The sequence below is a fragment of the Mustela nigripes genome, chromosome 14, assembly GCF_022355385.1.
Source record: "Mustela nigripes isolate SB6536 chromosome 14, MUSNIG.SB6536, whole genome shotgun sequence".
Taxonomy (NCBI): Eukaryota; Metazoa; Chordata; class Mammalia; order Carnivora; family Mustelidae; genus Mustela; species Mustela nigripes.
This window is the reverse complement of record NC_081570.1, coordinates 77,439,137-77,511,225: the sequence shown is the minus strand read 5'-3', so window position 1 is coordinate 77,511,225 and position 72,089 is coordinate 77,439,137. Positions and strand designations below refer to the sequence as shown.

The 72,089-nt window shown below is 39.0% G+C and overlaps 1 protein-coding gene and 1 pseudogene across 1 annotated transcript in view; one reads left to right on the top strand and one right to left on the bottom strand.

Moving 5' to 3' along the window:
• The window catches only part of HFM1 (helicase for meiosis 1), a 113,608-nt gene extending 97,847 nt beyond the window's left edge, over nucleotides 1-15,761 (top strand). The window contains exons 34-40 of the mRNA XM_059375367.1: nucleotides 74-153; nucleotides 1,364-1,467; nucleotides 7,463-7,708; nucleotides 9,530-9,620; nucleotides 13,985-14,096; nucleotides 14,191-14,345; nucleotides 15,230-15,761. Of these exons, the coding sequence (XP_059231350.1) occupies nucleotides 74-153; nucleotides 1,364-1,467; nucleotides 7,463-7,708; nucleotides 9,530-9,620; nucleotides 13,985-14,096; nucleotides 14,191-14,345; nucleotides 15,230-15,299 (858 nt within the window). The 3' untranslated portion in view covers nucleotides 15,300-15,761. The remainder of the gene's footprint in view (nucleotides 1-73; nucleotides 154-1,363; nucleotides 1,468-7,462; nucleotides 7,709-9,529; nucleotides 9,621-13,984; nucleotides 14,097-14,190; nucleotides 14,346-15,229) is intronic.
• A 4,952-nt stretch (nucleotides 15,762-20,713) lies between these two features.
• On the bottom strand, nucleotides 20,714-63,259 carry LOC132002089 (peptidyl-prolyl cis-trans isomerase G-like; annotated as a pseudogene).
• Between the last annotated feature and the right edge of the window lie 8,830 nt (nucleotides 63,260-72,089).

Here is a 72,089-nt window from a genome sequence, read left to right as displayed (position 1 = left end):
TTGCTGTTTGGCTTATCTGTTAAAAAGTGCTGCTGTGAAATTGACAGTTGAACTTTCTTTTTTTCATTAATAGATGCAAATGAATAAGTCTCAAAGTGTGGATCTTAAAGAATTTTGTTTTACTCCAAAACCTTCTCTCCCCAGTATATCAAGGTACAAATATAATGTTAATATCCAAAGTAGAATAATCATCATAAACTCTTTGCTTCTCCAAATAACCATTTATTCAGGGAAAGGTGAACACTGACTACATTCAAATCATAGTAATCATTTAATTCCATAATGAAGTAATGACATCATAAGAGTTTGGTTATCTAAATTTATTTAGAACTCTGCTGTTAGAGAATACTTTAACATTCACTGAATCATCTCATTCCTGGGAAACTACCCTTCCTATATGTTATGCCCTCAGGCCTTCTCTGCTTTCTAAATTTAACAGGTCACAAAAGTATACCTTATTTTTTTTTAAGATTTTTTTTTTTTTTTTTTTAGTTTGACAAACAAAGATCACAAGTTGGCAGAGAGGCAGACAGAGAAGGAAGCAGGCTCCCTGCCGAGCAGAGAGCCCGATGCGGGGCTCGATCCCAGGACCCCCAGGACCCCAGGATCATGACCTGAGCTGAAGGCAGAGGCTTTAACTGACTGAGCCACTTAGGCGCTCCACAAAAGTATACTTTAAAAAGAAAAATCATGTTGCTGTACAAAATATAATCTTATATATTTAGGGGCCCACTCTATATTAATAACACTTAATATTTATTAAAATAATTTAAATTTTAAAATTCCACATTTTATATTATCTCTTTTAGCCTTAACCACGTCCTGCCTCATAAAATGAGGTATTTCTATCCTATTTTATAGATAAAATAACCGCAGTTCATATTCCTAGTTATTAAGCAGAAGGCTCTAGGTGATTCCTCAGCTTTCTTTTCCTGTATCATGATGGCTGGAAGGCAATAATATATGTCATTTTCCTTCCAGATAAGGGTATTCTGTATGCAGGGATGACATTTACTATACGTAATAAACAGTACAGAACAGCCACTGACCAATCAGAACAGATGCCAACACTACTTCTAGAGATCCTAGCTTTTATTATCTAATTGAAAGTTGCACTAGCAATAGATTTTTAAGGCTATACACTGATGGCAGAAATCTACATATCTGGGTCATGAAAGATGACTAAGTATCTTGCTTACAATAAACACCTATTTTTTACTCTTTAATACCCAGGCTAATGCAGCTTATCATAGAAGTGTTGAGAAGATCAACCATTTCTTTTTTATTTATATGCATAAGTGGTTTTCAAGTTCAGATTAATTTTAATATTTAACATTTAATGGTTTTATTTATCTTTATAAAGGTCAGAGTGTTTAAACATACCTGAATTGTCTATAATGGAGCAGAGGGATCAACATGAAATCTGTGCAGAATTTCAACAAGAACCATCAGAATATCAAGATAAAGGTAAGTTACCATTGTTATTACCTTGAAAGAGAAGTTGGTTTATCATTACTTCAGAATGACAATGTTATTGAAAAACCAGCATCTGAGATTACTCATTATTAACTTACAACATTTTTCTCTTGGGTTATTGGTCCAATTTCAAATTCTTAAGTCTGTTGTTTCAGATGGACTTGCTATGTTTGTTATAGATTTTTTTTTAAAAGTCTCTTCTCTACGTTGTGTTGACTATTTTTGTTTAAAGATAATATGAGGAAAAACTGAGAAAATAAGAGACCTCAAGATACACAAAGTATTAAAATGCTGAACTATTTCTTTTATATGTCTTTAAAATTATTTAAAATAATATTATGTTTATAAAATTAGTCCAGTTTTATAAAATAGCTGTGTGAACTTGGAAAAATTATTTAACTTCTTTAGGTCTTAGTCTTATCTTTAAAATTAGGGGATTAATTTAGGTGAACTTTAATACCTCTCCAGTTTCTAAACCTAAGATTCTTACAGTTTCTCTGATAATATGAGAATATAACTTAATTTGTGGGCTATAGCTCATATGTAATCTAGATTTGCTTTTTTTTCTGTGTCAGTCATGAAATTAATAAGATAAAGCATATAGTTCTTCAACACTGGGACCAATTCATCATTACTCTGGATCCTATTATTAATAGCATCATTTGTCTGGGTCATGCCATCAATAACCAGTCTGTTAAAATGTGTGAGAAATAATCCTGGCCATAGGATTGTTTGTTTCTGTTGCTATATGTAGAAATGGTAAACTTGAGGTTTTCCACAAATAATTTTATGTGTGTGACCTTAGCATCTATTGGTATTCTTTCCTTCATTCTGTCACTTTATGCATCCTCTAGCCATAATTTAAGATCTTAAGTAGGCAAGGGTTGGAGTGCCCACCACCTCTTAGGCGCAAATAAAAATAAGAAAAGTCCCCCAATCTCAGAGTATCAGAGCATTAATCCAACTTGCTCAAAGTCTAATATCATTACAATGTGGGGAGAAGTGTTACATTGTCGACTTCTTAATTTTTATCTCTCTTCAACCTGTAGCCATCTAACTTACTCTTTGTTCTGCTGCTCTATTCCCTGCCCTTCTACATACCACAGTTTACCTCTGATTACTTTCAAGCTTTTTTTTTTTTAAGATTTTATTTATTTGAGAGAGAGAAACAGAGATAGCAAGAGAGAGCACGAGTGGGGAGGAGGGAAGCAGGCTCCCTACTGAGCAGGGAGCCCAATAGGGAGCTTAATACAGGGGTCAATGCAGGGCTGGATCCCAGGACCCTGGGATCATGACCTAATCCGAAGGTAGACCTTAACCAACTGAGCCACCCAAGCACCCCCTTTGATGCTATTTTTGCATAGTTTTCTTACTTTTCTTTCTTTCCTATCCCCTACCAAACCCAATTATATTATGATATTAAAGTTTCATCTAGATACTTTAACCCCCAATAATAATTGTATCCATGTTTTACTAAAAATGGGCCACATTTTTTTTTTTTTTTTAAAGAAGAAGGTGTGTAGTGTAGTAGGTAAATTCACAGGATCTAGAATAATCTGTTTAGGATGCCTAGCTGGCTCAATTAGTAGAGCATGTGACTCTTGATCTTGGGGTTTTGAGTTCGAGACCCATGTTGGGCTGGGAGGTTACTAAAAGAAAAAGTGCTTAGAATAATCTGTCTAGGTTCAAATTCTACCATTGAGTAGTTTTGTCACTTTTTATAATGTACTACCCACTTTATCTCAATTCCCTCATCTGCTTATGTTTTAGGGATTTAGTATTAAATGAGGTAATATACATAAAGCTCTTAACATAGTATTTGTACTATTATTAGTAGTAATTGAGTATATTCATTATACTTTTCACACATTAGTTTTTGGTGGCAAAACATACTTTATTTGTATTCAAATATTGCTCTAGAGAATGTTTTAAGAAAAACATGCCAATTTTTATCATCTGTACTCCAATTTCAAGAAAGGAGAAGGAAAAATATCAGAAATTATATGAGAAAGTATGTTGAATCATAAAATTTAAATTGTAAGGGACCTTTGGGCAATTTTATAGTGAAAGAAACCAAGACTCTGAGAGATTAAATGCCTCGCCCAAAATCACATATCTAATTAATGGCAGGGCCAGAAATAGATTCTATATCTTTTGATTCCCAGTTCAGTGCCATTTCTATATAATGAAATTGACTTTTAGTTGTCAGTGGAGAATTGAAAATCAAACCTATATAAACTCTTTCAACTTTCTACCCTGCAACTGTGTATTTCTATCTTTGTATCATCCTTAACTCTGTTTTTAAGGAAGATTTCTCTTTTCTTCTGTTCAAGGTTTATCTCTCTACCTACAGTTTTAATATTTCTAATCCTGCCTCCCTTGGGGCTTTAGGAGACCAGTTACCCCTCTCTTTTCTAAATTTTTAATCTCTCCTCATTTGTCTTCACCATATAAATATGCTCAAGTCTCTTCCTTCTTCAGCTCCCTATCCTCATCAAGCTAGTCATGACTATTCTGGTTAAGTGACAGAAACTCTACTCGAAGTGACTTAATCCCCCCAAAAAAGGAGACCATTCATGTAAACTTGTAAGTCCAGACATGCATCTGGCTTTAATTTTGCTAGATCCAGGCACTCAAATAATTTTAGTCATGCCTCTGGCTTTCTCTCAGTTTTTTAGCTATGCCTGTTACTAATTGGCTTTATTTTTTTCAAAAGGCTTTTTCACATGGCAGGTAACCCCTAACTCACATCTTCCTACTTGAACAGTCTCAGTGGAAAAACAGCCTTCCTTGTTAGGTTTGGCAGAGCAGAGTTCATTCTAAATGACCTTAGTTGAGTCTTGTATTCATCCCGCCATCAAACCCTGTAGCCTGGGAATTGGGTCATGCATTCCTCTGCTGTAGCCCTTGGGACCAGGGTACCATAAATGACATCCTCACCAGGATTACATGGAATGTGTGGATTCAGTTTCACCAAAGGACAGGAAAGATGCTCCTGTTAAAAGAAGGGGAAGTATGTCAGGCAAAGAACAGAATCACCAGAGTTTTACATACTTCAAAATCTTGCTTTCCCATCAAACAAAAATTCTTCAAAGGGTGATTTATACTCACTGTGCTCATTTCCTTACCTCCTAGTCATTTTTTCATTCACCTAAATTTGGGTTCTCTACTCCTTTGAAACTGCTTTTGCTTAGACCGTTTAGTGGTCTCCTAAGTGCTAAATTCAGTGAACTCTTCAACTTATATTTTCTTTGACCTTTGTTGTATTTGACACATCTGGTATTTCCCTTCTTTTGGAAATCTCTCCTTTGGTTTCAATTAAACTATTCTGTTGCTTCTCCTACTACTTCTTGAACTGCTTGGGCTTTTTCTCCTGTTGATGTTGCAAAGGATTCTTTTTTACTTTTTTATTCTTCTTACTTCATAAATTTTTCTTTTAATAGTGTCACCCAAGTCCATGTCTACAACTACTAACTATATTCAGATGATTTCTACATCTGCATTTGCCATCTCTTTCTTTCTATCTAGCTTGACTCATCTATACAGTTATCTTTCTGGATATAGCCACCTAATAGTTAACATAGCTGCATCTGACCTCTATCTTCTCTATACCTCACACTGCTCCTTTTCTTTTCTCCTTAGGTCAGTGAATGAATCCTCTTCTTTTCCAAGCTGCTAAAGGCAGGAAAAGAGTCATCTTAAATACCTTAACTTACATGCAAGTAATTGCCAAGTCCTATATGTTTTGCCTCCTAAACATCTCTCATATCTGTTCTTCTCTGTCCTTTCTACTGATACTCTAGCTCAGACATTCATTGTTTCTCATTTATTATAATAGCTTTCTTTGCTTCCAGTCTCATTATCATCCCATTCATAACTATTCCGGAGAATCTAATAGTATCTCTGATCATATAAACCTCATGCTAAAATATCTTCAGTAATTACCCATTGCCTATAAAGGGTGAAAAAGTGAATTCTTCAACATAGAAAATAAGAATCAGCATAATCTGGCATTTAACTTCCTGTCAGGCTAAGTGGACCCTTCTTCTCCTACTTTGTGATCCAGAAATCCTGAATACATATAGTTCTCCAAACATTCTCTCGTCTCCCATACTGCCATGTCTTTCACATACTATGCTCCCCTCATGTAGTATCTTGCCTTCCCCCTTCCCCTGCTCCATAGTCACAGCTCTACCAAGCTCAAATTCCAATGTTACCTTCTTACCATTTTACCATCTTAGGAGCGTCCACTTAGGGGCGTCCATTGTAGGTTTAGGTCCTGTTCCCTTTACATTCCCATTACACTTTATATCTCTTCTATTTTTAGTATATATATATTGTGTGTATATCAGTGAACAAAAGTGGAATAATGTGAACTGGACTTGTAGGTACAATTGAAAGATAAAGTAGGATTTGGGTAGGTGAAGTAAAGTACTGAGAATATTTAAAATGAAGGAATCTTGGTGGTGCACTGGAGCAAGCTTGTGCTGGCTTGTGAGAGATTATTATTAAATTCTTGGGAATCTTTCAGCCATTATTAAAAGTTTAATTGTATAAACTTTCAATTAAATGATTAAAAACAAAGACTGTAAATATTCAAAATTGATCACTTTCTATTATGTAGTAACATATTACTGTGTTCTTGAGAGTATTTCCTTTTTATTTGTATCTATATGGTAGAAATACTATTTAATAGTGTGTTACTGTGCATTTCTTCTGAACTCTGCATTCAGAGATGTCACATTGGTAGCTTGAAATTAATCATAATGGGAATATTTATACCATGGAAATCAGCAAACACTGCATATTAGGACTTGATTTATTGCTTAGACTTATGAAAGCGATAGAAAAAATGTTAATAGTACAGAGTAAATTTAACAGTGTTTTCTGTCTATAGCTATGACATTGTGAGTAGCACAAAAAGGTGAGGGAATATTCTTCTAGTATTTGAAAATTGTTGTCTAATTTAGCAAAGGAGTTGCCTAAGTCGATGAATGAATGAGTCAAGTCCCAACATCCTTCTCTGTTATTTTGCTTTCACTTTAGTTGTTACAGTCAACAAAATGTCAAGCAGCATTCATGTGAGAACTATATTCATTTGTTAACTGCAACCATAAATTGGCTATAGATATAAGAGTTTGGTAAAATTCAATGAAAACATTCAGTGAACATCAAATATATGAAATTTATAATTAAGCAGGCTATATATTTTATTACTATTTATAAATCATGTGTTACATATCCTTTACCCATAATAAATACATATAATAAATACAAGTATATGTGTGTGTATGTATGTGTGTATATATATGCTTATATATATATGCATACATTTTGGAGAAACAGTTATTAGACATTTGTTAGCACACTGCTATGGAAAACTGCAAAACTAAAGGCATTTATTGCCCCTAACAATTTTATGAAATAGATTCTATTATTATTCTCATTTTGTAGAGGAGGAAGCAAGGCTCAGAGACTTTAAATTACTTGTCTAAGATCATAAAACTAGTAAGTGAGAGAAGTAGAATTTTCATCTAGTAGTCTGGCCCTAAGCCCAGTTTATAAACAATGGATAACACTGAAGATTTTTTAGCAGGAGAAAAATTAAGATATATTTTGGAAGAACATATTTCCTAATAACATTCAAATTCACCTGTAGGAAAAAAGAGCTGGAGGAAGGAAAACCATTTTTAGAAATTATAAACTTCATTTTAGAGTAGGGTTATTCTTCTATAGGAATTAAGAGAGAAAATATAATTCTCTCTAAAAGTATCCATTGAAAATTAAATTTAATGCAACTCTCAGTATTTGTAATAGTAAATAGAATTGGTTGAAAACAATATTTAACAATGCTTGACCCAATACTTTTGAAAACTACTATTCAAAACTTCAGTTTAGTAGTTGAAAGATGTATTTGATATATCAGTGGAAAATTATGTAAATGATTTAAAAAGTACCTATACTCTTTTATACATACACATGACAGATTTCTCTAGATGGAACTATCCTATAACTTCAGATGAGAAAGCCCCTCAAACAGTGCTGTTCAACAGACATCTTAATGCATCTGGAAACCAGAATTTGAAAGATGTGGATAAAAGTAATACTCCATTCTCAAAAGTTTTGAATGTGAACTTTGAATTGGGAGATGAAGTTTGGGATGATTTTGATGATGAGAACTTATTAGAAGTTACCAGTTTTTCAGCCAGTACTGAGAAGACAAAAACATCAGGTAAAATTGTCTTTTAGCCTGAAATAATTTCATGAGAAATTCTTCGAATATTTTTCAATTCAGTTTCTGGGACTAATTTTCTTTGCCTTTTTTTAATGTTTGCTTAATTAGTTTTGTTTTGTTTTGTTTTGTTTTTTTAAGATTTTATTTATTTACTTGAGAGAGAGACAGTGAGAGAGAGCATGAATGAGGAGAAGGTCAGAGAGAGAAGCAGACTCCCCATGGAGCTGGGAGCCCGATGCGGGACTCAATCCCGGGACTCCAGGATCATGACCTGAGCCGAAGGCAGTCGTCCAACCAACTGAGCCACCCAGGCGTCCCAATTAGTTTTGTTTTTTTAAGATTAATAATTTTTAGCAAAACTGAAAATGTGATCCTTCCATAAATTACATTTCCTCCTAAGGACAGAATTCAAGGTTATTCTGTGATAATGACATAGAAGATGAGTTTTTTCTATTCTATTGCTCCCCTATCTTGTTAAAAACTCTATTTAAATAAAAAATGTTTATTGAATTTTCCCTCATAAAATAGACTATGTAGCTTTCAATTCTGTGATCACACATAATTTCCTAATATTTGTAAAGGACAAAATAATTCCATTTTTTAAAAATGATTTTATTTATTTATTTGAAAGAGTAAGTGAGAGAATGCTCACATGCATGAGCAAGAGAGGAGCAGAGGGAGAGGGACAAGTAGACTACACTGAGCACAGAGCCCCACAGATCCCACGACCCTGAGATTTTGAGCTGAGCCAAAATCAAGAGTTGGATGCCCAACTGACTGAGCCACCCAGGTGCCCCTAAAATTACTCAATTTCTAAAAGTATTCATCTGCTATCCAGGAAAATGAAAGACACCTTTTATTTCTAGTAGACACACTAATTTTTTTCAGATATAAATAAATAATAAGAAAGGATTTCTTTCTCCTATATTAGATATTATATTTAAATCATTTACAACTCCAAAATAACAGGACTTAGTTTTCTGAATTACTGGCAGATTTACTCTATGTCACTAAAACAGAAAATAAAAATCTTGATAAGCGTATGAGAAGACAGCAAAATAGAGATATTCTCTCCAATGATGGCTGACAGGAGGAAATCAGTATCCCAGAATTATAGTTACCTTTCAATGTATCCCACACCCCAATGCTCTTTTAAAAAATCTTTTTAAGGGAAGCTATTAGAAGTTGAAATATTATTGTTACAGGATTCTAAGAAATATCTAGAGAACTATTATTCCTTCCAGAGGGAATAGGATTTGACCACTTTCACAAAATAGGCCAGGAAAATCTATGATGTGGAGCCTGTAGGCACAATTTCCTATATCAGTGGACAGTTAGCTATTAGTTAGCTAGCTCAAAGTTAAAAGTCATTGTGTATTGCAATTTAAGAGCCAGTTTGTAGTGATTCTTAGAGGTAGCCTAATCATGTGAGGGCATAACTTTGATGCTGGAAAATCAGTCTCCATAAATGCTATGTGTAGAGCACTTTAAATGAACTTAATTGTATGCACACCATTGAAAATATTGAATGAAATTCAACTTGATCATTTACATGAGTTAAAATAAGTAAGTAAGTAAAAGTAGTTTGGGAACCTTTTAGTATAGTAACTGATAAGCTAACCTATTTGTTTGTAGTTTCACTCCCTTAGCTTTGCTCCCTTATTTCTCTATATAAATTAAATCTGATAATTGAGAGGATTATTCATTTCTTCTTTACTCAGAATCATATCTATTGGAGAGAGCCCTTGTAGAACTTCTGAAAAGATCCTTTCATCTATTTCTTGCCATTTAATTTCAAAATGTTATCTCTTTACATAGGATTTGGAAACACTTTGAGTTCAAGTACCGAAGGAAATAAGCTATTCCTCCAGGAGTCAAAGAGCAAATTCCAAGGAGAAATGGCAAAAAGGCAAGTTTTAGAATTTTGGTTTGGAATACCTTACAACTGTATATCCTTCTGACACATAATTGGAGATGGGATTGAATTATTAGATATCAAAGAAACTATAAGGTATTAACCAGCCTGAAACCTCTTATTTTTAGACCTGTTTCTCAAAGTGCTATTGACAGACCACCTACTTCAAAAGTATTGAAATATATTAAAAATACACATTCCTTGGCCCTATAATAGACTTACCAAATCATGGTCTCTGGGGCTGGAGCCCAGGAATTTTTACTTTTCAAAGGACTTGAAAACTGAATAGTAGTTTGACAGGTAGAAAAGAAGAGGATAAGGCATTCCTGGTAGAAGAAGCATGTATAAAGGTATAAGACTTGAGAAGGTATCTTATGCTCAATGGTCAGTAAAGCGTCAGTAGAGCCACAGCATTAAAGCTGAGTGCTGAGGTCTGATTCTAAAAAGCCTTGAATGCTGTATTTAGACAACTTAACTGTATCCTGTAGAAGGTAGTTAAAAATTCATACTGCCTTCAGGATTTGGTAGGCCAAAGGCAACTGAAGAGTGTCCTATATAAAACGCACAACTGTGGAGATATCACAACTCCAAATTTTGAGATTACTACAAAGCTACAGTAATCAAAATAGTATGGTACTGACACAAAAATAGACACTGGACCACTTTTTTACACCATAAACAAAAATAAACTCGAAAAGGATTAAAGACCTAAGTATAATACTTGAAACCATCAATCTCCTAAAAGAAAATATAAGTGGTAATTTCTTTGACATTGATTTTAGCAACATGTTTATGGCTATGTCTCCTAAGGCAAGGGAAACAAAAACAAAAATAAACTTTTTGGGACTAGACCAAAATAAAAAGCTTTGCACAGCAAAGGATACCATGAGCAAAACAAAAAGACAACCTACTGAATGGGAAGCTATTTGCAAATAATATATCCAGTAAGGGATAAATTTCCAAAATAAATGAAGAATTTATACAATACACACCAAAAAAACCAATTTGATTAAAAAATGGACAGAGGACCTAAATAAACATTTTTCCAAAGAAGACATACATATGGCCCACAAACACATGAAAAGATGCTCAACATCACTAATTATCAGGGAAATGCAAATTGAAACCATGAGATATTACTTCATGCAAGCCAGAATGGCTAGTATCAAAAAGACAAGAAATGGTAAGTGTTAGTGGAGGATGTAGTGAAAAGGGAACACTCGTACACTGTGAGGCAGGGAATGTAAGTTGGTGCAACCACTGTGGAAAACAGTATGGAGTTCCCTCAAAAAATTAGAATTAGAACTACCCTGCAATCTAGTAATTCCACTACTGGGTATTTACCCAAAGAAAACAAAAACACTAATTTGAGAAGATATATGCACCCCTGTATTTTTGCAGCATTATTTACAATAGCCAAGATATAGAAGCACTCCAAGTTGTGGGTAGAAATAGATGAATGACTAAAGTTGTGAGCTATTTGTATATCTAATACTACTCAGCCATAAAAGAGAATGAAATCTTGCCATTTGGAACAACATAGGTGGATCTAGAGGATATTATGCTAAGTAAAATAAGCCAGACATGTGATTTCACTTAGATCTGAAATCTAATAAAACAAAGCAAATGAGCAAAAAACACAAAAACAGACTCTTAAATACAGAGAGCAAACTGATAGTTACCAGAGGAGTGGTGGTTGGCAAAATAGATAGATCAAGAGTTGCATATTCTACCCACTGAGCTGTTTTAAACAGGTGCCTCAATTGAACATTTTTTAAATTACTATTTTCTTTTTCAAATGTCTATATGTCCTATATTTTCAGAGAACATCTTCATCTACCCACTTGCCACTTATTTTTCCCTCTTCCTCAACTACTGTATCCTAATTATTGCTAAATTTTGTATGTGCTATGAATTGTTTCAAAAATCCAACTCTACCTCTCAGTTTCCATTACCTCTGCTCTAGTTTAGCCTCACCATAGGCTGCTTCTTGTACTGGCCACAATGTCTCTTGTGGTCCGACCTTCTGCAACTCATTCTATATATATCATATCACTATATATAATCTACAAATAACTAGAATAATTTTTGTCTTATCAAATTGTTTATCCTGTCCTTAAGTATCTTGGGAAGCTTCCTACTGCTTACATGGACATCAAAAACTAGGTTACAGCTGGAAGGGGCTATAGACTGTATCACATTTTATTTTATTTACTTATCTTAAAGATTTTATTTATTTATTTTTGCAGGAGAGTGAGAGAGCAAGCATACCACTGTGGGGAGGGGCAGAGGGAGAAGCAGACTCCCTGTTGAGCAGGGAACCCGATGTGGGACTCCATCCCAGGACTCTGGAATCATGACCTGAGCTGAAGGCAGACGCTTAACAGGGCACCCAACTGTATTACATTTTAAAAAATTAGTTCTTAAAATTTAGAAGTCAGGAGATGTCACATCAGATTTTAGATTCCTAGGGTTTTTTTTTAATCAGAATATTTGACAACACTAGACATTTATTTCTTACACAGCAACAACTGCTTAGAGCTGAGTAGTGGTTGATTCTTTCATTTATTTTTATTTTACTTTTTATTATTGAAGCATGACTGATATGCAATGTTATATTAACTTCAGGTATACAACTTACTGATTCAGCAATTTTATACACTACTCAAGGCTCACAACAATAAGTGTAGTTAGTCATCATCTGTCACCACACAATGTCATTACAATATTATTGACTATATCCCTGTGCTGTAATTTTCATCTCTGTGACTTATTTATTTTACAAGTGGAAGTTTGTACATCTTAATCCCCTTTATCTATTTTGCCAACCACTACTCCTCTGGTTATTTATTTCTCCTAGTTTAAAATATAAGAAATTTGTGGTGTCTTTTGGTATTTTTGTTATTATTTAGTCATTTTACTGATTATTGGCGTGACGGAATCACAGATTTCAGAGAATTCCAGAACTGCAAGGTGCTTAATAATAAGCATCATTTAGTCTTCCCATCATCAGATGCATGAATCACCATCCAACATCACTGGCAGATATTCATGCCATCTCTACCAAGACAGCTCTAGTGACCAGGAGCTCATTCACTCCAACATGCTTGTTCCATATTTGGGTCTCTCAGACCATTCAAAGCTTTTAAGACTATTTGCCTAAATTTTGTCTTCTTACTGTTTCCATTCATTGCTTCTAACTTTGAGTCATACAGAATAAACAGATTAGAAGCATCAAAGGAGAACAAAGCTATAGGTGTAAAGAAGCAAAAAAATTGGGTAGGAAGTAGGAAGATACAAGTAGGAAAATAACAAAGCACATAGACAGTTTTGTGGGCCATATCTTTAGAAACTATAAATAATTTATGGAGAGTTTAAAAGTAATGAATGGAAGATAAGTGGATTTAAAAAGGAATCCTTATCAAGAAGCCTCTAAACAAAAATTGTGCCAGAAGTTGATACTGAAAAGAAGGCCTGTAGGACCTGAGGATTTGGAGTGGAAAGGAGTCATGCTTTTCATTTTATACCCCTTTTTACTATTTTGATTTCTTGTCTTTAATCAAAGACAAAAAGATTCAATCCTCTCAACATATGTACTTCTCTATTCTACTACCTATATCCACTGCTTTTTACTCCTATTTTAGCCTATAAGTGTCAACTTAAATTGTCACCTCCTCAGAGAGACATGCATTCATAACCACCTTTTGAAGTGTGTTTGTGTCTCCACACTATTTCCTGTAATATTACTCAATTAATTTCCTTCATATCACTTCAGGATCTATAATTATGTATATTTATTATTTACTCATTGTCTGCTCCTCTACTAGATGATAACTCCCTGAGGATTTGTTTACCTCTTTATACCTAGCTCTTAGTACAATATCTGGCATATGGTAGTGAATAATAAATGTTTTTTAATGAATGAATTTAATACAGAAGATTGAAGGTGAATTTTAGTGTAGTTTTACGTAAGAAGATAAGTCAAGTTATCTCTCTACAGTGAGATCAGAAGGGAAAAGAGATTAAAAGTTAAGCAAAGTGGGATTTAGAAAAGATTTACAGACTGCTAGGTAATAGAAAATTAAGCATAAGACTCAATTTTAAAGAAAATTACTGAATGATTACTGCTGTAGGCTTTTAAAAATCGTATTATCTAATTTGGAATATAGTAATTCGTGTTTTGTCTAAAGGAAAGGAGCTACACCAAATTTTCCATGAGTCTAAAAAACAGCATAATTTTTAGTAATAAATATGGTAAAATTTAATCATATTCCCCAAAGAATCACTATTCATCTAAATTAAAATGGTTTGTTTCTCCTCTTTGCTGTATTTTACAAATGATTAATTTTTATTTTTAGTTTTGTTTCATCGCCTGAGAAGCCAGATGTTTATTTATCAAATTCTCCTGTGTTCAAGTTTGATCCATCCTCCATGAAAAAATCACCTCAACAAGCTGGAAATGCAAATATTGTAAGAAGCACTTCATTGTTTTTCTTTTAAATTCTGTCTGAATAGTTAAACTTTCAAAGATTGCTTTTTTTTTTCTGTTAACCTCAAAATACAGGTCTATTTACAAGAAAGAGAACAACAAAGCCTGTCACCGGAAATTGAAAGGCTATGCTTTACTCACTCTGAAAAAATACCAAATTCTTCACATTTTGTTAAGAAAGTGGATTTCTTTATTAGAAGCAGTGAATGTAAAGAGGAATTTGATTTCAGGTAAGAATTCTTTAAAGACATTTCAAGACTATGCCAATGAAAACTTTCTATGAAGAAATTCAGTATTCTGTTTTCCTTGGTTTATTTTATTTTATTTTATTATAGGGATAGAGCATGAGAGAGAGTGGATGGGAGGGGCAGAGGTAGAGAAAGAGAGAGAATCTCAAGCAGTCCCCATGCCTCTCTTGGAGTTTATTTGGAGCTCCATCTCATGACCCTGAGATCATGATCTGAGTTGAAATCAAGAGTGAACTATCCTGGTGCCCCTTTCCTTGGTTTATTTTAAAGATTAAAATCTAGACATTTTATTTACTTAAAAACATTGAATATTTAGACCCCTGGTGACCTAAACTCCTTAAAATAATTCATAATTTTAAGTATCTCAATTTTTGAGAACATATGTTTAATATCTTTAATTAAAACATACTGTATTGCTAAACTTTGTTTCTCTGATTTGAATATAAGATGTTGATAATATAAAGTGTAAAATCACTTAAATCCAAATGAGATTGGCTAATTTTTCAGATGTTCAAGTTGTATTTTAGCCAATCAGTTCTTATACAATTCTGTAGGTTCAATGAAAAGTCAGATTAAGTCTACTCAGTTCCCCATCAGCTGGTCACTTCTAGGAGTAACTGTAGCATTTTCTGTCTTTCCCCTTGAATAGTCAAAGTTTATAGACTTGTTCACACACTGATTAAATGACATTACTTCTTAAAAACCTTAAGGAAATACCTAAGGGACTTGATCCCTACTTCTCACAGTTTATGAAATCTGATTTTCCCTTATAGATTTCTTCCTAGGTAATGCATATGGAAGTTCATTTGATACATTAACCTCTCAGCAATCTACATATATTTCTGAACTTGCTTTTCCCCCTCCAGTAGGTATCATCCTGATGATGAAGCTGATGAAATGAAGTCTTTTCTGGGAATATTTGATGGTATTTTCTAAAAGAAACCAAAAAATTCATCTCCTATTAATAAGATAAGGTATATAGACACCAAATTACAAAGCATGCATTTTATATTTTTAAAGTAGTTCATAATTGTTCAAATGTTTTTCTCTTGAATTTGACCAGTTTTGTTGACTTATTTGTACCAAATCTTTGGATTGATTTATTTTCCTATTGGAGCTTCATGAAAAACACTTTTATAGTTTTTGTTTCAGTAAGCTAAAAATTAAATTGCACTTAAATGTATCTTGATTGGATTTTGACAGGAACCAATAAAAGTACATTTTTATATTAAGAAATTCTATGAAAACAAAATAATGCTAGGTCAGTGGATCAATTTATTATATGGATTATTCACCAATATTGTTTTGTTTTACTAAAGATTTTTAAGAATCCAGTGGCTGTCTGAACCTCTTGTTTTCTATAACTTTAAATAATAATAAATGAAACATTAATCAATATAGATTGTTGTTTTCCTTTGGCTTGTTTTCCAGTGTGGTGAATTCTAAAACCTTGTTATATTGACTTTTACTGTGGCAAACACTATTTCATGTTACTCTCCCATGAATTTGTTCTCAAATTTGTTTATATTTATTGGTAAGTAGTATAGAGGCTATCTAAGCAATGTTTATTATTTAATTTATTTATAGATACAGGGGAAGTTGAAGACCATTTAAGAAATTTTAGGAATTTTTCTTTAAGCGTAAGAGCCTTAGAGATAAGAGATGTAAAGAAGAGAAACTTCCAGACTAGGTTGTCATTGTTGTCACTAGTAAACATTTGTGCAGCATCATATGTATTAAACATGGAGAAAAAGCTTAAAATAAAAACTAAGAAGCTTTATTATGTGTTGAAAAATAAGGGCAACCGGTTCTTTTATTTTAGTCATCTTTACAATTGGCATGTTTCTGCATCTGAATCAATCATGCTACAACCTTTAAAGGTTATTAAACACCATTAAAATGAAAAATTGGCTCACTACAATCTGCTCATCTTGCATACATAGACTTTGACACTAAAGAAATAGCAATTTAATTCAGCAAGACTTATTATGATCTGCTAAGCAAAAAGCACTGTGCTTGGTTCTGCAAAGGAGGCAAATGATAAAACACTGTTTTTGCTCTCACGGAGCCTACTTTACATTCTGGTAGAGAAAATGAGACATATAATAATGCAATAATAAAATATAGAATACATTAGAGAAGTGGTTCTCAAACTTCAGGATGTATTGCAGTCATCTAGAGGACCTGTTTGAAAACAGATTGTTGGGCACCAAACTCAAGGTTTCTGACTCTGTAGGTCTGGGGTGGGGCCTGTGGAGGTGCATTTCTAATAAGTGCCCAAGTAATACTGATATTGGTGGTCGGGGATCACACCTTGAGAATCACTGCGATAGAGGTTTAAAAGAGCTCTTAGAGTTCATAGGACAGTGAACATAATCCTGACCATAAAGTCAGGGAAACCTTTATAGAGAAGTTAAAATTTAAGCTGAGTCTTGAAAGATGAATACAATTTTAATGAACAAGTATATGATAGAAGGACATTGTAACAGAGGGAAGAGCTTGAGCAAAGCTCCAAGGGAGGGATAATTTTTTTAAAGATGTTATTTATTTATTTGACAGAGATCACAAGCAGACAGAGAAGCAGGCAGAGAGAGAGGAGGGAATATGCTCCCCGCTAAGCAGAGAGCCCAGTTCAGGGTTTGATCCCAGGACCCTGGGATAATGGCTGAGCTTTAACCTACTGAGCCACCCAGGCGCCCCATGAATAGATAATTTTAAACATATGTTAATGTTGTAGGAGATTTTTGTGTTTCGTTGTTGTTGTTGTTGTTTTTAAGATTTCATTTATTTGAAAGAGAGAGTACAAGCGGGGGTGGGGGGTGGTCAGGGAGGTGCAAAGGGAGAGGGAGAAGCAGATTCCCCACTGAGCAGGGAGTCTGACATAGACCTTGATCCAGGACTCTTGAGATCAGGATGTGAGCTGAAAGCAGACACTTAGCCAACTGAGGCTTGATCCAGGACCCTAAGGTCAGGACCTGAGCTGAAAGCAGAGGAGCTTGTTCAACTAAGCTACCCAGGTGCCCCTGTAGGAGATGTGCACCTTAAGGTCAGACTATGGAAGCCTTTATATGCTAAGAAACCTGAGCTTTACTCGGCAGACAGATGTTTCCCAAACTTGCCGATCATAAGAAACATGGATAATATATTAAATATAAAAATTCTTAGACCTTACCTAAGGGCTACTGATTCAGAATTGCCAAGCTGAGGGGAGTGGGAAGTCTATAGCTAACAACATTCCAGGTTACTCTTTATCAGGCCAATTTGGAAACATATGAGTATGTTCATTTCCTGAGGAGTCAAAACAAATGGCAAATTAAGTTTTATCATCGACTTGCCTTACTTTGTTTGTATAAGTGTTTACCTGGAAAATTATGTGTAGTAGTCCTTAAGGAATGGACTGACTACTTGAAGGAATTCAGTCATTGACATTCTTTCCATGAGTGAATAACCCTGCAGTTTCCATTTTGTAGCTGACATTTTAAGTGTATTTAAATGAACCATGCAACAAAGCTTTCCACACAAATCTTTGTTAGGTTCAATTTTTTTCAACAGGTTTGGGGTTTTTTGTTGTTGGTTTTTTTTTTTTTTTTTTCAATTATAAAGTTCTTTAATAGGGTGCTAGGTGGCTCCCTCTGCCTCTCCCCCTGCTTATACTTTATTTGTCTCTCTCTCACACATGAATCAATAAAATCTAAAAAACGTATTAAAATAAAACCAAAGGTCCTTAATATAGGCAGTCTTTTTCTCACCTCTATTGTTGACATAATGGCACTTTACCTCATAGGTATGGAGCGGGACTTGAATAAGCCACTGCATAGAAAGCTCTTAGTTTAGGGACTGATGTATAAAATATGCTCATAAATGGTAGTTGTTCATACTAAAAAAAAAAAAAAAAACCTATCTTTAGCAGTACTTTAACTCATTGGAAGGGGTAAAGTAATACAATACAGACTGTCCCTAACTTACAGTGTTTGGACTTAAAGTTTTTCAGCTTTATGATGGTGTGAAAGTGATATGCATTCAACTCAAACCATTCTTCAACTGTGAACTTTCTTTTCCCAGGCTAGTCATATGCATAGGCTACTCTGTTTTGATGCTGGGAAGCAGCAGGGAGCCGCACCTACCAGTCAGTCACAGGACCATAAGGGGACACAACCCATGCACTGACAACCCAATCTGGGTTTTGGGGGGGGGGTTGTTTGTTTGTTTGTTTTTTGTTTTACTTTCAGTACAGTATTCAATAAAGTATATGAACTGTTCAACACTTTTTTATAAATTGGCTTTGTGTGACATGATTTTGCCCAACTATAGGCTAATGTAGTTGTTCTGAGCACGTTTAAGGGAGGCTAGGCTAAGCTATGATGTTCAGTAGGTTGGATATATTAAATGCATTTTTGGCTTATTGGTATTTTCAACTTCATGTGGGTTTATTAGGATATAACCTCACCATAAGTGTAAGTCAAGGAAAATCTTTCCTTGCAAATTGTATTTGAATTTCAGTAACTTGCATAGGACTTTACAAATTAACTTTTTGACTTTCCATAGAAGTATCATCCATAGAAAAAATTTTCTCTTAGACCTCCCTCCTATGTATACTTCCTCATGCTTTCAGGTAGATTGCTCTATCTCTGTTCCCTCTTCATCAGCACTCTTAGTTCTTTTATGGTCGGATCATATTAATCCATTTTAATATTACCTTAAGTAAAATGTAAGTAGAAAATAAAGTTTTTGCAAATTGTATTATAATGCATTCTAAAGCCAAATAGAAATGACTGCTGAATTATTCACTGTTTTAGGTTTTTGCACACTTTACTCCTTGGATTCTTAGTAAAGTCATACAAAGTATCTCTTTATTATGACCCCATTTCTAGAAAACACCCTAATCAAGGATAGTAGGAAACCACTCCTTGAGGACCCACAGCCTCGGGATTACATGGCTAACACTTACCTGTAGCATCTTAGATCATAATAGGTGTCTATATTTAAGAACGCCTACTTTTGTGAGATTAGAGAAGACACCAGTGAGCAGAAAGTTGGGGCAAAGAGAAGAAAACCAAGCTAAGCTTAGAATTAAGTAAGCTAAGAATTTCACTGTGGGTTTTGGTTAGTGGAACAAATAAAACAAAAAGAAAGGGAAACCCTGGTTCTTCTTATCTTTTAGCATGTCAATTCCTGACTGCGAGGAGTTAAAGGCCTTGCCACTCAGGCTCTGACCCAGGACCAGTAATACAAGAAACTCCTTGGAACTGGGGTTAGAAGTTCTTAGGCCTCAGTCCAGAACTTGTGAGTCAGTCTGCATTTTAACAAGATTCCGGGCTGATTACATGCATGTTAAAGAGTGAGAACCACTTTTTTTAAGGTAGAAAGGAGAGGAAAGGAAGCAATATCAGAATTTGTAAGAGAATCCATTCCAGAAGACAAGTATAAGAGTAATAGTGATTACTTGGTTTTCTGCACATATATTTCCTATTTTAAATGTAATATGGTGATATCACTCTTGTTTAATTGCCTTTCAGTATAGGTTGTTTTCTTCACCAACTGTGTAAATTATCTTTATAATTCCCATGCATCAACTGGGTATTTTTATGTAGCTTGAGAGGCACTTAGATGCTCTATAGAGTTTTGTTTTAATTAACATAATAAGAGCTGATAATTCAAAAGAGCTATCTTTGTCTTGCTTATTTTCACATTTCAATTTGGAAACCTTTCCCTAAACTAACATATGCCTTAAAACTCCATACATACTTCCGCAAAACAGAATGAAATAAAAAACCCAAACCCCACAGTGTTCTGAAAATTTTGGAAAAATGTGTATAAACCTGCACTCAAGTGTGTTGTAACTATACATTTTATAATCAAAAAAGGAATGAAAATTCAGCCAATATTAGCATTTTGCCCACTGAAGCACATCCGTATGACAGTAGATGGCTTCAGTCTTTTAGAAAGTACACATAGGATAAAGTCATTTTGGTTTTCTTTTCTGTATTTATTAATTTGGAAATGTAAACATTTTACCATTTAGAACTTAAATTTTTTTTAATTTTTAAAGATTTTTTAAACAAATCTTACTGCCAATTTTTTTCTCATTTCTAAACTTGAAAAACTTAAAATTTAGGCAGTACAAATTTTTCAGGTTGCACATTACCAAAAGATTAATTAAGTGAAGTTCACATTTTTAAAAAAAGGACAAAGAACAACCCAAAAACAATGAAAGGAGAAAAAGAACATAAAGGAGGTTCATCGTAAGTCTCTACTAAAAATTTGAGACAAAATGGAAATGAACTTTCCACAACTCACTCATCACTTTTGTCTTCATTTTTTTCTAGGACTGGACTCATAATCAAAAATTTTTATGTCCAATTTTTCAAATTTTTCTCATGTATATGGTCATTTTCTCAACCCTTTAATTTTTGGTTTTTCTTTTCCAGTGAGGATGTGGAATTCTCATGCTCCTTATTTTTCAATGTGGAGAACTTGACTTCATTGTCTTACTTTGTTTTCCTTTTGAGAATGGACTTTAAGCTCTATCAGCCTTTACCCCCTGTTATTATTTAAACTATTATGATCATGTTCTTATTCTTTTCTTACCTTCAGCATTTTCTTCCCAGGGTGAATTTTCTCGGTTTCTCTATTTTTCCATTGTTTCTGCTTTAACTTTTTCTCTCTCTGAGCTCTGGAATCTCTTCTTCTTCCCCTCCTCACTTTGTTTCTTGATGTTGCTTTTCTCTGTCCACTTTCTGGGCTTCTCCTCTGTACTCCTGTTCTCTGTATCTGTGGTACTCCATGCTTCTCTGCCAGTTCTGTCATGGCTTCCAGATCACATCCTTCTCTACTTCCCCTAAGTCTGCTTCTTTCTCTTGTTCTTCTTCATAACTACCTTTTTTTTTTTCATTTTTGGATACTTTATTTTATATCTCACCCCATATACCACTTTGCCCCTTGAGACCCATAACCAATAAGGAAATTGAAGCGTAATCAAAAATCTCCCAATGGTCCAGGGCCAGATGGCTTCCCAGAGGAATGCTACCAAACATTTAAAGAAGAATCAATACCTATTCTCCTGAAACTGTTCCAAAAAATAGAAATGGAAGGAAAACTTTCAAACTCATGAGGTCAGCATTACTTGATCCCCAAACCAGAAAAGAGAATTATGGACCAATATCCCTGATGAACATGGATGCAAAAATTCTCACCAAAATACTAGCCAATGGGATCCAACAGTACATTAAAAGGATTATTCACCATGACCAAGTGGGATTTATTCCTGGGCTGCAAGTTTGGTTCAACGACCACAAATCAATGTGATACAATACATTAATAAAAAGAACAAGAACCATATGATCCTCTCAATAGACACAGAAAAAGCATTTGACAAAGTACAGCATCCTTTCTTGATCAAAGCTCTTTGAAGTGTAGGGATAGAGAGTACATACCTCAATATCATCAAAGCTGATGAGGGAGCAGGAGGCTGGCTGAGGACAGAGCAAAAGCTGGCACCTTGCACCCCACTCTCCTCCCGCTCCCCGCCGTAATATGTGTAGCATTCCTCAGGCACCCTTGACTGCCATGAACGATAAATAGTTAACTTGCAGAGATCACAATCCTGCAGGACAGGAATCTCCCTTGCTCTACAGATGTCCTAGAGATCTACAAACAGGGAGGTTACCTTATCAATAGCACAAATTTCCAGAGGCAAATAACTCTTAGTTCCTGAAGCCCTAATGTCTCCCTCCCCACCATAAACTGGAGGAGGCTGAGGTAGAAGGGAATGTAAATGATAGCAGGATCATAACACCCCACCAAGAATCTCCCAACTATCTTGATGTTAATGGCTGACCTAAAGATGACATTGATCAAGCCACAAGGGCAAGACCTCCTCCCAGCACCTTGTAGGCCCTCTTTAACATATGAAAACTCCGTTGAAACCTCCCTTCCCCTCACCTTCCCCCAACCGCAAGGTATATAACCTGCCATAACCTGGGGCAGCAGCTCTTCCTGCCCACGTGTCCTGTCCCCATGCTTTAATAAACCACCATTTTGCACCTAAGATGTCTCAAGAATTCTTTCTTGGTCATCGGCTCCGGACCTCAGCCCACCGAACCTCACCTAGGTTCTAGAACTTCATCAAAAGCCACCTATGAAAAACCCACAGTGAATATCATTCTCAATAGGGAAAAACTACGAGCTTTTCCCCTAAGGTAAGGAACACAGCAGGCCTGTCCACTACCACCACTGCTATTGAACATAGAACTAGAAGTCCTAACCCCAGCAATCAGACAATAAAAAGAAAGAAAAGGCATCCAAATTGGCAAAGAAGTCAAACTCTCACTCTTTGCAGATGATATGCTTTATGTGGAAAACCCTAAAGAGGGGCACCTGGGTGGCTCAGTGGGTTAAGCCTCTGCCAGGGTCCTGGGATGGAGCCCAGCATCGGGCTCTCTGCTCAGCGGGGAGCCTGTTTCCTCTCTCTCTCTCTCTGCCTGCCTCTCTGCCTACTTGTGATCTCTATCAAATAAATAAAATCTTTGAAAAATAATGGTAATTTTTAAAATTAAAAAAAAAAAACCCTAAAGACTCAATCCCAAAACTGTTACATAATTTAGTCAAGTGTCAGGATATAAAATCAATGTACAGAAATCAGTTGCATTTCTATACACCAACAAGATAGAAGAAAGAGAAATTAAGGAGCCAATCCCATTTACAATTGCACCCAAAACCTTTAGATACCTTGGATTAAATCTAACCAAAGAGGCAGAGAATCTGTACTCAGAAAACTATAGAATATTCATGAAAGAAACTGAGGAAGACACAAAGAAATGGAAAAGCGTTCCATGCTCATGGATTGGAAGAACAAATGTTGCGAAAATATCTATGCTATCTAGAGCAATCTACACATTTAACACGATTCCTATCAAAACCATCAACTTTTTTTCAAATAAATGGAACAAATAACCCTAAAACTTGTATGGAACCAGAAAAGACCCTGAATAGCCAAAGGAATGTTGAAAAAGAAAGCTGAAAAATAAAGCTGATGGCATTAGAATTCCAGACTTCAAGCTCTATTACAAAGCTGTAATCATCAAGACAGTGTGGTACTTGTACAAAAACAGATCCAGAGATCAATGGAACAGAACAGAGAGCCCAGAAATAGACCCTCAACTCTATGGTTAACTAATCTTTGACAAAGCAGGAAAGAATGTCCAACGGAAAAAAGACAGTCTCTTCAACAAATGGTGTTGGGAAAATTGGACAGCCATATGCAGAAGAATGAAAGTGGACCATTTCCTACACCACACACAAAAATAAGACTCAACGTAAATGGAAGACCTCAGTGTGAAATAGGAATCCATCAAAATCCTTGTGGAGAACACAGGCAGCAAACTCTTTGACCTCAGCCACAGGAACTTCTTCCTAGAAATACCGTTAAGGCAAGGGAAGCAAGGGCAAAAACGAACTACTAGGACTTGATCAAGATTAAAAGCTTTTTTTTTTTTTTTTTTTTTGCACAGCAAAGGAAAGAGTCAACAAAACTGAAAGACAACTGACAGAATTGGGGAAGATATTTGCAAATGACATATTAGATAAAGGGCTAGTATTCAAGAACTTCTCAAACTCAACACCCAAAGAACAAATAATCCAATCAGGAAATGGGAAGAAAACATCAACAGACATTTCTGCAAAGAAGACATCCCAATGGCCAATAGGCACATGAAAAGGTGCTCAACATCACTCAGCATCAGGGAAATACAAATCAAACCATAGTGAGATACCATCTCACACCAGTCAGAATGGCTAAAATTAACAAGTCAGGAAAAAACAGGTGTTGGTGAGGATGCAGAGAAAGGAGAACCCTCCTACACTGTTGGTGGGAATGCAAGCTGGTGCAGCCACTGTGGAACACAGTATGGAGTTTCCTCAAAAAGTTGAAAATAGAGCTACCCTATGACCCAGCAATCTTGCTACTAGGTATTTACCTCAAAGGTACAAATGTAGTGATCTGAAGGGGTATGTTCACCCTAGTGTGTGTAGCAGCAATGTCCACAATAGCTAAACTATGGAAAGAGCCTAGATGCCCATTAGCAGATGAATGGATAAAGAAGATATGGTATAAATATACAATGGAATATTATGCAGCCATCAAAAAACCAAAATCTTGCCATTTGCAACGACATGGATAGAACTAGAGAGTATTATGCTATGTGAAATAAGTCAATCAATCAGAGAAAGACAATTATATGATCTCATTGGTTTGAGGAATTTGAAAAACAAAACAGGATCATAAGGGAAGGGAAGGGAAAAATGGAAAAGACAAATACAGAGAGGGAGACAAACTTTGAGAGACTCTTAGTTTCAGGAAACAAATTGAGGGTTGCTGGAGTGGAAGGGGATGTGAGGGATGGGGTGGCAGGGTGATGGACACTGGGGAGAGTGTGTGTTATGTTGAGGGCTGTGAATTACTAAGACTGATGAATCACTGACCTATACTCCTGAAACAAATAATACATAATATTTTAATTAAAAATATCGTATAAATATTTCTTATAGTATCCCTTTGATATTGAGGTCAGATAAAAGAACCTCACTCTATGGGTGACAAAATTGAGGTAATTCTCCAGGTCATGTGTTTCTTAAACTATTGAGAAGTGACATCTTGCTTACAAGTCTTCTTACAGCTGGCAGAATTAATTTTTACTGAAAAAATGGGACCATTTTATTACATTTCAATCTCCCCTCAACTATGGAAAAATAGAGGAGAATATAAGCTCTTTTTTTTTTTCTTTTTCAGAATCCTGCTGGACACTTTATCTCCTACATATTTGTCTATGAGCCCAATTCCTTCTAGATGAGAGTAAGGTACTGGGATGTGGGCTGAGGCTGCTAGATGAGTGAGGACAGACAGGTATCTATTGATGAGTGAGAACCATTGTATCTGCCTTCAGTTATATCCCATTCCCTTCTACACTGTGCATCTATTCTTTTCCTTATTTTTATAACGATCATGCTCATTGCTCTTTGATTCTATTTAAACTTCTAATTTTACCCCTTCCCTAATCTTTTTCCTTAGACTCAGATTTTTCTCTAACATTCTTATGACTCCTTTCTTTACTCCTTGACTCCCATCTTCTTTTCTTCATTCCATTATGCTTTGTATTATGTTTATTTTTGTATTATGCTTTTCTTAACTCTTTCTTTTTGCTCTTACTTCCACTTTTAGATTTGACCCCTTTCTTCACCTTGTTTTTATTATATTTATCATCATTTTTTCTGAATTTCTTCTAATGTCTCTCTCTTTACTGTTTTATTAATTGTTTTAACTTTCTTTTCCTCTTCCTGTTTGGACTCTTGGACACATGCCTCTGATCAGTTATGTTTTTCTCTTTTACTCTAGCTGGACTTATTTGATTTGTTTTGTTTCAGTTTCTTTTGTTTACTCACTCCTAAGCTCCTTTGATTCAACTTTCACCACTGGACACCCTCATTCTTTGGGTTTTCAGAATCTCTTGCCTCCAATGTGAAGCCATCTCACTATGTCTGAAATGATCCCTTGATCTGAATCTGGAGGGAAATTGATAATCCTTTGTCCTATTTCTTTAATTTCTTTGCTAGACCTAGTAACTGAAAGTCTCTTCTGAAAGTTAGGTAGATCGATCTCTCTCTCTCTTTCTCTCTGTTTTTCCTTTCTTTGTCATCAGCTTTAGGCACACTTTTTCTAATTAGGAATCTATTTTCAGGTATAGGAGGAAACTCTTCCAATGTACAATACACTGATGTTATGCTCTAAGATTTTCAGCCTTGCTTTCACTACATGTGCTTTAAATTACTTTTCGTGTGTGTGTGTGTGTATTTGGGAATTTTTTTCCTTTTTTTTTTTTAAGATTTTATTTATATATTTAACAGAGAGACACAGCAAGAGAGGTAACACAAGCAGGGAGAGTGGGAGAGGGAAAAGCAGGCTTCCCAGGGATCAGGGAGCCCAATGTGGGGCTCAATGTGGGCCTCAATCCCAGGACCTGAGTCAAAGGCAGACACTTAAGAACTGAGCCATCCAGGCGCCCTCTTTTTTCTTTTTAAAATTTCTCTTCAGAAACACCTTTTAAAAATTTCTCGTCAGAACTGGTTTCGGTTCAGGTCATGATCTTGGGGTTGTGAAATCAAGCCCCATATAGGGCTCTATGCTCAGCACAGAGTCAGCTTGAGATTCTTTCTCTCCCTTTGCCCCTCCCCCAACCTGTGCTTGCTTGCTCTCATCATTAAAATAAATAAATAAAATTTTTTTAAAAATCAAAAAACAAATTTTTCTCTTCAGAAGTACTTTCAGAATCAGTAAAGGACTGAGAATCTTTTGAGCTGGGTGAGTCACTGGATGAGGAAGAGGAAGAGGATTTATGCCTTTTCTTCTTTCTTAGCTCTAGTTTGGGAATTAGCTCTCCACAGCTGAATATCTCAGCAAATCGTTTGCTCACTGCATCTGTTTCTGGTTTTCTGGTTTTCTCTCTCCCACAACTTCCTTAACAGAATTCACTTGCCCCAAAACAATATGATACCCATTTAATGAGGAGTTGGTTTTGCGATTATGAAGAACTATGAACTTTTTATCCTTCCCCTGTCACTGATAAAAGAGATTCTCTGTTGTGTTTAACAGAGAAACTCTTATCTTCAAAATACTTTCCCTTCTCCTTCATTTTCTTCACTGAAGTTACCATCGGAACCATAAAATCTTTGACAATGCTGCAAAACTGAGAACTCTTACAATATAATGGCTTCTGAGTTAATTTCTCTGACCCCTTTTTACCTGTAAAAGACAATAAAATTTATCCCATGTTTGGGGGAATATATCGGAAAAAATTCAAAGACAACTCTTCCAGCAGGTTGATTATTAATGGCAATGTCAAACAACCCACAGAACAATGAGAATGAATGCTGAATCTTTGTTCCAATGGCTCTAATACTTTAGTCTTTAAATAGAGAACAATCGAGGACAAGTTGATTCAATCAAGGACAACTGATCCAATCCTTTCACTCCTGTACTGGTAGGTATACTACTTCTTCTTGGGGTTCTATCCTTTAAAGCACTTCAAATCTACGGCTGCCCAGAAAAGGCACTGAAGCCCATGACTACAGTCATTTTTACTAATTCACTACATAAATCTTATTTTACTTTAAAAGTTACTTTAATTTTTTGTCATTGTTATCTGATGCATTTTTATAATGGAAATGATTGAATGGTACAATAAAAAAAAACCTTGGATTCTATTTCAAAAGTTCAATTTATAGAACTGGAGAACAGCCCATGAAAATACTAAATTATTTGCCCACAGTTTCTCAGCTAATCCTTGGCAGAACTAGAACTGAACCAGGATTGGCACCATACTTTTCCTACTTTAGTTCCTAGTATTAAGGGTTAAAACTCATACCCACTTTTGTAAACTTTTTATCTTTCATTATAAATGTAAATTCTATTTCGCTCTCTTCTTCCTTAAATGTATTAAGGAATTCTTTTCTAGCTACAAACCAAAATAGTTCAATTCTAGAGACAATTTTACCCATTGCTGTTGCTATACTTAGAGTTTTAAAATATTGCACATGTAAGTGTTGTAGTATATGGTGTATGTAGATTAGAATGGTTTTGCTATGCATTAGTGTTTGAAAATGACCAAATATCTTACTGTTTTTCATTAAATATAGTGATTGAACAGCTGTTTTATACTACTACTTATGTCATGAACAAGTCTTCGATGAATATGAGCAGATCATGTTTCAAGGGACCCATAGATGATCCAGGTAACAATGATCAAAATGCAAGAAAAACATAGGAATTTTAAAGTTATCAAAGCTTTTTGTTTTTGCTTTTTTTGTTTGTTTGTTTTTTAAGTAGGCTCCATGCCCAACATGAAGAACAGGCAAGGTTTGAACTCATGTCCCTGAGATCAAGACCTAAGCTGAGATCAAGAGTCAGAAGCTTAACTGACTGAATCATCCCGGCACCCCAAGATTTTTTAAAAAATTAATATAATCACCATCAAATTATATTATCAACAAGTTTTTCTAGACTCTACAAAAGACTTGTAGTGTCTATACTTCTTAAGGAGATAACGTGCAAAGTCAATTTTATGAAAAAGAAAGCTACACATTCTTTTGGGTATTGGATTATTAAAAGAATGAAGTTAGAGGATGGAGTAAATTTGGAGAGGATGAAAGATCACGGAGGGAACAGTTCAACACTTTCTGGAAGGGGAAAATAAGGGAATAAAGAAACTAAAGAAATGAGTTTCCACAACTAGCAGAGTGGAGTTAGGACCATTTACATGCATATAAGGTATGTAATTAATATTTACAATTTGGGCTGAAAGGAAATTATAAAATCAAGCACTTCTCAACAGTGTATAAAGTAAGCCATGCTTCTGACTAAAGAAAAATATTTTAGTTGGAAGACTTTTTTATTCATTATGGAAAGTTAAAGTATTTAAAATGTAGTTTTGGATGGAAGCGATAAAACATACATCCCTCCCTGCTTTGATGTACTTCTGGGGTATTAACCAATGTTTTTGGTTGTTTTTAATTTGTTGTTTTTCTTTTTTCTCCTGTTGCCTCTTTCACTGAGACAACTGGACTATAAAGTAGATGTTCCTCAAGGAAGGGTTATCAAATCCTTTATTTAAAAAAAAAAAGATTTTATTTATTTATTTGACAGAAAGAGGGAACACAAGCAGGGAGAATGGGAGAGGGAGGAGCAGGCTTCCCACTGAACAGGGAGCCCCATGTAGGGCTTGATCCAAGCACCCTGGGATCGTGACCTGAGCCAAAAGCAGACACTTAATGACTGAGCCATCCAGGTGCCCCCATTTTTAAACATCTCAGATTGAGATCCAGACTTGAGACAAAAGAATTAGAAAAGTACCTAATGGATCAAAACTCATTTTTCCTGTCCTCAAGACTGAAGATTCTCTAGACTTGGGGAAAAGGAAGGTAGTCAGAGGGAAAGAAAAGAGCTCAGAAGCGAGTACCTGACAAAAAAACCTGGGCTCACCTTTTTCTTGGATTTGTTCTGAAGTCGGGTGTGGTAAGGTTTAGGGAAAAAGAGAACACTCCTCTCTGCATAATTTTAGAAATTGGAGAGCAGAAGAAATGTCATTTTTCCAGTGTACTTTGAGAAGGTGTCAAGTCTCTAGAATTCTCCCTCACTCCCCCATGCCAATGGCACAAGAGAGGGTTGAGGTGGTGGTGTGGGTGACTGAGGTATCCTCTGTGCCCCAGGAGTGTATGCAGAGCAGCAGAAGCATGTCCCATGAGTTAGAGTCTATTACAGGGATGAGGCAGGACCTTTTGGTGCCCCATTCCTTTTCTCAGTCTCCCAAAAGTCACAGAAACTGGTGTCCAACACAAGAAGGATGCAGCTGTAAACTTTGTGGACTGCTAGTCAGAACCAGAAGGTGTACCTCACCAGATAGTGGCACAGAGCTGATGACAACTGACAACAGGTGATAGTCCCCTGGAACATTCAGGCAATCCCAATGTAAGGGGAGGGTAAACTGCACTGACTGAGATTGTTTTCCCAACACCTAGTGGAATGGAGGCTTGAAATAGAATGAAAGCATTTTTGGATACTTGAGCTTATGAACTGAAACTTGGACCCATTATGTTACCAATAGTGATAGATTTGTGAAAGAAGTCTCATTTCCTAATATTAGTAAGAACTGATATCTTCAGATGCAGTATGATATATTAAAAACCATACAACATATTAATATCAACTGGTGTTGATATTGAATCTCAGTCATCAGATAAATGCTCAAATGATAAACATACCTTTTTTTTTTTAAATTCCTATCATACCTACTACCAGTACTAGCTACCATTACTGAATATATACTATCTGCTGGACCTTGCCCTAAGCCTGTGGATGGCATATTTAATTCCTTCAGTAGTCCTATGAGGTAAATACTTACATTTTACATGAAAAAGCTAAATAAGTTGCCAAATTTTGCAAAGCTTGAACTTTATGTGATTGGAGAACCTTTTGCCTAATCATTACGCCATTCTGTCTTAGACTGAAATACTGAAATACTACATCTTTAAAGTTACAGCAAATCATCAAAATCCATGTTTCCCCCTAAGCTTTAGAGTTTTTCCATTGGAGAATTTAAGGCAAATTCAAGAGGGCTCTTAGCCAAGACAGCCTCCAGTCTCTGTCTCTAGTTTAACTCTAGTTTCCAGAGAAGCAAGGCTACTATGACCTTTTCCATAGATTATCTGATCATTGGGTGAGGCCTTCCCCTTGTGCAGGTCACCAATCAACATAAGTAGACATCTTTATAACCATTTGGCTCTGAAACTTCAGGTCACTATTTTGTTTTTAGTTTTCACACTTCAACTTCTGTATTTTAATCTCCTTTTCTGACCTGCCTTCCCTAAAAGCTACTTATCTTTAAGTCATTAGATCAATGACTTCATCCTGAAAGCTATTTATCTTTAAGTGATTAGATCAATGACTTCATCCTGAAACCCATTATTTTGGAGAGAGAGGAAAAAAAGGAGGCCCTGTTTTTAGTAAGGGCAAACTGGTTTTGTCTGCCAGTGCTATGTTATAAAGCTTCTCCGCTGCTATCAGCAAAAACTAGCTTAAATAGAAAGAGAAGAAGCAGTGTTTTGAAACCTTTTCTGGGATCACAATATTTCAGTCATATCTGCTTGGAATATGACTCTCATCATGGTATTTTTTCCCCATAATACATAGTTATATGTAATTTTTTTCACACCTCTCATCTAGGAGTGTATTGTTTTGAAGAAAAGTTTGAAAGTTAAACACAAGCTTTTACTGAGAGTATTTGATATCTATCTTATGAAAAATATGACTGAATAAAGTTACACTTGAAGTTCTATTTTTATGCTTAAATTAAAGTTTAAAGAAAGAAAAGGGATTAACAGTTATTATTAGATTTTTATGTTAAAAATTATGAACTTTCAATATATAAATTTCAGGTTTTTCCCAATAGGCTTTATTACTTCTCCTGACTGTCTTTTCATTTTCCTGTGCTGTCCATCAACCAACTATTTCTTATCCTTTTGGGATATTCCTCAATTTCTGTTTGCATTACAATGTCATATTTCTTTTATTTTAAATGATTTTAATTTCATTTTTAATATATAGTGAGAACACACTGTAATGAGTTCATTTCACTCTTTTCAGTTTCAAAATAATTTTGTCTTTTGAAATTTTTGCTTCCTAAAATAAGTCAAGCATTTCAGAGACTTCACAGAAAGAGTCTCTTTTCTCTTTTAATTTTCTGTATTTATAGAAAAGAGTTCCATGTATCCAAGCACTTTTATAAAGTAGAGGTGTTTAGTAAAATAGAATTGCCAACATAATAAATATTTCTCCATTGGGATATTTTTGTGGCAAAGTTATGTAAAGCAACTTATGTCTTCATGCTCTTATGTTAGAAGAAAGATTGTTCTTTTATTTCTTCACAATAAAAAGAGATTTGCTAGATTTTTTTCTGATTACGAAGGCTCGTGCTTATTTACAATAGCTATATTATAAAAATTATTCTGCAGTTACACACAATAGACTTGTATAGGTATCAACATAGATCTAAAACCCATAGTATTAGGTGGAAAATGTAAGAAAAGAATGTGATACCATCTAAGTAAATTTAAAATATCTGTAAAAAAACAAAAAAATTTAGGACTACAAACAAACTGAAAGATTTACACCAAATGCATTAGCGTAGTCATCAGTGGAGGATGGTTTGAGTGATCTAAGTAGGAAATGGAGGTAAAAGAAGAAATTTCAGATAATACAGAAGTACAAAAAATTCAAAATCATCCTCAATCCCATTACCTAGTAATAATCACAGTGCATATTTTAGAGTATAGCCATCCAGATCTCTCTCTTTCACACCCAGACCACCACCCCCAACACGCTTTATTATGGGATTATAATCTGCTTTTACAGCAGCAGGGCCTTAGGCTAGTCACTAAACTTCTCTGTCTCTCTTTCCTAAGTATTATAGTATGTATGTAAGTATTATGTACTAAGTATGTAAGTATTACATGGAGATAAGGATATCCACTGGGCTGTATCTCCAGGATCTAGAGCATATATTTCAACAAATACTTGTTAGTTAACTGAAAGTAACAATTAGCAATAATGAATATGAAATGTCTGGGACCTAGAAAATACTCATTAAGTGGTAGCTATTGTCTTATTAAGATAAGCTATGGGGATGATGTTGAAGGAGAGAAGCAGAAAGGAAAAAAATTCAGAAAGTCCAGATTGCCGGTGAGAGTCCAAGATTAGATGCTAGGGCCAATGTGAGTTTGAAAATGTAGAAATTAATGTTGACAAGTTTAGAAGAAGAAAAGGAATTGCTCTGAACTAGGCTCAACATTCAGGGTTACCAACAGCCTGTCCAAATGGAAAATACACATGTGACTTTTAACAATGTGTGGATGTGAATAATCAACTCATCAAGGTAAAATCCTTAAGCTTTTTCTACCCAATATCATTGCTATACCCAAAGCCATACTGCAGAAAGAGTTGATAAATGCATGTTTTCTTAATGCTACGATGTGGCAGGAATTTAAGTTATAATCTCTTTTCAAGGCACGTCTGTATTAAAAGGAATTATTTAAAGCCACCTGAGTGTCAATTACTCCATAAAGGCTAACTGACCTAATTAATCTAATGTGGGTCAATGGCTCTAATATTACCTAAAGAACATTTTCAAATGAAAGTGGGGGAGGGGGAGCGGAAAGGAACTCCAAAAAGAATTTCTTTAAGTGAACATCCTTAAGTTTAGTGAGTCTGATTTATTTCTTGCACACAGATATAATATTGCTGCATATTATATTGCTGGAGTGGCTGAGCTGGGATAAAAAGAGATAGACTAATTCTCTGAGGATTCTGAGAAATATTCTGTTCATCACTCAGGGGAAGGCACTATATAAATTACATTATAACAATACTACCTCTTTCTGATAATGTAGCACCAAAAGAAGAATTCAACATGACAAGAAGTCAAATTTACTGTCATACTGTTTTGATTCTCTTGGTGATGTGATAAAGTGCATGCTGATACCTGCTTTTTATTTGATTAACTCCAGCTTCTTTGAATACCAACTTGTTCCATTTGAAGTATTGCCTGTCAAATATAAACTAGGACTGATAATATCTGGGCCCTATGACTGAGGAAAGAATGTATAAATACACCTGCGGTAGGCAAAATAAAGCCCCCAAGGATATTCATGTTTTAATCTTCCGTATTTGTGAATATGCAAATTACATGGCAAAAGGAACCTTGAACATGAAGTGAAGGGTCTTGGGGGCCCAGTGTACTCATAGGTGTTCTTATAAATGAAAGAAGGAAGCAAGAGGGTCAGAGAAAGAGGTGGAAGCCTGGAAGCAAAGGCCAGAGAGAGAGAAAGGGTGATAGGCTTGAAGGTGCTACACTGCTAGCTTCAATAGTGGAGAAAAGGGCCACAAGTCAAGGAATTTAGGTGGCTTCTAGAGAAGTCAAGGAAATAGATTCTCCCTTAGAGCCTCCAGAAGAGATGTAGCCCTGGATTTTAAAATCAAGCAACCTTGATTTTAGCCCAGTGACACTGATTTTTGGACTTCTGACCTCTAAACATGAAAGTAATAAATTTGTCTTGTTTTAAGCCAAAGTTTGTGGTAATCTGCTATAGCAGCAAGAGAAACTAATGTGTCACCTTTAGGCTCATGGCACAGAGCTGCAATGATGTCATTTTAGTTGGGTTGAAATTACTTTCCCAAACTGTACCTATGATATAAACCAGGAAAGCACTGCTGCAGAAGCTCTTGCTTTGCCTTTTATTCATCCCAAGCTCATTTTGCTCCAACTTATTCTGAGGCCTTTAGAGAGATGGAGCATGAGTGAAGGCTTCCTCAGTTGGGAAGAAATCAGTCTTGCCATGTGTCATGGGTTAATTCCCCTCGCCTAGGGTTTTAAAACCCAAAGATATTTTCTAAAAAGATATTTTCAACTATAAACAATGCCTCTTAATCAACTCTCTGTTCTGTACTCAAAATTAAACAAACATAAACCATGTAGAGGATGAGGAAAATGTTCACAAAGCCTTTAGAAAATGTTTACGTGTCTTCACTTCAAGTCAATAGACGGATATGCTTTTGGGCTAATAGTGTAGAATGGGAAGGAGCTTTGATCACCTGATCAAAATCTTATATGGGGCCAAGAAATTAAAAAAAAAAAAAATGATGCTATGAGCAGCACTGTGCTAATGAGCACTTACATCCATTAAGTAATACTATCCAATTATCCCATGCTTACTAGCCCTACTTTTATTTTTTTCTAAATGACAGATTGAAAGATTAGAGTCTGCCTTGACACTATATTTTTTTTACACGATTTTATTTATTTATTTGACAGAGAGAGACAGCAAAAGAGGGGGCACAAGCAGAGGGAGAAGAAGAGGCTGGTTTCCCACAGAGCAGGGAGCCCGATGCGGGGCTGGATCCCAGGACCCTGGGATCATGACCTGACCAAAGGCAGATGCTGAACAACTGAGCCACCCAGACGCCCACATCCCTACTTTTAATTGAGGAAAGTTTATATATATATATAAATAAAGTTTATATATATATATATATAAAGTTTATATATATATAAGTTTATATATATATAAAGTTTATATATATAAAGTTTATATATATATAAGTTTATATAAGTTTATATAAGTTTATATATATATAAAGTTTATATATATATATAAAGTTTATTTATATATATATATATATATATATATATATATATATATATATAAAGAAAGAGAGAGGTAGAGCGGTTTGGAGCTTCTGGGTAGCTCAGCTGGCTAAGCATTTGCCTTCAGTTCATGTCATGATCCCAGGGTCCTAGGATAGAGCCCCACTTCAGGCTCCCTGCTCTGCAGGGAGCCTGCTTCACCCTCTCCTGCTCTCCCTGTCTATGCTTTCTCTCTGCCTCTCTCTCTCTCTGTGTCAAATAAATAAATAAAATCTTTTTTAAAAATTAAAGCAGAATTTCAAGGAGATATTTGTTTATCCATGTTCATAGCAGTGCTACTCTCAATAACCCAAAAATAGTAGCTACCAAAAATAGTAGCAACCCAGGTATCTCTCAGTGGATGAATGGTTTAAAAATGTGATGTATAACTACAATGGATTATTATTCAGCCTTAAAAAGGAAGGGAATGTTGACATGTGCTACAATGTGGATGAACCTTGAGGACATTATGCTAGGTGAAATCAGCCATACATAAAAAAACAAACACTGTGTGACTCTACACATGAGGCACTTAGAGTAGTCAAATTCATAGACACAAAAAGTAGAATGATTATTTTCAGGGTCTGGAGTGATAGAGGGGAATGGGGAGTTATTATCTGTTGGGCGCAAAGTTTCACATTTGCAAGATGAAAGTGTTTTGGAGATGGACGGTGGTGATGATTGCACAGCAATACAAATATACCTAACACTGAATTGTACTCTTTAAATTTTTTTTTTTTAATTTATCTATTTGCTTGAGAGAGAGAGAGCAAGCGAGCAAAAGTTTGGGGGGGGGGTGTGGAGGAACCAGAGGGAGAGGGACAAGTGGACTCCCTGCTGAGTGGGGAGCCTGATGCAGAACTTGATCCCAGGACCCTGAGGTCAGGTACTTTAGCAGGCTGAGCCACCCAGGTGTCCCTGAATTGTACTCTTAAAAATGGTTCAGATGAGGGGCACCTGGTGGCTTCGTTGGTTAAGCATCTGACTTTTACACCCCCCCCACTCTATATCTTTCTCTTTTAAAAAAAAGTTAAGATGATAATATTATATGTATTTATTATATAATTATTATAGATTTATTATATATAATTTAATTATATTAAATGTATTGTATCACATTTTTTAAAAAAGTAAACCAATATAAAATCTTAAATAATTATATCAAGAGCAACCTCATACAAAAAAGATGGAATCTATTATTATTATTTTGTATTTTATATATTTTAAAATGTTGATACTCGTAGTATTATTGTGAGATGTAGAGGATAGATATCTCTATGTTTAAAATGAAAGATGCTGAGGCTGACAGAGGGGAGCCCAGGACTCCTGATTCAAGGGCCAGATATCTCCCTCTTCCAGCTCTTCCCTGGCCACAAGTTGCTCCTAGTGGCTGGATTTTCAGGGTGTGTGATCTCAGTTATCTGCACTAATATCCTGCTTGAACATTTTTGCAGTTATAAACATCTCTGATAGGTTGATGTGGTAGGGATGTTTGTCTCTCTGCCAAGCTGGTGACAATTTAATGATAGTATTGTCAACCAGTGTCTTTGATGATTATACACATTTATCAGACAGTATAATCATCTCTACTATGTCAGTTGCTCACACACCAGAAATGAAGCTCCAGAAACAGTCTATTACTCTGACAAGGATAATAGGTCATTATTACCAAATCAGCAACACGGTGCTTTAAAAATAAATGACCCTGCTTCCCATGATTATTTATTTTTCATAAGTGCCTCAGGTTTGTCTTAGCATCTAACAGCGGGAGACAATTATCCCATAATATTCTCCTTCTTCTTCTTCTTCTTTTTTTTTTTTTTTTTAGTATGTCTTAAATGGTCTTAAGTGGTAAATGCAATGCTTCTGTTGACCACAAACTAGAAGCCTGGGTGGTTTTATAGGAGCATTAAGAGAAAACAAGTGGATTCATATGATCAATCGTCCTTTGTCATCCAATTCTGTTGAAAAAGAATGGCAAGCTAGGAAGATGGAAGTGGGGGGAGGAGGAAGAGAGATGCTGTGTACTACTCACATGAATGAAGATGTGTTCAATGTTGTCTGAACACTGTTTGGGCCATCAGAGCGTACAAACAATCCCCAATGTTGCCCCTTCTCTATGTAGAGCGTTTTTTGTTTTTTGGTTTGTTTTTTTTTTTTAACTAGGCTCCACGCTGGGCATTCCAATGTGGGGCTTGAACTCACGATCCTGAGATCAAGACCTGAGCTAGATCAAGATTCAGATGCTTAACAGACTGAACCACCAAGGTACCCCTATGTAGAGTGTCTTAACTTCTGCTTGCCCAGAAGTTCCCCAGCTCCTCCTCCCCTCAGATAGGACTGCCTGAGGAGGCCTGAGGAGTTCTTCCCCGAACGAGCGGGCACTTGCTCTTACTGCCTGGCAAGAGCTTCTTCTCACATGGCAGCCCTCCTTGCGTTGAAGTCTGGGTTAAATTGTAACCCCTGCTGGAGATTGGACATTGCCTCCAGGTTCAATGGAAGAAGGCCTCATGAAGGACAGGAACACTTGTTTTCTAAGGAGGGAAGGGGGGCAACTGGCTGGGTGAGGATCCTGGATTTCTTTGGCAACTGAGAACCATCCTGTTAGGGGTGGCCCCTAGCTTTCAAAACAAAAAGAAGCTTGTAACTGTAAAAGGCTACGATGGGTTTCCTGCTCCCCCACCCTTTTAGAGGCAAAACCTATTTATGAGGCTTTATTAAGTGCAAATAAGTCCCTTGGCTTCAACGGAGAAGCAGCAGCTGCGGAAGATGTGGTCATTTGCATATAAATGACATGATTTCAGCTCAGAGAAGAATATTGAAAAATATACATGTCGACAATGGAATCCTGATAGATTCACACATATTAAGGTCAGATATTGTAATTTTTAAGGCTGCTGCATGCTGATGATTGCATCAGATCACACATTCAATTCTGTTTGGGTTATATGAGTTTTATCTTCTATGAAATGGAGGATTTTTATTGTGAATTAATTAAACTACTTTTTTTATTCCTAAACATGAGAACATCTAGGTCAATAAGCTAAATGCTCTACAAATGCAAAGGCTCCGTGACAGCTAAAGTTACCAACTGCAAACTTGGGTGTTCTGTACGGCGAACAAAGAGGAATGTCACTCCCAGGGAAGTGACTGTGTGGTGCTTTCTCGAATATCTATCATCTACTGCAGGGTCAACCTTTCTTTGAAGGGCCAAAAGAAGCTCCAGGTTTTCTATTCAAAGACGTTTTCCCACAGCCTGGCTGAAAGATGAGTGGGTAGATTACCACAGCCCAGAAAGTCCCAGAAATTTCCCAAGGGCCCACCATTGTTTCCTGGCCCCACGGCCCGTGGCTTATAGTTCACGGCTGGCAAGAGACACATCCTGGAATCATCTGCACTGCTCCCAGGCAAGTGTCCGCTACACTGTCTGGAGGAAGTAGATGGGTTTCTCTCCATTATGCCCCCAATTTTGGCCCTACATCAATCAGGGTGCTTGTTGGCTCCCTTCCCATCTGCAGCACAGAGATTGTTTAGAAACGGCCTGCTGTATATTGGCTGCCGGGAAGGCCATAGCAATACAAACACTACCTTCCCCTTGCCAGCCATCCCTCAGCTTCCTCAAGGAGAACATTTTCCTATAAATGATGATCACCGAAGTGATAACTTTGGATCTTCTCATAAAAAATAGTATCTTTTTTTTTTTTTAAAAAGTAGTATCTTTAAGTAACAGACTTGATTCCTACTGATTGATTATATTTGATCATCGACTCATTTATTAAATAAGTCAGGTCATTAATTCTCTTTTTTATTTTAATTTTTTAATTGTTTTAAAAGATTTTATTTATTTATTTGGCAGAGAGAGAGACAGAGGAGAGGGAACACAAGCAAGGGGAGTTGGAGAGGGAGAACCAGGCTTCCCGCCAAGCAGGGAGCACAGTGCAGGGCTCGATCCCAGGACCCTGGGCCACTCAGGTGTCCCTTTTTTTTTTTAAACAAAACAATTCGATTTATTTATTTGAGAGAGAGCATGAATAGCAGGGGGAGGGGTAGAGGGAGAAACAGACTCCCCAGTGAGCAGGGATCCTGATGTAGGACTCGATCCCAGGACCCCGAGATCATGGACTGAGCCAAAGGCAGATGCTTAAATGACTGAGCCAACCAGATGCCCAGGTCCCTAATTCTCAATATAGTTTTAAACCTGACACATGAACATTTACTAGCTGAACAAAATCCTTGGTACATACATACTTTCTAACAGAGATGATTAAAGATGACTAATAAATAATTGAATAGCTAGCAAGAAAAAAGGGAGATTTAGAAAGTCACCATAATATATATTTGTGTTTCACAGAGAACTTTAGAGCCTCCACAGAACTCTATTATGCTAACGTGAAAAAAGAATCCCAGTATCAACTTGCTGTATATTCAATATGTTCTCTTAAAATGATTTCTGGAGATAAATATGATGCTTTAGCTTTAAGAAAGATATTAAAACTCTAAATTCTAAATGCGTAATCATGGTAATTGATCAAATTATACACATAAAAGATGATTATATAGGGTGCCTAGATGGCTCTGTGGGTTAAGCCTCTGCCTTCAGCTCAGGTCATGATCCCAGAGTCCTGGGATCAAGCCCAGCATCCGGCTATCTGCTCAGCAGGGAACCTGCTTCCTCCTCTCTCTCTCTGCCTGCCTCTCTGCCTACCTGTGATCTCTCTGTCAAATAAATAAATAAAATCTGTTTGTTTGTTTGTTTGTTTTTTTTAAAGATGATTATATTATCCAAAGTTTGGCATTGGGTGCTCCGAGAAGCGTGATTAAATCTCTCCTGGAGGTGGATCCAGGTATTACAAGGCCTGAAGCTTACCGATTTGGAGGACCCTCTTTACTTATTTTTAAAAGATTTTATTTATTTATTTACTTTTGTGAGAGAATGAGAGAGAGAGAGAGAAGGAGCATGGGGAGGGGCAGAAGAAAATTCTCCGCTGAGCAGGGAGCTCGACATGGGACTCAATCCCAGATCTGGAAGGCAGACACTTAACTGACTGAGCCACACAGGTGCCCCTGGAGGGCCCTCTTTAAAAGAATACAAAATTATTGATATTTATTAAGGTTGGGGGGAAAAAATCACAACAAATTACAAACCTCACAAAGGCCACAAAATTAACATACTTAGATCGATTGGCTGGCTAGACACCTCAAAATTTTCCCATACAATTGACAACCCCTTTAGTCTATCCTCTAATATGGATGATAAAAATGTAGTTTTATTACTGAGAGTTTTAAAATATTTTTATTTTATTTATTTGACAGAGATAGAGAGCACAAGTAGGCAGAGAGACTGGCAGAGGGAGGTGGGGAGCAAGCTCCCTGCCAAGCAAAGAGCCCAATTCTGGGCTCTATGCCAGGACCCTGAGATCATGACCTGAGCTGAAGGCAGAAGCTTAACCCACTGAGCCACCCAGGTGCCCCTATTACGGATAGTTTTTATAAAAGTTTATTTCATCTCGGCAACTTGCTACAGATAATGTCATGTAAGGTTTTGGGATTGCTGTCAAATTGGGGAAAACCTCAATCTTTTTCTTTCACACACAAGCTGTAAAATTTCAAGTCTTCATGCAGAGTGACTGATCCTAAACACTTCCATGTTTTCCCAGTACCTATGGCCACAGGCCACACTGGTTTCTACGGCAATGTGCTCTCAAGCCCTGCACTTTGGTGTCCCTAGAAATAAAGTTTATGGAAGCTATCCTTATATCAGGAAGATTAGTAATATCTTTACAATATTCAGAGGTGACTGTAAAACATATAAATGCATTCCCGACTCTACTGGCATGACTGAAAGGAAAACCAGTCTTCTTAGAATGAGCCCTGCAGAAAGATTCCTGGCCCTCTCTGCCCTTGGACAGTCTAGTGGTTCTCATGGTCATTGCTGACTTTCAAGGCTCAGCATCAATAATAAGAGAAGAAGAGCACTAAAAGCAAGCAGAGGACAGTTGAACAGTTCCCCCCCAGCAATACAAGGCCCTTCAAGTTAAAGAAGAAAAGCTGTTCTCTAAATCCCTGAAAACAGTGCCTTCCAGACTCCCTCCTACCAGCATTCTCTGTTCACCAGTTCAGTCTGGCCAGACTAGAATTAAAACCAGAAAATGCCACAAGAAATAGAAAGATAAGAGCCCCAAGTGGACGTCAGCCTCCCTGGGGTGCAATGGACTGAACACAACCAATTCTCTGGTAGATCCACAGTCCCCATCTTCTGGAAGAGCTCTCCTAAAAGCAGCGCATCCTGGAGACGCCAGAGATGAAATGGACACTCTGTTCTGTCCTAGGAAGAAGATGAAGCTGGCAGTTTAGACCGCGGAAAAACAGTTTGAGATAAGCTTGTAGTTCCATAGACATTAATCCGTGCCTCTAGATAGCACGTAAGCCTATTGGAAAGCTTCTTCAATTCAAGCAGTTAATAATATATCAAGTCTTGTAGCTTAAGGGATACAATTTTCAAAATTATTGTACTGAGGGAATCATAAATTCCACCAAGAGGAAGGTTGTAGTCCAGATATTTTATTTTAGATTTCCATCTAGGGTGCATTATGACACGCCACATGAAAGTCAAATCTTCCATGTAAAATGGTTTCCAGGTGATAAGTTTACCCCAAGGGGTCCAGTAAAGTAATACATTCAGAGTTATATCTGACTTTCACAATCTATAAAGACTAGTTATCAATTTTTTGAAAGATTTGATAAGCAGGAACAAAAAAATAGCTTATGGATGCTGACATTTGTCTCATTAATGGGAACAGCATAAGAAGTACAAGCTCCTTCTGGATTTGGCTGTAAATACACCACTGACATACATTTTGGAAGGTTGCTATTTTGTGCTGGTGGGAATGTATTTGTCTAACCTTGCACTGACTATAATAGACGTAAGGAAGCAGTGACATTACTGTCAGCCACATTCAGCTTTTTAAAACAAGGGCACCCACTCTGCCAATATCTGTCAGATTCCAGGCCACTGCATATTAAAAATTATGTTCCATCAACACTGTCTGGCCTAGTGGAAGTTTTATTAGGAAATAATTCTTCTGTTGTGTTTGGGGAAGGGAAGAAAAAAAACCCCACTTCACCCGATAGGATTCAGAAGAATAATTAATGTTCCTTCCGTCCTCAGCCTAGGAATGCTTTGACTTCCCCGGTGTTTCATGTGGATGCCACTACCCCTCCTTGCCCTGGCAGAGCTCATACACTTGTGAGGAACAGGCAGGGGGCCCAGGTACTAATTAATTGCCAGTTTAAGCATTGCCTGTCTGTAGCATCATTCTGTGTAGTGCGAGGCATTATTTTCATAAGTTATTCCCGTTTCCAGGGAAAACAAATTAGATTCTTTTTTCAGGGAGACAAGACTGGGAAGTTTGTTGAAGATGGTTATTGAAACAATAATAGAAATAACAAAGTGCTTAGCTTGCTTGGCTTTGGTCAAGCTTTCTAGTTTCAAGTGCATTCCTGGGAGGGTGCTGACTGCCCAAACTGCACGAGAAATGTTTTGGGCTGCCTGCCTCATTGCTCGAGTTCATAAGATGAGACACAAGGAATGGCTACACTCTTTACCTGTCCAGAGTTCAAAACTAAAGCTATTCTTCAAAACAAAACAAAACAGAACAAAACACCTCACCACGCATTTGAACAGAAGCATATTGTGGTAATATTACATTTATCTAGCTAATGCTGTAAGTAAATTGGGTGTGTTCTATGAAGGTAGGTCTTCCAAATTAATCAAGTGATATTTTTATTTTAACCCATTCAGTGCACACACTGCATTTCAGCCTTTCTGGGATAACTGCTTCCCTCCTTACCTATTGGATTTGAGTGAACATTTATACCAACCTTTCCTATGTGTAAATGAATTATTACCACTAGGTACCACCCAGTAGGGGCTGCGGGGACTGCTGAGCCGCACATGGCCGCCTGGCTGTGGGCTCCTGTCTGGCCTTAGCGTTTCCTGTTCCCACTCACCATGACCTTACCTGTAAATCCCCTCATCCCTTCTCAGTGGAGAAGGCAGGGTTTTACAGATGAGGGCAGGGGTTTTGGAGTCCAGCATTCTGGAGTGAATTCCAACCCCCCGACTTACTACCTGTGTAAATTTGCTGACATTTGTCTCATTAATGGGAACAGCATTAGAATTTCCTTGTTTCCTCATTCATAAAATGGAAAAAAAAAAATACCCACTACAGTATTATTGTAAAATGAAGGGCTGTTAGCACAGAATCCAGCACAGACTTTTGGGGACTGAGGTACAGCTGTCAGGCTTCCACAGAGTACATGGAAAAGGGCCTTGTGATAGCCTGGTAGACCTTTCAGGGCCTTCTGTACTTGTGTGTTGGCTGCTGGCTGGGGGACTGCTATTCTGTCCAGCACCTCACCCCTGAAAACACGGGATATTCAGGCCATGACTGTGCCTAGCAATTTAAAGATTTTATTTATTTATCAGAGGGAAAAGCCACAAGCAGGGGAGTGGCAGGTAGAGGGAGAAACAGGCACCCTGCTAAGCAAGGAACCCAATACAGGGCTTGATCCCAGGCCCAGGATCATGACCTGAGCCAAAAGCAGATGCTTAACCGAATGAGCCACCCAGGCGTCCCTTGTGCCTAGTGATTTAAAGCAGCACCATCCAGCCTCCTCTCTGTGCCTTTTCAATTCATTTATCTGTATAAATAAAATTAAGTTTTTATTTATTTATTTATTTATTTATTTATTTATTTATTTATTTGACAGAGAGAGAGATCACAAGTAGGCAGAGAGGCAGGCAGAGAGAGAGAGAGAGGAGGAAGCAGGCTCCCTGCTGAGCAGAGAGCCCGATGCGGGGCTCGATCCCAGGACCCTGAGATCATGACCTGAGCCGAAGGCAGCAGCTTAACCCACTGAGCCACCCAGGCGCCCAATTAAGTTTATTTTTAATTGTTTTCCCATTAGACAGAAATGTTTGAGCAGATCTCACCAGATTTGGAGGCCTGACTTTAGATATAAACTATACAGAATGCCCAACATTAACTTCAGGAAGATCTGGGGGCGCGGTCATCAGGTCCGAGGGTCTCAGGCTGCAGTGTCCATCAGCATTGCTAGTGGAAGGCATGTTAAAACACATTTCTGATCCCCAACCCCAGAGTTTCTGATTCAGGGGATCTGAGGTGGGACTTGGGAATTTACATCTGATCAATTCCCAGGTAAAGCTGATGCTGATGTTGCTGGTCGGACACCACACTCTGAGAACCACTGCCATGGGGAATCCAAAGTAGAATAGGTGTTGTTGATTTGCAATCAGCCAGCTGCACCCAGCACCCCCATGCCCTTCCTGGGCTGATGGTTCTCCAGAGGCAGCCTGGGAGGCCCGGCTAATTCTACTGAAGTCAAGTCTGCTCTCAGGGGTAAGTGATGATTTGCAACTTGATTCCTAAAAACAGTTTGACTAAAGTGAGGTGTAAGGCAGATTTGTTGGCTTAACTCCTTCCTACACTCCATTGCCTACTAAATACACATACTGGAATACCCCCCAACACACCCCTCTGCCTGTCATTCTCTTATTTCCTCCCCTAAATCCACAGGGACTGATTAACGTGGGGTGTGAGTGGGGCTTGTGGTCTGAATTATTAGCAACCAGAGACAGTGAAATCCATTTAAACTGTTCTTAATTTCCCAACCCACACATGGCTGAGAAGGAGTCAGTTTTGTAACTATTTGTAAGCCGGAAATTGGGTTCATAAAACATTTTGTTGAGATGACTCTGAACCATGTTCCTAAAATTGAAATCACACATACTTAATTGAAATGGAAAACAGCTGAGACCTGGTCTCGATGTCCCTGATTTTGCAGGTGAAGGTATTCCAAGGAATTCTCTGCCAGACCCGAAGAGGAGCACTACCACGACGGGCCAGGCTCATCCTGCCCGCGTCCTTGTGGCCTGAGGAGAAAAGCGGGCCAGTGAGAGACCCTGGGGTGGTAGGGAGCCACGGAATTTTCAGGAACAAGGATAATTAATTTTCAAGTTAATTGTTTAGTGTGCTGTGTTGTTGCACAATCCCTATTTTAGGATGAGTCTGCCGTATACACTACTCTGTATTATCAGGTTTTAGGATGTGGTCTCCACAGGATTAGGGAGGAGAGAAGCTCAAGTTGGATTCTGACATATGTCAGACAGAGTCAGTGAGAGATGTAACTCAGACAATGCAGGCCCCAGGATTTACTCAGATCCTTTGGGGAGGTCCCTAGACTTCCCATAGCATTTGCCCCCACAAGACTTTAGGTGTTTTCATTTGAATAGTAAAGAAGACGTGACCTAGCAAGGGGGCATCCAGGTAACAGGCTTCTGGGTAACCTGGGGTTATGGGAAGATTCTGAAATCAACACATCTGACTAGTTTCTTTTCTGGTTCATGTTTTTGTTTTCTTTCAGTAAATACCCCTAGTAGTGGAATTAGTAGAGCATAAGGTAGTTCTATTTTTAATTTTTTGAGAACCTCCATACTGTTTTCCATAGTGGCTGCACCAACTTACATTCCCAACAACGGTGCATGAGGGTTTCTTTTTCTCCGTATCCATGCCAACATTTGCTATTTCTTGTCTTTTTGTTAATAACCATGTTCACAGGTGTAAGGTGACAAGTCATTGTGGTTTTGATTTCCATTCCCTTATGGTTAGTGATTTTGAACATCTTTTCATGTGACTAAGGGCCATCTGTAAGTCTTCTTCAGAAAAATGTCTTATTCAAATCCTCTGCCCATTTTAACATCACATTTTTTGTGGGTTTTTTGGTGTTGAGTTGTGTGAATTTTTTATATATTTTATATAAATTAACCCCTTATTAGATATATTACTTGTAAATATTTTCCTCCATTCATTAAGTTGTCTTTTTGTTGATTGTTTCCTTCACTGTGCAAAAGCTTTTTAGTTTGATGTAGTCCCTATCATTTATTTTTGCTTTTATTGCATTTGCCTGAGGAGACAGATCCAAAAAAGTACTGCTGAGACTGACATCAAAGAGACTACTGTTTTGGGGGGTTTTTTTTAAGAGTTTTATGGTTTTAGATCTTATATTCAGGTGTTTGATCCATTTTGAGTTTATTTTTGTAAGAAACAGGTCTAAGTTTCATTCTTTTACATCTAGCTGTCTAGTTTTTCCAGCACCATTTATTGAGGAAACTGTCTTTCCCCCTATTATATTTTCGTGCCTCCTTTGTTGTAGAATAATTGACCATATAAACATGGCTTTCTTTCTGGGCTCTCTATTCCATTCCATTGATCTGTGGGTCCATTTTTGTGCCAGTATCACATTATTTTGATGACTGCAGCTTTGTAATATATCTTGAAAACTGGGATTGTGATACCTCTGGCTTTGTTCTTTGTCCTCAGGATTGCTTTGGCTATTTGAGGTCTTTTGAGGTTCCCTACAATTTTTAGGATTATTTATTCTGGTTCTGTGACGATGCTATAGGTATTTTGCTAGGGTTTGCATTGAGTGTGTAGATCACTTTGGATGGTATGGACATTTTGACAATATTATTTCTTCTAATTCTTTAGCATAATATATTTTTCCATTTATTTGCGCCATCTTCAATTTCTCTCATTGGTGTCAGAGTTTTCAGAACTTAAATCTTCCACTTCCTAGGTTAAATTTTTTCCTAGATATCTGTTTTTTTTTTAATGCAATTGGATTGCATGTAATGGGATTGTTTTCTCAATTTCTCTTTCTGCTAGTTTGTTATTAGTGTATAGAATCACAACCAGTTTCTGTATATTAATTTTGTGTCCTGCCACTTTTCTGAATTCGCTTATTAATTCTAATAATTTTTTGGTGGAGTCTTTTGGGAGTCTTTAGGGTTTTCTCAAGTCATCTGCAAATAGTGACAGTTTTACTCGTTCCTAACAATTTAAATCCCTTTTATTTCTTTTTCTTCTCTGGTTGTTGTACCTAGGAGAGAAAAAAAATTCTTTTGTGGCTGGGTAATCTTTCTAAAGATGCGGTCTATTTAGTTACTATTTGTAGCTCTGCCAACAGTACTCCTGTGAGACATTCCAGGGCAGAATGAAACTAATCACCATTATATGTTCATTAGCAGCTACTACAGAGCAAGTGATTGCTGGGTTCTGGTTTTCAAATTTTCTTCCAGCACAAGTACTCAGAATATGGTCACCCTGACCAGCAGGTGGCTGGGCCTGTACCCTGCTTCTGCTGGGCTCTTCAGAATGTATTTTTTTAACCATCAGGGAAGAATATCTCCCCTGATGCATTGTTCATGAACTGCTTCTGTGTGTTTTCTCACATTGAACATGTTTCCGTCTTAATTATGATGACAGCCTGAAGTTTGAAGTACACCGAAAGACCTCTGTCTGCCTCTGCGTCTGTGTGTGTATGTGTTGTGTGTGTCTGTGTGCCTATGTACTCTGTGTACAAATGTATGTGTGTTCTTCCAGGGGAAAAAAAAAAAACCAAACATCCTTTTGCTGTTTAAACTATCTTGTCATGCTGTTCCTTTAAGAAAATAACCTACAGTTGTAAGATGGGAGTAGGTTATATTTAGGGCTTTGGGTTTTTTAAAAGATTTATTTATTTATTTGACAGACAGAGATCACGAGTAGGCAGAGAGAGAGAGGAGGAAGCAGGCTCCCTGCTGAGCAGAGAGCCTGATGTGGGGCTCTATCCCAGGACCCTGAGACCATGACCTGAGCTGAAAGCAGAGGCTTAACCTACTGAGCCACCCAGGTGCCCCTATATTTAGGGGTTTTAAAATATATGAAATGATAAATGGATATAAAGCTAACAGAATAGGGGCATCTGAGTGGCTCAGTCCAACTCTTGGTTTCAGGTCAGTTGGTGGTCTCAGGGTAGTGAGATTGAGCCCTGTGTCAGGCTCTATGTTCCATGTGGAGTCTGCTTAGGACTCTCTCTGTCTCTCCCTTTGTCCCTCCCCACTACACACGCTCTCTATCTCTAAAATAAATAAATAAATCTTAAAAAAATAAAGCTAACAGAAGAGACAAAACCAAATTTTAAATTGTTTAATTAATTAATTAAATTAATTAAATTGTTTTAATTATTGAGTGTCTACTAGCTATTACAGGAATTCTACATACAAAAACTTGTTTAATCTCTATAATAGCCCTGGTTAGGTAGGCATTATTTATTTACTCATTTTTATTTTTCAATTTTTTTTTTTTAATTTAAGTAGGCTCCATGTTCAATATGGGTCTTGAACTCATGACCCTGAGGTTAAGAGAGCATTTTCTACCAACTAAGCCAGCCAGGTGCCTCCTAGGCAGGCATTATTAATCCTATTGTATGTGTGAGGCAGAATAACTTGCCAAAGAATATGCAGTTAACAAGAGACAAAGAGGTTTGAATCCAATTTTGTCTTACTTTAAAGTCCATGTTTATTCCCCTACATCATGTTGACTTTCAAAGAGATCATATGGTATATCTCTAAGGTGAAAATGTCCTTTGCCTTGCAAATAATCAATGTGAGTTTGTGAAATACTACTGGTATGAGGCAGCGTGAGCACTTCATATGTTCAAATCAGATAGAAGTTAAATTCTCTGGAGTTACAGTTGAGGAACGATCCGTAGGTGGCATGTCTCTCACAATGTCACACTTGCTTCTCAGGAGGCAGAAGATGAAACTGTTGATGCTGTTTGTCTGAAGGAGGCAGAGAAGAACGAGGCATATCTACACAGGGAAATAGCAGGTGCAGGGTGTGGGGCTGCTCTGTGTCTTGGGCGCTGCTCAGAGGGCAGCACTGGTTGAACTGTATACTGGCTGGAACAGACATACATGCTTCTCTTCACGCTTTACCTGCCCCTGCCTTCACTGATGCAAATCAGGAGCAGTCAACAAAGACTTCCAAGGGAAACCCTGCCCAGTGTCTGGGATTAGAATTATAAGTCACAGCAAGTTGTTCCTGTCTTCTCTCTAACAGTTTAAAAGAGCTACTGCTACATCTGGCCAAAGTAACTTTGGTTTTACCAGAAGGAACATTTTCTTTTTTGCACAATCTACTAAATTTAAAAGAGCCTTGAAATCTATATATGGAGATATAGTGCCATACATACACACACACACACACACATATACACATACACATATATGTAATATATGTAACATATTATTAGTAATTATTGCTAATAACTCAAAATTATTAACTACTATCTGTAATATATAGAATTATATATTATACATAGGTATAGTATATATGTTTTATGTATAGGTATATATATGTATTATATATAGGCATAATATATAATATAATATAATATACATTATAAATATTATGTATCTATATAACTATATATAGATAGAGAGAGGAATATATAGAAATAGGTACAGATGTATAGATATAACAATATCTGTATATTCTTACTCCTTTATTGTTCCAATAATATAATGTGGAAATATTTCTCACAATACCGTATCTATAGAACTGTATCTACATATCTATATCTATCTATATAGATATACATATCTGCCTCTTATATATAGATATATAAATATCTATATAGATAGATAGATATTCCTCTCTCAGGAGACACTGACTTCCTCTCCTGCTGGGTCTTGCTGACACTTTGCCTTCATGCATTAGTTGTATAAGGAAACCACCTAGACCATTGTTCTTGACCCTGGACAAGACTGTGGGGGAACCAGGGCTGTTTGGATATTCCAGGTACCCTGCCAAGGCCACTGGTACTAAACAACTTTGGGCAGTAGCCCAAGTCTTATCATTATCCACACAGTAAGCCAAAAGCAAGGAGGTAACTCAGAAGCAGGGAAAACATGCCAAGATCCTGCTCTTGGGCATCTTTCCCTGAAAGAGCCACCAGAGCAATTAAAAATCAAACAAAAGAGAGACCATGCACAAACACACACCCCTACCTCAAGGTTCTGGAAAAGAGACCCCAAGGGAAAAATAAAATTTAGGAGGTTTGTTGAACCCACCATAGAGCTGATCCAGAATTTAAATTGATTCCATAATTTATTGCATTTTAATTAGCAATCACAAGAGACCAAGTATTGTTTACTCTCTTGTTAGGAGCTCTAGCTGGAAACAAATACCAGAGAGTCTTAATAAGGATGAGTTATATTTACTGTTTTCCATTTTACAGTCTTGTTATAATCATCACAAGAAGAGATTCATTTAGTGTTCATCTGTTCTTGGTATGACATTTGTTGACCACTAGGGTGACATAAAATCAGAACATACCCCATAAGCCGAGAAAGAGCCTCCCTACCCCCACCCCACCCTATTCTTACCCCTTCATTGTTTTCAATAATATAATTTAATGTGGAAATACTTCTGGCTTAGGTTAGACGACATGAGTTCCCATGTGCCCTCGTCACCCAAAATGCATCTAAATGACTGCTGTTGGTTATTTATTTAGAGCAGAATAATGCTCCAAACAGCAGACAGCTGCATTTATATGTGCTACTCCAACACAGAAACATTAGCCACATCAGACAGAAACCGTCTGTCTGCTCAGCGTACACCCGTTGGCTTAACAGACTACCCATCTGATGGGCTATCAGACTTTTGTTTGTTTATTTCATTCTATTCATTTTTATTGACTAATAGGATATTTGCTCTTTTTAATGACACTTCCTCAGGGCCAGAGTTTTGGGGTTTTCCAAACAGCTCTTGCTATTCGTACTCAAGCAGGAAGAACCCTGAACCTCTCTACTTGTGCGATGGGACTCTGCAAAAACGCATTTCTTTGGGAGCACTCTTGGTCCCCATTCCTCCCTAGCAACATTCTAAAGTACTTTTTAAATACCACTGTGGATTGTTGCTGTGATTCCCATCAGTCATCCCATCTCTGCTTCTTGGATTGGGCGCCCAGCATGTAATCGAGCTCATTAGCTCAACTCTAAAGGATGTTCCATTAAGTGAAGGAAGAGGACATGATTCCAGGAGGCCATCCTCAAAAAGGGTGTTTTGTGTAATCTGAATGCACATACCCTTTTGAGGCTTTTCTTTCAAAAATGGACTTTTTTCTTCAAAAGTAGGTAAAGTAGACGCCATTGTTTATTTCTTCTTTTTTTAACCCAGCCACAGAGACCCCAATCTAATGCTTGGGCTTTAATTAAAACTTGCTCCCTGTTAAAAAGCTCCTATTGTTCTTTCCATTTAAATAGGATTCTTCTTAGATCTTTAACAAGACCACAGAGGAGTAATAAATCTAAGTAATTGTCCTTATTAAGAAGAGATTATTCTCACAAGACTATAACAGTCACCAAAGTAACTAAAGCCATTTCCAGGTAGCACTTAGAGTGTCTTCCTCCTACCCAAATACAGAAATGCCTCGTTAGTCACTTTCTTTGCAGCTAAAATTAAATTAGATGGCATTCTGTTTATTTTTCATATCTTTTGCTAACAGAAGGGGATTTTCCCTTTGATGATATTAATCAGGGAACCTCAAGTCCAATTGCACTGAGTTCATGAGATGCAAATGATCTCTTCTTCCTTCCTTCTCTCCTTCCTTCCGTCCTTTTGTCATTCCCCAACTGATGCCTGAGTTCTTGCTACACCAGACACTCTGCCAAGCATTCATGGCTCGAAGAAAAAAAACAGTCTGCTGGATGGTATATTACCTATTCATCTAATGTTTACTAAACATCTTCCATGTGCAAGACATTGTAGTAGGGGCTGAGTTTTCAGAGGAAAAAGAGCCAGACACAATCCCTACCTTCTTGGAAGTTGAGATGTGGCAAAAATGTAGACATCAACCCAATAATTCCATAATTGATTAATTGTAACTATGACATAAAGTTGTGAAAGAAAGGACAGGGTGCCATGTGAGTATATTCCAGAGAGTTAGAAGCAGTCCTATCAGAATTATCCTCTTAGTTTTTCTATGACAAATGATCAGAGCTTCGCTTTCCTATCATACATAACTCCCAGGGAAGCTTTCTCATTCCCCAAGTTCTATGTAGGCAGTGGCTCCTGATGTTTTCAGTTTTTATTTAAAATCCATGTTCTAGGGACACCTGGGTGCCTCAATCAGTTAAGCACCCAACTCTTGATTTTTGGCTCTGGTCATGATCTCAGGGTCATGAGATCGAGGTCTGTGCTGGGCATGGAGCCTGCTTAAAATTCTCTTTCTCCCCCTCCATATGCTTCCCTCCATCTTTCTCTAAAAAAAAAAAAAAAAAAAAAAAAAGAAAGAAAAGAAAAGAAAATCTACGTTCTAAACTAGCCACCCTCAGTTAGAGAAAGCTAACTTATCATGTCTAGAATACAGTCGTCAAAGAAAAAAAATGGCAACAGACTCAAGTACCCATCAAAGCTTTATTTCATAGAAGTGTGTTCACCTAAGCATGCCTATATACAGGGGAGCTTGCCAACAAACAGATGCCCTAAGGAGGAAGGGAAGGGGGCTTTCTACCAAAAAAGACAAAGTATTGGTTGCCAGCCTACTGGCCCCAGTTTTTGTTTTCAGATCTTGAGGACACAGCTTACATCAGTTCAGCTCTTACGCTTCCTGTTGAGTATACTGTGACTTCTAGTCTGTGAATCACAAATAAGAACAAGGAGTTCTCCAAAATTGTCTCCAAAATTTCTCCAAAATTGTCAGCATCATTGAAATTGTGGATATTATTTGCAAAATTCCTTCTCAGCACACAAAAGAGAAGCACCCTAGAACTGCTCAGGAATGAGGACTGAAAGCTTGCAATCTGAAATGGAAAATTCTCATCATCTGACCAAATCAAGGGCTCTCTTTCAACCATCCAACAAATCAAAAAAGTTTTCTTGAGAAACAAAATCAGTAGTCCATCTGCCGGGAAGCCTTTGTGGATTGTGCCTATCACTACCTTTGTGGATTGTCCAACTCTGCTCTGGACTTCAGCCTTGCAGACTCAGAACTTTAACAACCACCAAGAACAAGTCCATTTTGGGGAGGTAGAGACTGATTAGCCAAGTAGGGAGAGTGAAGAATAAAGGCACTTTGCCGGGGCACTAATCAGCAATGCAAAGTGACATCACCAGCACCCAAATGTTCAAAAGCCTCCATGATTAATATGTTTTTTTCCTGAAGGTAAACTCTTAAGTCATGATTGGAATTGCTTGGGAGGAGGAGGAGGACCATGGAATCATAGCAAAAGAGCTAAATGCTTTGAATACTAAATCAAATGAATATAAACTGATGCTTCCCTCTAGCCAATGGATCTAGGACTAATTAGGGCTTGAAGACTAGAACTCACCAGGCCTTAACCCTCTGTGTTCATCTTCACATCATACATGCCTTTGTAAAGGGGACACAGTCACTCAGTTTACTAAGTTAGACCCCCTTTAACCTGGGTGAATCTTTCCCAAACAGCAGTTGGCTTGTATCAGAAGGTAATTGAGAGAACAGCCTTACAAGAGCCTTTTTGAGAATTTAAATATAAGGCTGCTTCCTCTTTACTGAGGAATGGTGTTTCAGGGGGGAAACAAACACCTTATCTCATGTTTGAACATATCTGATATGTATAATAAAGTTAAGAATCAGTAATTAAGAATGTTCCAGAACCATGACCTCTCTAGGGTAAGATTCCTTTCTATGGCTCCCTACTACCTCTGAAAATATTGGTTTTGGAAGAAATGAGTGTAATATTGGCTGTCTAGAGGAAGTGAGAGAAAGGGCGTCCTAAAATAGTTAAATTAGGTTAAAAGGGGAAAATAGAAAGCACTGAAGACAAATGTACTTCATCACTTTAGGATCCATTCCCAATCCCTCTGCACTGGCATTCAAGGCACTTTGCTTCTGCCATCAGCATAAGCCCTTGATTCTCTCCTTTTTCTAGGCTTGTAGGGTTGACGGGCTGCTCTTCTAATGGAAGTAGTGTTCCTTTGTGTATGTTACACTTTGCCTGCGTTGCTAGTGGGGGCCCTCCTTCAACTGACTTCACTTCTCCCTGATGTTGATCTTTTTGTTTGGCTCTCAAAGAGCAGCCTTATTTCCTGGTTCTTGGGGAAGGAAGGTGAGGTTGCAGGGAGTACCATCTTGAAGCCCCAAGAATACAAATAAAAGCTCCATCATCATAGCATACTTCACACAACTGATATGAACAGGGTTTAGATTTTGTCAGGGACCAGAACACACGTGTGAAAACACACACACTGTAGTCTCTGCCTTGAGATCCTCTAATGGGAAAATCCTTTTGAATGAAGCTGTGATTACCTAAAGTAACAAAGAGGGATGTCTGCATTTTCTCTAAGCTTAATGGAATTTATTATTGTAACTTTGTCTAGCATGAGTTTGGACAACAGATGTTCAGTGACAAATATTTGTAGAGAATGATCAGAAAACTTCAGATTTAACCATATATCTCCGATCAGAAGGAGAAAAATGCCTTTAAGGCTTAAGACTGACCTACAATTCAGGACATGCCACATATTCTGGGCTTATTTATGGGTCCCCAGAATAACAGGGTTGATTTGTCTCTCTTACTAGTTCTCTTTACAGGATTCTTGTTGCATATGTCATTACATTTCTTGTATTATTAGATCCATTTCTTGACAAGCAAAGAGGTTGTCCCCCATGTTCTCCCTGTTCTAATGCATAGGGCTGTCCTCAGGGTAGGAGACTGGCAATTTAGAACACCTGTGTCAAAGGGTCTGTGGTTTAATGACTATGGTGACATAAGAAAAAAAGTCTGGTGGATGGGATAGAAAATCCTAGAAAGAGTGGAAAATGGCTATTTAGTTTTAAAATGGTCCCCAGTGGAAATGGCTCCCCTACTGTGTGTGACAGAGACTGTTGGTGTTCACTCAGACCCCAGGTGTGTATTCACCACTCTGGGTCTTGTCCCTTTAATGCTCAGCAAGATCTTCCACAGTCCCTCACCTGGCCATCTCTGTGACTGGAGCAAAGGACTCTGGTATGTCAGAGCCGCACACAATGTCATCAGCTGGAACCCTGAACCCATGACTTCAAGTCACCCAACCAGTGACATTCACATTGGACTTGGTGTGAATGAAGAATCATTTGCATTATTTCAATGTTAAGCCATTAAGATTTTACAGTTGTCTGTTACCACACTTCACCTAGTCCAGCCCTATCAGAAGCACGCAAACCCAGGGAGAAACATGTTACCAGTTCTCCATGGATTTCATCCTTAGGTACTCTATCCTCTTTGATCTGGTATCTGAATGCAGGACACACCAACCACCCAGGATGTTTTTTTCCCTGTGGGAATCCAGCCAGCTCCCTATTTCGTTGCATACTTGTAAATGACTTTTTTTCACTTTATTCATCCATTCCTTAGGTTCAACTTTTCTGTTACCTGTAAAACGAGGTACAAATTACAGAGATCACAATGAGATTCAAGAACAGAGTATGAAATTCTTAATTGTGAAACAGAGCATAGACAATCAACAATTTCCCATTATTTTTACTACAGTTGTGTTTCTATCCCCCTCCCCACATCATAAAAACACGACAAAATGAGTACTCTTCAAATGGTACACTGCTCTTTTAGAGTACTCAGATGTTAAACTCTAAATGATTTTCTTATTAAATAAATATTCCAGTTAGAAAGGCCCATCAGATCCAATATTGTGCTCAGACTTAGCCAGGGCCTATTCTGCTTTAAGGCTGAGTCTCAGTCCACGCCAGTGCCCTTGAGAAGTGATGAGATCAAAGCTGAATCCCAAGTGTAAGCCAGTGCCTAGTACATACTGAAATCTCCACAAACATTGATTGAACAGCGAGATCCTGAGGTACAAAGAGGAAACAGTGTCAAGGGTTAGAGGCTAGAACAGGAAGGAGCAGTCTGAGAACGGAGGGCTGACTGAGTCATGGCTCCCGGTCTTGGCAGAAAGACCTGCAAGATACACTGAGCTGCCTAGAAGTGCATTTTTTCTTTAATCCCAAGTTGAGGTTCACAGTAAAATTAGAAAGTACGGACAGTTCCAATGTAGCTCCTGCCCTCGCACACGCTATCCTCCCCCATTACCAACATCCCCACCAGGGTGGTACACTCATTATAATTGATGAACCTACATTACACGTCATTGTCACTCAAAACCCATAGCTTGTATGATTGTTCACCCTTGGTGGTGGTGTACATTCTGTAGCTTTGGGCAAATGTATATATCCACCATTATAGTATCAAACAGAATAGTTTCACTGTCCTGAAAACCAGAGGTACATTTTTGCAATGGACACAAATAAACAGCTTTGTCCACAGCTTTCTCTTCTGAGACATTTTCCCAGCATGCAGCCAAAAGACTCCAAGAACTCTTCAGATATCCATTTGGGAAAAGAAAGGCCACCTAGGTTCCTGACAGATGTGAATAGAGCTATGGCTCCATTCCCAGCATTCTCTGGAGTTTAGCTTGAGAAAATAATAAGAATCCTATAGGATCAATGATTTCACTCATTTGGACTACAGTAAATCTCTCCTATATTACTGCTCAGCCTCTGAGAATATTATATTGGGTCTCATTTTATTAAAGAATATTGTGCATACCCAGAAGTCGCTATTTAATTTTTAGCTGCAAGATACAATTTTGAAAAACCATTATCTAGAAAGTGCAATAATCAAACAATGTAATCATGAATGCTAAACCTCCTTGGAATATTATTTTAAATGCTTGCCAGCTGGAAGCAAAAGTTGACAAGGAAGTGTGTGGCTTGGTTGACTTCCTAATTTGTCAAAGCATCTATGCTTTCCAGCAGGATATATTTGTTAAAATACATTTTTTTCCCTCTGCATGATTGTTTTGAAACTATCAGAAATGCAAAATCCTTAAATAAGGGAGACAGATTTGCATTTTGTATTCATTCTGGCTTAAGATTTAGGATGAAATCACTTTAAGAGACACAATTGAACCTTTTCTCAGAGGAGCCAGACGTCCCACATACATCACCAATTGCCTCTGAGCTTTCTGTTTGCTCTGTGAGATCAGACTCATAAATTTTGTGACATATGGAAAATATCAGAAAGCCACAGCATGCATTTTAAAAGGGCCAGAAAACAGGACTCAGGCTATCATGAGACATTGCTGGTAACTCACCATTCTTCCTATCGCCCATCCGTGACTCTCTGCAGAAAAGACAGAGTGGGTATTTGGCCATGGACTAGGAAGCTTGGGGGTAGTCCAGTGGTTTGGGGGGAATGTGCCACCCTCCCTGCCCAAAGGGGATCCCGCAGGACCGTGAGTCAGTGCAGTGCCTGGAAAGGAAGAGCTATGGTTCTGAACTCCCACGAGTGACTCCTCCTGCCCATGATATCCTCTGTCTCTGTGAATTCCCCTGTCTGCTCCCACATGCCTCCCACCTACCCCTCTCTTCCTGCCTGTTTCTTTGTCTCCTAACTGACATGTCAGTCTTTACTACTGGCATTGAATTTACAGAGGCCAAGGCCTAGGCCTTATTTTCCTTATATGCCCTGAACTTAGAGGTCCTCAAACCAATGAATGTGTCCACCCGCTTGGGGAGCCCAGGGATAGAGCAGGGATTGACCTTAACTCCTGCCTTCTCTTATTCACACTAGTTTGATGGCCTTAGGCAAGATACTGAAACTTTCTACACCTCAGTTGCCTTGTCTATAAAATGGGAATGATGATGACGCCTAGGACGTTGTGACTATTGAAGGATACGTACACATTTACTTAAAATGTTATCTTGCTAACATAATAATGTTATCTAACATAATATTATCTTGCTAACATAATAAATCTTAGCTAACAAAATGAGCTCTCACAAATGTGAGCTGTCCTTATCACTCAGGATAATGTCATTTCAAATGGCCCAACTCCCTTGACCTTCTTGCAATAACCCAGGGTTCTCCTCCAAGTAAACAAGTGAGCATGGTTGAATTCACTTGGAAGGCTGATTTGCTGGGACTCCCAGAGATTCTGCTAAGCAGAGATGGGAATGTTTTTTGTTTTTTGTTTTTTTTTCTGGAGTGGGCCTACCTTGGCTGTTTGAATGACAGAAAAGGAGGACTTAGTCAACATCTGCCTGATGAAAAGACCAAAAGCACAACCTTTGCACCAGGAGTCCTTGGATGACCCTGAAAAGGGTGACAGAGTCTGGACCTGGCCAACACTTCAGGGGCTCTAACATCCCTAAAAGTCCACAGGCCCAACAAGAACTCTGAAGGGGAGTGGGGAATGATGACCGTGAAAGCAACAAGTTTCACCCTGTGAGAAGCATGGTGAGAAGGCTTGGCCACCAGCAGAGGTTAGTTAGCGACCTCAGAGGTGGAAACTGTTAAACCTCAAATGCATCTACGCAAAAGAAAAAGGCCACATTTGGAGGAAAGGGAGGGTAGTGGGCAGGGAGTGGATAGAGGTAGAAAGCTGTCCTACATACGGACCTGCCTGGACCTCTAGACAGGCTACTGTGAACTGGAGAGACAACGTCTCTGGGTGTTATCCGGGGGCATTAGGAGCTGGAGAACAAGAACAAGCCTCCCTGGAGTTGTTCTCTCTGGAGACTCCTCCCAAAACAGAGAGGCCCTCATCCATGAGGAAAGAGATTCTGTGATGTTGGCCCTGGGTCCACAGATGGGCGACTCAGGAGCAGGTCCCAGCTCAGTCTGCCTGTTCGGGGCCTTTGGATGGTCCCCTAGCCTGCTGAGAGCCACCCCCTCCTCCTGGGGAATAGAATCATTATACCTCCTCCACAGAGCCACTGTCAGTCTCTAGTGAAATAAAGCTTGTGATGTTCTGAGAGCTGCACCGTGATAGATTACCAGCAAGAATTTTCCCGGTAATAATCATATTTATGATGGTTTAAAGACTCCAGGATGGTAGAACAGAGCCAGGTTTGGTCTTGAGAGGCCAGCAGTCATGGCAGCAATGGAGACAAAGTCCCACCAGCTCCGAGCCCCCTTTCTAAACGGTCCTTTCTCCCTCCTCCCTCCACAGCCTGGCTACGACTGGAAGTGTAGGGCAGTGGGTGAGGGTATGGGGGGCCAGACTGCCTGAATTTGAATGCTATCTCTGTTACTGAGTAGCTTTATGACCTTAGGCAAGACACTTAATGTTTCCATACCTCAGTTTCCTTGTCTGAAAATGCAGATAACAGTGGTGCTTGCCTCAAAGGGTATTGTAAACACTCAATGGCTTATTCCATGTATTATACTTAAAATTGAGAGCTAACAAAATTAGTGATGAAAGAATGTGAGTTGTCCTTACCAGTCATAGTAATAGCATTCCAAATAGCCCAACTCTGTTGACCTCCCTCACTCAAAACACTGGGACCTCTCTAGTCTGGCAGGCCAGCCAGGAAGCTGGGAAGAACAAACATTGGAAAGTTCTGCAGACATGAAAATATCTTTCCAAGAGAGAGAAGAGAGGGTGATTGTAGACCATAGGTAGCTTGTACAATCCACTCAGAACCCAAACTGGGGCTTTCCACTAATGATCCAAGCTGACCTCCCACAGGGGGAAGCTGGATCCTCCACCATCCTAGATCAGGGGACCAGATCTATTCTGTTCCTCCCATGCTCCTCCAGGAAGAATCATATACCTTAAGACTAGAAGGAACCTTGGAAAATCACTCACACCAATAGGATGGTGGGGGTTTCTGGGGAGAAAGATGGTTGACTAAGAAAGTTCGGTTTTTCCAGGGGAAAGCCACTATCCGGCTCCCAGGACCAAAGGCAGAGCAGAAAGTGGGCCTCCCATGCATCTGAAGGGAGGGTTGATATCAATCCCCGCAGTTCCATAAACGCTTGGTGAACACCTACCACAGCCCTCTGCCATCCAGAATCTCACAGAGCAGTAGAGGGAAGCACATGGCAAACAGATCATTGTAGCACGATGTAGTAAGAGCCACATTGTGGGTATCCATGGGGGGCCATGGGAGCTGAGGGCAAGATCACCACACTAGCCTCGGGCGCATCTGCCCAAGATGCTTTGGAGGAGGTGATGATACTTAACCTAACTTTGGAAGAAGTAAGAGGAGTAAATTGAGGGAGATGGAAAGATACCGCCCGAGTGAAGAGAATGAATAAGGTGCCAGAGACAGTGGAGGCAGATGAGGTTGGAGAGACTAGAGACCAGGGAGTACAGGGCTGTGTGCACCATGTGGAGCTTGAAGAATGGGAACCATCTGCAAAGTTTCAGCAGAGGAGCTGTGCAATCAGATGTGTTCTCTGGAGAAGCCATTCAGGGCCTGGATGGGTGGAAAGTGAATCGGGGTGGGCAGGCCTGGAGGACATTGTCCAGTTAGCTACCTGTAGGCTTAGTCCTATGCCTTTCCCTGGTTACTTGGTGAGACCGAGGGCACCAGAGTCACCTGACATTCCGCATGTGGCCAGCAAACATCCACTGACACCACTGCCTGGTCCCTGCCACCACGTTAACCATTCTTAACCATCCAGGTATCTCCCTCACCCAAGACAGCCCATGTATAAAGCTTAGGTGAAAGTAATGACTCAATGCTACCCCCTGGTCAGTGTTTGCTTGGAGAATGAGCAAGTGATTCAGCTCAGACCATTGAGACCCCAGGCAGCAATTTCAAGGGGGATTACCGTTCACAGAAGGTGAACTGTGAGCCATGAGGTCCAGAAACAGCTATGACCATTTTCTAACTTGAGGGATGGCAGCCCCAGAACAAAGCTGGCCAAGAACAGCAGAAAATACCAGAGAAACAGACCCAAGACCCTAATGATAGGGTGAAACCAGATCAAACCAGACCTAAGCTCATATACTTCTCCTCAGGACAAACCTCTGGACTTCTCAGTTACATGAGCCAGTAAATTCTTTTTGTTTCATAAACTTTTCTCCCCACCTCAATCTCAAAAACTCAGAGCCCAGTGTCAACAATCTAGGGCACCGCGGCCCACACTGAGCAGCTTTGTAAAGAAAAATCACTAGGAATTTTTCCTGACATCATTTTAGAAAACTTAAAGTTTGTTTCAGATTAAAACCATTTTGCCGAGCTCTCTGCTACATGGGACTTGCGGTTCAGATCCACTTCCTTTCTGGGTCCCTACGGAAAGCAGTGGTGCACTGCCACCTGCTGGTCACAGAACAGAACCTTCCCCAGAAAGCCTGAGAAGCTTTCATGCTGGAAAAAAGGTCTTAAAAGATCCGTGTGAGAAATATAAAGGGAAATTCATTCTCTCCTAGTGTATGTTTATGAACTGTTTGAGTTTTTAGTAGTATGTGTTTTTTATAATCAGAAAAAAATCGAGATATTTAAATTGGGAAATACAGTATTGCTTATCTTTGATGTTTGTTCATCATACCTAGCTGTTTCATTGATACCTGCCATTTCCTTGGAAAGGAGCAACTACAACAACCACATCACAACAAAAATCCTTCTCATTCTCCTTGCACATCCGGAAACACGCACGCATGTGAGCACACAGGGACACGCACTCTGCCCCTATTACTTCTGCCTGAAGCACCAGCCACTTTTCTTCCACTTCCAGCCAGCCCATTGCTAGCCTGTTGGATCTTCTAGGCAAAAGGCCAACCCCAGTCCAATATCTCTCTATTCAGGAAATACGTATAAGCTTTCCAAGTATTCTCCTTAGCGTGGTACTTGAGGTTGATGCAAGGAGCAGTCACAGACCCCCTTCCACCAAACCTGGGAGAGAAAGAATTTGACAGCAGCAACTCACTCGAAGTACTCTTTTTGCAAATTCTCTTTGTCTTGTCCTAGTGGTTAAGGAATTTAAGAACTGTTTGCCCCATTCGTGATACCACTTAGAGATTTCTGCACAGTGGCTCCTTTGGAATTTATCATCTATTGTATTCATGCCTCAGTCAAAACTTAGATAATAAGAATCCCATCATCAAATCCTGTTACAAAACCTTGCCCTCTGTTTGAGTCGGACCTGACCTGGACCAGGACACCAGCAGTAATGGCAGGCTTCCAGCAGGTGGCACCCCAATCAGGGCTCCACCTAGGGCTGCTCTTGGTGCCCATGCCCTCCACCATTATCTTCCCTGCAAACTCTCCCTCCCCTACAGTCCCCTCAGCCTGCCATCTTTTCCTATTTTGCCCCAGCCCCAACCCCTCCACCACTGGCTGGCGCTGATTTGACTGGGCATTTCTTCATGGACTTCCACAACCATGTTCTGCTCTACATTAGAACACTTTATATGACCATACCCTCTTATACCAAGCTTGAATTTTCCGGGTCCCTTAGAACATGGCACCGTGGACTATGCTTAGCCTCACAGGAGTTTACCCTGTAGCCAAGCTAGTTTTCCAGCTGCTCCAGAAGCCTCTTCTTCTCTTGAACCGGTGTTGAGGCTACCCACTCCCCCACGTATCCCCAACACATGTGTATCTATAGCCTCAAGCCTGTAGTGTCCCATATGATCTGGCCTCACTCCAGTCACATCTCTTACTTCTTTCCCCAGCATTCCCCATCACCTGCACTGACATTCCTCCTTTCCTTAGACACGTGTTCAAATGTGGGAAACCAAGCTCACACCTGCCTCGGGACCTTTGCACTACTATTCCCTCTGCTTTCTGTACTCCCACTCATACCCACCCTTATCTTCCCATTCAGGTGTCAGTTCAGAGAAGCCTTCTTTGATTATTCTACCTAGGCTATCAAATGCCATCACACCTTATGCTCTTCCCCCTCTTCTCTTTATATACTTGTCACCCTCTGGAATTGTCTTATATACTTTTTATTTACTTGTGTATTATCTAATCAGATAACAAACACTACCTAGAATATAAGCTCCCCGAGGATGAGTACTTTGCCTCATCCTGTTCACTGCTGTATCCCCAACATCTAAAACAAGAACACTGCATTAGTGGGGACTCAATGTTTCTTAGTGAACTGTGTCCTAGGGCCATCCCGCTGGAGTGTCACATCTCCCAAACTTACAGTTGAGTTAACCCGCATGAGACAGGACCACAATCTCTGCATCCACTTATGTTTCTTAGTCTCCACCCCCTACTTGGTGGAACCTCCAGTGGCCCTTAGAAGCCAACTTGCCCACGATTTTAAGTCTTTAACACTAGCCCACTTGGCTGCAGGGGTGCCTGATTTCTCCCCCAGTCCAGGTCCAGGTGGGGCATCTGCTGCTGAGGTCGCTGAGGTCCACAACCCCATGAAGTGCTCCCGAGTGCTGCCACAGCTGCCAGGCCCCTCAGATGTCCACCCATGTTGCGTGATATTGTCCTTCATTGTATCACAGCTCTGGGCATTGAGGGCTCAGGGACATGGACTGGCCCCTCTCCCTGGCCCTTAACCTTCTCCATGTGGCCAGAATGCCCTTCTATTTTGTCCATCTCTTATCCTTTAGGAATCAGCACTAATCATGGCCGTGATCTGAATGTTTGTGTCCCCCACACTCAAATTCATATGTTGAAATCCTAAGCCTCAAGGTGCTGGTATTAGCAGGTGGGGTCCTTGGGAGGTGGTTCAGGGGGTAGCCCTCTCAAATGGGATTAATCCTCTTGTAAAAGATTAGTGCTCTGTAGTATCTAGCACCCTCCAAATTCTATCCCATGGGGCCATCCAATCCCTTCCACCACGCCAGGACACACAAGAAGTCTGGGACCGAAAAAAAGGGCAAAAACCCAAAGGCTCTGGCCAGGGTGGGCCTGCGCTCCTGTGTGGCAGCTCCCAGGTTTTGCTGAGTAGCAGCTGCCCCTGTGGGCAGGGCCTGTGTTTTCCAGATAATGCTCTCCCTGGGTTCCTCCCCTTAGTCATCTGGGTTTGAGAACCCTGCCTGAAGAGTCAGAGAGACTGGGCCTGAGACCCACCTCTTCTACTTTCTAGTTCAGTCGACAAGTGGAGACTTAACCTCCTCATTGGCAGGATGGGAAAGACAGCAGCATCTCCCCCAGGCTTCTGTGAAGGGCACTCTTAGACCAAGGATGTGATGGTGTGTCCCACAACGTTGAGGCCATTACGCAGACGTTAGCTTAACATCTCGGAGTCCTGCACCCGTCTTTTGTATTGGTACTGGGGAGGTCTGGATATGCCTGCCGTGTGGTGTCCCCAGGTTTTTGTAGACTGCACACTCACCTGGGAAGACACCAGCACCTGTAAAAGGTAGGGCGCTCTCTGATCAGCACCCACCAGTCACCTGAGGCCTTTCACAAAGTCCCTACCTGGGTGTGACACAGTGAAGAGCAAGTCTGAAGGGGACAGGCCTGCTGGCCTTCATCTGCCATCTGAGAGCCCTTCAGCACACCACACAGCGGCCCCACAGGTGGGTGACTCTGTCTGCCACACCAGAGCAGAAATTCACTGTGGATTTGCCACATCTGGAGCCAGCAGGAAGGACGGGGGTTTGGTATCAGAGTACCACTGATTTTCCTTCTTTTCCCTTTAGAGCTGGGGCTTGGTTTCTGTGGTGACTTTTCAAGCTGCGCAAGCTGGAGGAAACAAGGGCCCTTCCACTTTAAGTCCCTTTTACAAACTCCCTCTCATCATTCACCTCAAAACTCAGGTCAACTGTGTTTCATTAGAAGCATCTTGATAGTGAGGAAGAATTCAAGGCAGGCAATAAATATAAAGGTAAGTCAGGTGATTTGGTTTTGAAATAAAACAAGTTTATGTAGTAACTGGTTCCAGATTGCCTTACAGTCTTGCTTGGCAGGGAAAGATTTATTCCTGATAGTGAACCAGATGTCACACTTGCTCTTCTAAGACATTTGCTTTTCTCTGCAGCCGTTCCTGAGGGAAGAGATACAAAGAAAAGACTAGACCCTGGTTGAAGCACAGAGTCGTGTGTTTGCGTCCTGACACCAAGAGGATCTGATCATCTGAGAGCTTCCAGTCTAGGTCTTAACAGCTTTCAAAAAATCAAACACGTTAAAACAAAACAATACAAAACAAAAGCACAAAGAGGCAGTTGCACGTTTTGCAATCATTTGTGTGAAGACGTAACATGTCTGTGGTACAAGAACTACCTACAATAGATGTATAGCTTGGCTCTCCTGGAAGAAAACAAGGCTTCCAGAAATTGGCTACTGGTTCTGTAGAAAACAAGAAACCATTTCACAACATTTCATTCTAACAATGAACCCAGAAACTTCTGTGAGACTCGTTTTATTTTTTTTTTGAGAGAGAGTGCGCACGCGCGTGGTGGGGGAGGGGTAGAGGGCGAGAGACTCTCAAGCAGGCTCCTTGTCCTGCTCTGCGGAACCTGACGCCCCGGCTGCCGTGTGCCGTGTCACAACCTCAACATCGTGACCTGAGCCGAAATCAAGTGTTGGAGGCTGGACTGACTGAGCCATCCGGGCAGGCGCCCTAGGAGGCTCACTTCCACCAGGAGCGGCAGCTTTCTCCACACCCGGGCGCTTAGCTACTCCTCGCTCCCTTCCTCGGCTCCAGGGCACATTTTCTGACTCAGCAAAGGTAAGTGCTCGGGCTCTTTGGCAGGTTGTACAGACCCATTGCAAACTGGTTTAAGTGAAACGGCGTAGCCCTCAGAACGTCAGCGGCACTAACCCACGGGCCTTCTCTCCAGACTCTTAGTCTTGGGGTCTCTAAACTCAAAATCCAGAGAGCCTACCCCAGCTTAGCTCCCAGGTCCATCTGCTCCAGTCAGCTCATGGGAGGGACTCCCAAGCTGGGGAGAATGTAATGGAGTGGGTCATGGGCTGGCCAGATACTCTGGGAGCAATCTCCTGCTTTACATGACGTGGCTTTCATTAGCGGCTCTGGTAGGGGTGGGGGAAGTTCTGTGGAGAGTGCCTCCCAGAGAGTAGTATTATATGCGGGGGGTTGGGAGATGGCCTGGTGAATTGAGGGGCTGTGGTTTGGAAGAAATTGCATTTGTTTTCTATAGAAGAAATTGTATTCGTTTTCTATCAACACCATATCAAATCACCACAAATAACACAAACGTGCTATCTTACAGTTCTGTGGGTAAGTCTGACAACTGGTCTCACTGGACTAAGATCAAGGTGCCGGCAGGGCCAAATTCCTTTCTGGAGGCCTTGGGGAAGATTCTACTTCTTTGCCTTTTCTGGCTTCTGAGACCAGTAGCGTCTCTTGATTTATAATGTATTCCACCATTGTTGACAAGCCAGCAGTGTTGCCTCTCTCTGATCTCTTTTCAGTTACCAGAACTCTTTCTGTCTTTCTAAAGATTTATTTATTTAGTTTCGAGAGGAGAGTAAGCGAACATGGTGGGGAGGGGCAGAGGGAATAATGAGAGAATCTTTTTTTTTTTTTTTAGATTTTTATTTATTTGACAGAGAGACCCAGTGAGAGAGGGAACACAGCAGGGGGAGTGGGTGAGGGAGAAGCAGGATTCCCGTGGAGCAGGGAGCCCGATGCAGGGCTCGATCCCAGAACCCCGAGATCATGACCTGAGCCAAAGGCAGACACCCAACCACTGAGCCACCCAGGCGCCCTAGTAATGAGAGAATCTTAAGCTGGCTCCACACTCTGCTCAGAGCCGGACACAGGGCTTGATCTAACGACCCTGGGATCATGGCCTAAGCTGAAATCAAGAGTCAGACACTTAACTGACTGAGCCAACCAAGCACCCTTATCAAAACTCTTTCTCCCTGACCACAGAAGGAAAAATCTCTTCACGTTTAAGGGCTCATGTGATTAGGTTGAGCCCACCTGGATGATTCTGGAGACCCTCCTCATCTCAAAGTCCTTAACTTTTTTTTTTTTTTAAGATTTTATCTATTTATTTGACAGACAGAGATCACAAGTAGGCAGAGAGGCAGGCAGAGAGAGAGGAGGAAGCAGTCTCCCCACTGAGCAGAGAGTCTGATGTGGGGCTCGATCCCAGGACCCCGGGATCATGACCTGAGCCAAAGGCAGAGGCTTTAACCCCCTGAGCCACCCAGGGGCCCCTCAAAGTCCTTAACTTTAATCATATCCACAAAGTCTTTTGTTATGGGTTGAATTGTGTCCAAATTCATATTCTGAAACTGTAAACCCCAGAATGTGAACTTACTTGGAAATAGGATTATCACAAATGTAATAAGTTCAATTAGATCCTTAGGGTGGGCCTTACATGGGCCAACATGAATGTTGTCTGTATCAAAAGGGGAAATTTGGACACAGACACCCACAGAAGGAGAGACAGGGAAGAGACAGTCACCTGGAAGCCAAAGTGAAAGGCCTGGAACAGATCATCTCCCTCATAGCTTTTAGAAAAAACCAACCTGTTGAAACCTTGATTTTACACTTCTAGCTTTCAGAACTATGAAAGAATGAGTTTCTATTCAAGCCAATTCGTGGTATTTTGTTATGGTGATCTTAGCAAACACATGTATCTCTTTTTCCATGTAAGGTATCATATTCACTGGTTCTGGGGATTAGGACATGGACATCTTAGGGAAGGCCATTATTCCACTTACCACGGGTTTAAACAGTGGGTCCTAGCCAAATATTTACTTCACTTTGTCTTGGGACCATGCTTAGTAGTTCCTGTACCATGAATGAAATAATGAATTGGACCATAGGCTTACTGCTTACAAACACCAGATACGCATGAGAGCAGGTTCTAAAACAATAAGTCTTTGCATGGGAACATTGTCCAGCCTCAGGCACACTGGTTTTTGTAGACCACAATGCAAGGTGCTGGTATTTATTGCCATTTTTGAAGGGGAGATACTGTGTTTGCAGAATCCACTGAACTGGACATTGTTAGCTTTTCTCTTAGACCAAATAAAAACATGGGGATGACATCAGCAAAATGGTGGAATTGGAGTTTTCTACTCTATTTTCCCCACAAAACAGTGAGTTTGACAATCACCCACAGATGAAAATGCATTTATGGCAGTCCAGGAGTCCAACAGAGAAGTTCCAGCAAACCACTGGAGTGAAGAACAATCAGGTTGGACACACTGGAGAGAGGATGAGAGAAATAGTTTCACTTTACCCATGTTACCCCTCCCCCAAGGCATAGCTACAGCTCAGTGCTAAATAGGGAGACCTTCTAGTTCTGTGGCTTCATTCACGGGGTGGGGGGGGGGGGTACTGAGAATGTGTGAAGGAGCACCTGGCTTCCCAGCTGTGTGGAATGCTGCCAAAAGGGCCCACTTCTTTCACTCCATCCAGAATATTGGGGTATGCTACACAACTCAGGAGCAGAGAGGGGTTGGGAGAACAGCGGCCAGAGCTCCTAGGAGGCATCAGAAAGACATGGATCTTATTAACCACTTTGTGGAATGGATCAGGAAGCCTGCCCACAAACTGCTGGGGATGTTTCATTTGGGGATCCTCCCAGATGGACCATGGGTACGTGAACACTTCATTTCCCTCACCCACGTTCACCCCACCCTGTGACTGGCTCTCTGGGTGCTCCAAGAGCAGAGAGTATGAGCCTTTTTAGACTGTTACTGAGTACGGGCAGAAAGCTGGCCCTGATGCTGGAAGATTGGGAGAAAGGCCTCTAACTTGAGCATTTAGAATCACCTTAGGGAAAGCAAAAGAAGCATATAATCTTAAGAAATCCCCCTAAGACAGAGCAAGAAATGGGGAACATGTGTATCCATAGAAAATGTCTGAGGAAAGCCTCAAACTCCTTAGCAGAAGGTATTTCTTCCCCAAAGCCATTCAATAAGGACTAGACGAAGGTAACTGCTTCCTCATATGTGAAGACAGCAATGCAAGACTTCAAGGGATATGAAAAATCAAGGAATGAAGAAAACAATGTCATTTCAATAATATCAAAACAGTAAAATAGGAATAAGTTTAACCAATGAGGTGAAAGAACTATATACTAAAAACTATGACATTTGATGAAAGAAATAGAGGAAGACACAAGCAAATGGAAAGATATCCAGTGCTCATGAATTGGAAGAACTAATATTGTTAAATGTCCATACTCCTCAAAGTGATCTACAGATTCAGTGCAATCTTTATCAAAATTCCATTGGCATTTTTCCACAGATAGAGAAAAAATAATGCTAAATTTCATATTCATATCCACAGAAGACCTTGAAGAGCCAAAGCAATCGTGAGAAAGAACAAAGCTGGAGGAATTACAATGTAGAGGTTCCTTAGAAATTACTACATGATCTACTGGATTAGATCATAGTAATTCAATCTGCTATGAACTACTATATGATCCAACAATCTCTCATCTAGGTATATATCTGAGGAAAATGAAATCAGTACCTCAAAGAGATATCCGTATTCCCATGTTCATTGCAGCATTATTCACTATAGCCAAGATATGGAAACAACCTAAGTGTCTTTCAACAGATGAGTTAAAAAGAAGATATGGTGTCTACATAGAATGGAGTATTATTCACTCCTGAGAAAGAATGAAATCCTGCTATTTGCAACAACATGGATAGAAAGAGAAGACTTTATGCTAAGTGAAATTAGCCAGATGAGAATAGACAAATACAATATGGTCTCACTTACATGTGGAATCTAAAAAAGAAGAAAAAAAAAGTTGAACTCCTACAGAGAATAGATTGATGGTTACCAGGAGCTACTGGTGGTTGGAGGAGACATGAAATGCTAGTCAAAAGGTAGAAGCCTTCAGTTATAAGATGAACAAGCTCTGGGGCTGTAAGTACAGCACAGTGACTATAGTTAATAACACTGCACTGTGTACTTGAAAGTTGCCGATAGACCTTAAATGTCACCACACATACAAAAAAGGTAACTATGTAAGAGATAATGTATTAATTAATTGGATTGTGGTAATCATTTCTATGAAGCCCATGTGTGTCAAATCATTGTTTTGTACACTTTAAATATATATACTTTCATTTGTCAATTATACCTCAATAAAGCTGAAAAAATGTCAAAATCTTAAATTGCAGAATCTCAGTAATTGGTTATAGAGGTTCAGTACTGTCTATCCTATTTTGTCTTTATAAAGTAAGGGTTTTTTTTAAAGATTTATTTATTCATTTAAGAGAGAGCAAGAGTATGAGTGGGAGGAGGACAGAAGGAGAGAATCTCAAGCAGATTCCGCAGCCAATATGGAGCCTGACGTAGGGCTTGATCCCATGACCCATGAAATCTCAACCTGAGCCAAAATCACAAACTGGGTGCTTAACCAACAGAGCCACAAAGGTGCCCCATGAAATAAGAACTTTTTAAAAGTATGTAAATTATAAGAAACAAAAATCGGGGGCGCCTGGGTGGCTCAGAGGGTTAAAGCCTCTGCCTTTGGCTCAGGTCATGATCTCAGTGTCCTGGGATGGAGCCCCGCATCAGGCTCTCTGCTCTGTGGGGAGCCTGCTTCTCCCTCTCCCTCTGCCTGCCTCTCTGCCTACTTGTGATCTCTGTCTGTCAAATAAATAAATAAAATCTTTAAAAAAAAAAAAAAAGAAAAGAAACAAAAATCATATGTACTCTGTCACCCTCCAATGTGATTTCACCGTAAGAGAAGTTGCCTCCCCTACTCTACACCTTGAATGTCCCTCACAGCCCTTCATACCCCCTACCCATGCTGACACATGGACCAGACAGATCTCAGCAAGAACCTGCGCCACTGGGACTACCTGTTGGTTTAGGCCAGATGCCAGAAAGCAGAAAATAAGGTAAAATAATAATCAGCAAGACATGAAAAATGACAAAGATTAACCAGAAAAGTAAATCTGTGATTAACAATAAAATAATAGGTTCATGCTCACTGTAGAAAGTGTTTACCTTGCTCCATTTCCCCTGCCAACACCTAAACACATTCTTGTCCTCTTCCATTTGGACCATGCAACACACCTCCTTGGTTACCTGTTTTCAGTCTCTTCCTTCTTGCCTTTCATCCTCTGGCTGCTACATTTGTAATCAGGAAAAAGAAAAGGAAATCAAAGACACATGCACACACACAGATCTGATAGTGTCTTTCACCTGCTTAGGCTTGAAGGCATCCAGAATCCCCATTATCCATAAAGTCTGAGTTTCAGACTGTGATATATGAAGCCCACACCAGGTGGGTCCAGTCTGCTTTTCCAGCATCATCCCTCACTGCCCTATACATCCAAGAATCGATTCTAGTGTTTCTCAAAGTATGGTCCCTGAGCACCAGAATTAGCATTCTGGGTGCTTGTGAAAGTTCCCAGTCCTACTGACTCAGTCGTTTAACAAGCACTTAGAGCAATCTTCATGCAAACACAGCTGGAGTTGCTAATCTCCAGCCACTGTGCTCCCTCCCTTTGTCTGATGTGCCCTCCTCTTCCTTGTCCATTTCTTCTTTCGGGGCATTGTTCAGGTAGCATCTTCTTTGCCTCATAAGCCAAAGAAATTGCTCCCCTATTTCTAGTTCCTAGCACTTTATGCAGACCTCATAATACACCTTTGTTTTACAGATGATTGCCACAGTTCTGTCTCTCCTGCTGGATTATAAATTTCTTGCCATTAGGAACCACATCTTATTCACCTTTTTCCCCCTGAGTGACTATGCAGTTTCTTTGTTTCTACAGTGGGAAATGTGTAACTGACCATGTTTCCCTTTCCTTTGGCCACCTCATGTGCTTAGAGTCAATTCACAGCTCAAGTGTAACCATTATGAAGGCTGCCATTGGCTGTGTTTCTGTGTCCTCTCTTCACCCTGGACTTGACCTATTTTAACTTATATTTCCCTTGTCCTGAGTTATAAAACCTGTATTTGGCCATTTTAGTTTTTATGTTTCTGCTACAAGCCACCTCACATCCTTTCTGGAACAAGGTGAGAGAGAGATAAATTATTCATCTCACTATTCCTACCACCCAGGATAGCATCTGGCGGATAGAAAATACTCAATAACCATTTGTTAAATTTAATCAAAGGAATAAAGTTATGTGGATTCTGTGACAGCTATTTTACTTGTCACTGAGAACACTTTCTGCTTACTTCTGATTTTGATCACAGTGTTCAAGAGCTAAAGCTGCTAGAAGAATGCCTGATGGACAAGAACCTGTAACTGGACAAAATTCACTTGACAACAGCAGTCCAGTTATCTCAATTTTCCACCTTGACCCATAAGCAACCGATTTTAGGAGTTCAGGCTACTCATTAACTCTGTAATCTGTGATTAATGTTAAAATATAGTGAGCAGGTAGAAATCC